Raw genomic sequence first — 72,089 nt, forward strand, 5'->3', positions numbered from 1 at the left:
ATAATTAATTATTACTCTCTCTCCGTTTCTTAATATTCAACGTCGTTTATTTTTTAAAATATATTTGACCGTTCGTCTTATTAATTGTTTTCTTATCATTTGATTTATTAGTTCTTTTCTTATCATTTGATTTATTTTTAGGTATACTTTTATGTATACATAGTTTTGTATATTTCACAAAAGTTTTTGAATAAAGCGAACGGTTAAACATGTGCTAAATAGTTAACGGTGACATATATTTAGAAATGGGGAAGTATTGTATATGGGCCTGTTCAGTTTATTATCGAAATTAATTTGACCAAAAATTGGTAAATACCAAATTTTGACACACTTTGGTATTACCAATTTTGACAACATTGGATGTGTTCCTTAATAAAAATTGGTACTACTAGAGTTTACTAGTAACTTGCCCGTACTAACGCTATGGCTATATTTAATAATATAATTAAATAAAAATATATAGGTATATTTTGACAACCGAGATAGATTTATGATTCACACAAAAGAAAAAGTTCTTACCATTTTCACGATTAGATCAACGATATGTAAAACGGATCTTACAAGTTCTTCCCTTGTTCTCTCTCGATCTCCGGTAGAACGTCGTAGTGAGAACGTGTTATGCTACCCCTGTGCTACAAATGTAGTCTAGAGGGGTTGTATAATGTCTAAAAACATGGAGACACAAAGATATGTAGAGAGGCAACATTCTCACTCATCATTTCATCTTCAAGTGTACAATCCTCCTCCCTACTTCTCTATTTATGGTCATTTCCTTTTCCACTTTTCATGTTTAGTGATGGTCCATTAGAGTATAACCTGCGCCGAGCTTTCATGGGCTAGCTGGTTTCCTAACATAGAGAACAAGAAGGAAGAAGGAGGTCCCTGCGATTATAATTCTACTAAACTAAAATAGAAATTACAAAGAATACATCTCTCTTACATTCAGACAAAAGAAGAAGCAAATAAAACTATTCCTTAAGGAACCTTTGCCAAATAACAAAATTTGCTCTGCTATTTTCAAAGATAACCCTATTTTGGTGTGCACTGGACTATAGGGGCATCTCACTGGAGCTGGAGGAGTGGTTTGTATCGGGAATATCACCCAAGCATCTGCTGGCGCGATGCTCGCAGGCAGCGACCACTACTGGCACTTTGCCGCGCCGAGCCTCCTGATTCATATGTTGGCAGTGGTTGGTCCGAGCTTGTTTTCTCCTGATCACTTTGCAAGTTGAGCTCGGTGTCAGGACAAAAGTTCGTCTCACCTTGATACTCGTCCATGGACGCTTGGTCATGGGACTCTGCTTGCTCATCACTCAACACGCACTCGTTGGACGTGCACACGTCCGAGCTATGAGAATGGTGTTGTGAAGCTCGAACTCATGGCCCGCTTCATCGCGTTGAGGAAACGTGTTGCGCTCTTCTTCATCCTGCACACACGAGCAAAGAACACACAAGATATCGCATCCTAAAATCACCCTAAAATTTCACCATCTAAATTATTCCTAAAAATTGTAAAAGCCAAAAATAACCTTCAACAATTACAAATCATCAAGTTTCAACTCAAATTGATATGTGGGAAAATTTTTTAAGTTCCTCATGCTACAAAACACTTATCCAATTTTTACTGGAATTTTAAGAGCATTATAAAGAATTTTAATGCAACACGGATTTTTTTAAAAAAGAAAAACTAAAACAAATCTTCCTCCCTCTCCTTAGACCATTTTGGCCCATCCTTTTCCTCTCATCCCTCACCGGCCCACTCCGGCCCAACCGAGCTACGAACCCACCAGCGACCCTCCTCTTTGCTCTTTGGGCCGTCCCTAGCGTCGGCCCATCGCGCCCACCAGGCCGAGCCGCCGCTCCCGCAGTCCGCGGCGGCCGCTTGTCGAAGGCGTCCCCTACCTCTAGCCGCAAAGTTCCTCTCTCTCCGGTGAACCCTAGCGCCGCCAGCCACCTCGATCCACCTCCTCAAGCGTTTCCCCTTCCAATTGATCGCAAAAATCGGTTTCTTGTGTAGTGGTCATCAATTCCCCCAACATATCCCATTCAATCCCACACTAAATCATCCTCAAGTAATCGACATCTTCAATATGGAGATCCATCGTTGCCGCTGCCGTTTCCCGTCCCGGCGGTCTACCGCGAGCCTGGAGTAGGTGGTGGCGGGTTACGGTGATGCGGCTTGACAGTGGCAGGGCGAGGACGCAGCAAAGAGGGGGCAAGGTGGCGGCGATTGGCACATGGGGCAGGGTGAGGCGGCGCTAGCGATATGGCGAGGAGGCGACTGAGCGAGGATTGAACAAGGGCGGCAATCTCGCGGAGATTGCACGTGCGCGCGGTCATTGTATGGATGGAAAAGAGTGCAATCGGATGAAAGGGAGGGCATGTCGTGGTCGAAACGGTTAGCTAGCAAACGTTCACTAACTCCTAATCTAGCGAAGGTGTCTGCTGGGTCTTCTATATTTCAATTTCTGTCCTTCTGACTTTCCTTCTTCTTTTTCCCTTACGAGGTGGAAATATTTCCCGTCACATATATCATTCTGCCTTACAAGGTGGAAATATTTCTCGTCACATATATCATTCTGCAGACAATGAAGGTAAGCTAGACATGACATGCATGTTGCCGTATATAGAATAATTTTGCATGCATATGTAATCATAATTATATTTTTTATCATATAAATAAAACCGAGCACTTTGTGTATAATTAATAAAATCCGGTTGGTAGTTTTTTTTTTAGTTCTTTTAGAAAGTTTCATAATATAATATTTTTCATGTAGAAAGTTTCCTAATAGAATGATTTTCATGTACAAGTTTCTTGATAGGATATTTTCATGTAGAAAGTTTCTTAATACAATGTTTTCATGTTTATGAGTATATATATTTAATCTTAAAATTTCTAACCTTTTGAATCCCATGCGTAGATTTTTTTAATTACTGAAGAAAGTTTCCTAATAGAATTTATTTCCTATGTAAAGTTTATGAATATAAACTATTATTTCCGTACAAAGTTATAAGTAGAGATTTTTTAAAAAATATTTCAAGAGGCTTTTATCTAAATGGCGAGTTTAAATTTTTGAAAAGAAATTATTGAATAAAAGAAGCGCTATTAGAGCATCCCCAGCAGTTCATCTAAATTTGGTCCTCTATATTCCCATATGGATGGCCATCCAAAAAGATTCCTCCAAAAAGATTCCTCCTCCATATCTCTTCTTAATCCAGCAGATCATCCAAATTACATCCTCCATATCACATTCTTCTATATTTTATTAATATTTTCTAACTAACCATATATTTGTGTAATTTCTTTTACAAGGGTTATATTTTGAATGACTAAATATATGGTTGAAATGAATATATTTATAATCATAGCAAAATAAGTAAAGTATACAACAAGAACAAAAATTATAACAAAATAAATAATTCTTTTTTTTCTCATTCTTTCCCTTTTTTTCCTCTTCCTCTTCCTTTCCTCCTCACTGCCTCCTCTCTCTACCTCTCATCCTTTCTTCTTTTCCTCTTCCTCTTCCTTTCCGCCGGCAGCAGCTCACGAGCGGAGGCCGTTCCGGAACTCTGGATGGGGGCGAGAGCTCGACCCAGAGCAACGGTTCTGATTTGGCGTGAGGAGAGAGGAATGCCAAAATTGGCATCCCTCTCTCCTGTTTTAGTGATCAACTATTTTTGAGTGGATGATGGATCATCTGCTGGAGGCCGATTTTTCACTCCCATCCACTATTTCTCAGATGGAGGATTGGATGGAGCATCTGCTGGGGATGCTCTTATCTAATTAGTAAATTAAATACCATGCTAATTACGTGGAGGGGTACTATTTTTTCGGCTGCCATATATGTGTATGAAGCTGAGATTTCCTAGTATTAGTTTGCATGCCATATAGTACTAATTACACGCTAATTACGTGATTGATGGCTATATAATTCCTTTTCGATCGGGTGCCACAAACACACGCAGGCATGCAGGCATGCCGCATGCAGCCGATATCTGTCAGAGCGCATTCGCGACAAAGGAACATTCGAACTGAAGGGGTGAGGAAGGTGCGAGCGATCTGGCCCGTTGGATTTCACCCGGGTGAGGAATGAAAGAATGAGTGACGAGTGAAACCATTTGTTGAATTATAGGATAAATGTGAAAAGAAACTTCCAGAATTGACAATTTTCGGCAGAACTTGGCAACAGCAAGAGTCTATTTAGTTTATTATTCTACCAAAATTTGGTAACACTAAAAAAAGGTTAGAGGTTGGAAGGGCTAGAAAAGTAAACCAGCTCTAAATCAGGATAATATTTATACCACTTTAAAGAAGAAAGTGGTCGGGTGCTTTTTGGAACTATACCTATTTTAACAAAAGGTATATAGTAAAAAATAAATAAATGAGATATGTAAACTTTTGGTTTACCATAAATATAGTCCAGGAAGAAGCTAGTCAGCGGCTAGCTGTTATCGGCTTGCTTGGATATATATTGAATATATTGACTCAACGAGATTGGAGGTGGTTCGTATTGTCTCGTCTGATACTCTTTTCATTCTAAAATATAAGGACGTGATTACATAGCTAGTAAACTAGCTACCACTTCATCTATAAGAGACACCATCCACCTATATTTTAAATACAATTTTTTCTTAAACTATTCATTCAATCTACGATCCGATTACACCGTTGTGTTCATAACAATTAAATTTTTACATCAAGATCTCACATGATTATATTTTGATGAAAAATCATAAATTACTTTTATGATATGTCTAAATTACTTTTAGATTTCACTAGGTTACTTCTTAGACATACAAAAGTAAATTCAGTAAAGCTTAAAAGTAATTTACATATATTATAGAAGTAACTTATAACAAAAAGAAAGTAACTTTAATTAATACCTTTTTTCATTAAACAAATTATCATATATATAAGTTACTTTTTTAATTTGATTAAAATACTCCCAATACATTCATAATACTCTAAGGTGATTACTTTTATTATTGTTTTTAGTTAATTCCATAATTTGTGCTGATTTTATAAATTTCTAGATAGAGTCATGTTTTTAATTCTACAACGGATTTACTTCAAATGACATGCCAAAGTTACATTCGTTTTGTTCTAAGTTACTTCTATAATATATGTAAATTACTTTTAGGCTTTACTGAATTTACTTTTATATGTCTAAGAAGTAACTTAGTGAAATCTAAAAGTAATTTAGACATATCATAAAAGTAATTTGTGATTTTTCATCAAAATATAATCATGTGAGATCTTGTTGTAAAGATTTAATTGTTATGAACACAACGGTGTAATCGGATTATAGATCGGATAAGTAATTTAAGAGAAAATTTCATAAGAAGAAAAAAATACACAACCTAATAGCAAAAATTACTTGCATGCATGTCTGTAACGCTACTAGTACATCTCACGTAATTGTCCGCGTCGCTCGTTAAGTCTAAATCGAGATGCCTCTCGAAATAGATTTTGTGAAAATATAAGGTACAACTATCCTTAACCTAAAGCTTAAAAAATAATTATTGTCACCTTCTATTTTTTTTAATTGGATTATCCTAATAAATATAATACATGCAAATATTGAGAGCAAAAGACTTAAACAAATGATAATTTAGTGGAGAAGAAGTACCAATTAATTACATGTGCATGAACACAATCGAAAAAACTATGTGTTTATATTATGGAACGAAGGGAGTATCTTCTTATTCGATGTCGTCCCAAACCTTGTATTTATACTCTCCGATGCTCCCTTTATATATAGAAGTAAAACATGTATGGATACGATCTTACGAAGATGGATTCTAATCTCTCGAGTGGACGTCCACCCGTTTTTTTTATACCAACTAAATAGCTATGAATTTTTTTTAAAAAGATATAAGATAGATTAATATGTAATATATCACTTCACAAACATGCAAGTTCAAATTTAACTTCTACGTGTTGTAGCAAGAATAAAAAATTAGAGCTTGTGACAGAAAATCCCACTACCTATCATTCAAATTTTGGACCATTGGATATGCTTTGAGATTTGTGCAAGCATTTAACAGTTAACCCTACATCTTCTCCCGTTCCCCTCACTGCCTTGAGCGTTCCATCCCCATCGTGGTACCACCCGATCCACCGCCGTCGCCGCCCACTGCGCCGCCGCTCACCTCGTCGGATGGCCGGAAGGAGTCAACGGCACCGGCGAGGCCCCCCTCCCCTGATGAGCCCCTTCCCCCCTCTCTTTTTTCTCAGGGCGGTGACGGCGCGATGCCCCCGCCCCGTCATCTTCCCCGTCTCCGGCGGCTCCCAACCGCCGGATATGCCACCACCGGCCACCGCCTCCTAATTGCACGCTTGCATTGCCCCCGCTGTTGATACCGGCCCACTGCCCTCCTCCATCCCCGCGGCTTCGGCGATGGCGCTGCCGCCTCACCACCTGCCGAAGTCCACCACCCACCGCCGGTCATATGCCGCCCATGGACATCTTTCTAAGCCCCGAGAAAACCCCTCTTCCCCCTCCCCCAACCTTCCTCCTAACCTGACTCCAACCCCAAATCTTAACCCTAACCCATATGCTCCCTGTCGGAGTTAGGGTGTCGTCGGTGCCGGAGAAAAAGGGCAGCCTACCGAAGTTGGAGGAGAAAAAACGATACAAGAATCTTGGCATGGATCGAATGACATATAGCAACTCCGTGAAAAATTCGCCGGTTCCCATTCTCCCCTTCGAATTCGCCGCTTCCCCAGTCTCCCTCCCATCCAAGATCCAACAGCGCCTTGTAGTGGCTTCGCCGCTCCGTCGACGGAAGCTCAGATGAGGCCACCGCCATGGCCTTCTCCTCCCCCGGTCTACGGTCGCCCCACCATCGCCCTCCCTCTCTCGTCCCCGGTCCCAGATGCCGCCATCCTCACCCTTCCTCCCCAATCGTGATCCGTGATGGCCTCGGCGGCGGGGCGTCTTGGGAGGCGGCAGGACGGTCGGATCCGCTCGGCGCCAGAGCATCGCACACGGCTTCCTCGGTGGCGGAGTGGAGGGGAAGCAAAGATATAATGGCCAGCTCCGGTGGCCGACCCTCCTCGCTTTGTGGAGTTTGGCCGACGCTGCTCCTTCCCGCTGTTGTGGCCACTTAGATCTGTGCAGGATTTGCGCATTCGATGAGTAATCTCTCTCCATTTACCACCCCCTCTACCCCCAAGGCTGTTACTACTGTACAGCGTGGGAGTATTGTAAATGGCCTAATAAACCCCAATCCATTCCCCTAATGTTGCCAAACGTGCTGTTAGGATGAGTACCCACATAGGTGATCTAGGCAATGCTATAAGGAGATTAATAATATTTCTTAGTATGAATTTGAAAAACTGGGATGTTAGCCTTCGGGTCAATTTGAAATAGATTATTGAGCGGATTATTTACTTTACTATAGGGATGAAATAACTATTTGATAAATAAACTTAACAAATATAAGTGGTTTATAAGAAAGTTTTTTTGACGACATGTAATTTTCGAAGCATGGAGTATATAATCCGTTTCGGTAATCCGGTGAACAATCTAAAAAGAACTAAAAGCCGTGTATGATGAGGTGGGGTTCCTCCAAGCAAGCACCCCCTAATTGCTGGTGTTCTTTTGTAAAGCTGAAACTATGACAAGAGCTTATATTTTGTGACAGGATTTTTTGCTTTCTCATGTTCCCGTGTAAAGCCTACAAATCTAACGAGAGCTTGTTTTATAACAGGATCTTCAATGTTTTGGCAGATGAGCAATACTTATATTTTCTGAATCTTCTGGTTGGTCCCGTCATCAGAGCATTCGGTGGCGGAAGGAAGAATAGAAGGGTTATTAGTATATGGCAGCTAGGCTGGAAATCATCCGGTGAAGCAAACAGCTTGGTGAAGGGATTGATGTTCAAGCTGATGACAACAGTACTACTGATCCCATTGTCATTGCTCGTCCTTCATCCTTTGTTGGTTTTATACTGGTGCATCATAGTTCCAGCAACACGCTTGAGTCAACAGGATTATGGTCAGGGTGACGGCGACTCCTCCAAAGCCAACCTGAAGCCAGCAATGATGATCTTCTACTCTCTAGCCCTGGCTCAGGGTACTCTCTACATGCTATGGTTCATTCTCAACGCAGGGAATGCGATGATGGTTAGGGTTGTGGCCAGTAAATGCGATTTTGAGAAGAGTTGGGGTCGGAAGTCGGTTGATCAGTACCTCTCTGATACCAAGTTCAAGTGCCTCAAGGACCCATCATCCATCAAGGACATGAACCTAATCAAGTTTGCAGCAGGTCTACTTGACTCGGACTCCGAGGATGACTACATTACGGGAGCAAGGATGCTTGTTTCCTTCATTCAGAAGCAAAAGCTACCGGTGAAGTTGCTGATCCGCTCCTCTAGGATCAGGACACAGAAGCTGATCACAATGCTGGGGTGGACAGATCCAGCTGACCGGGAGATCAGGATGCTTGCTGCGATAATCGTGGGGCATGTTGCTAGCAACATCAACCTTTCACAGTTCCCAGGAGCACTGCAATCCATCGGTTCACTACTAGACCCCCGCGATGACTTATCTTTCTATGACCAGGATGATCAACATGACCATGACAAAGGCATGGGGCGATGCCAGCTGCTTGTGCAAGGCCTTTTGGTTATTGAGAGGCTTACTTGTGATCATAACAATTGCATACTAATCTGCAGAGACCATTGTCTGCTCAGCCATATCCGCTACGCAATCAGGTTGAGAAAGAAGGTAACCTTTCCGGACATGTGCCCTGTGTGGCCCGAGATGCTCAAGGGCTCGCTTAGAGCGATGGCCTATTTGATAGCCGGTGTTACTGAAGTAGAACTCGAGACGATTGAATCTATCTTCAATGAACTCCCACTAGGGATGATCATGGGACACAAACGGTTCCCAGACATAATGATACCAACCATTGCATTGTACGCAAATTTATTATACTACCGGGACACTACATTTCCTAGCGAACACTTCGTTGAAACGATGCTGCCAGTCTTCCTATCTTGTACTGATATTGAACAAGGAGAAGAAATCACGTCAGTATGGACCAAGGTTGGAGTGTTGGCAGGGGCATCACTCGCGAAGCTCTTGCTTAAATCAGAAAACTCAGTTATTCGAGATGATATCATGAAGGGTGAGCAGGTCTTTGATGGGCTCACTAAGCTGCTAACTGCACCGAACACAACAATCAGAGAAATTGCGGCAGAAATCTTGCAGCATGTGTACTTTCATGATTATACGCATAGACTGAGTCTCACGGAAAAGGTAAGTTATACTTATGCGTAAAACAATTATTATTAATGTTATTATTATTATTGTTACTATTATAATGTTAGTTTTCCAATTTAGCAATAGTTCAGTTACCTAAATTGGCTAGAACAATAAAAGGGCAATCACTTTGGTGCAAATATACTACAACTTTTAGTATTATTTTTATTGTTAATTTCTTGTATCGTTTTAAATACATTTTCATTTTCACGTTGATTATAAATCTTTTTTTATACCAGCAAAGATAACAAAAATTATTTTTTTAACTTTGTGTTAAAACTTTCTTTGTTTCACCACATACAAAAAGATGTGTAAGTATGAGTTGTTCAATATATATACTATACCGCACCCGGGGTGCATTGTAGTTCAAACACACTTAATTTTAGTAATTTTTTTACTGAGAGTACAATCATTACAAATCCCCCCTATTAAGCCTATTAGTAATTTTTTTACTATCAGGTATATGAAAACAAATAATGTATAGTAAATAATTTACTATGCGAGGGCGTGTTTTAGTTATCGCGTACCGAGGATGCGTTTTAGCGCATCCCTCTCTCTATATATAGCAAATCTATTCTAGACTCCCCATAGAATAACTATTATATACCACCCATTCCATGGGCGAAACACACCTCCCCCCTCTTCCTAGGGCCCAAACCCACCTCTCACGTCGGTCAAAGCGTCCCCCCGCCGGTCAGACCCCTATCAAACCCGCCTACTGACTACCCCCACACCCACCTCTTTTCAGTTCTCGTCTCGTAGAAACGACATAGTAACACGACGGTCCATGTGTAGCTACACGGTTGCTTTCTGCAGTAACGACGTAAATACATAGTTATGATAGATCTAATTCTTGATTTGAAAGAAGGTACAAAAGAAATAAAAAGTAGTATCCAATGACAAAGTCTCACTAGTTCCAATGGCTAGAGTTCAAATCTTGTTTTCAACAATATTACTTCCATTTTTTGAATAGAAGGGAGGGAGGAGAGACCGGTTTTCTTGAGAGGAAAAACAAGAGGGAGAGAGATCAGGGAAAGGACATGGGAGAAAAAACCAGAGTGGGAGAGAGAACGGGTGGGGGCGCCAGGAGGACGGAGGGTGGAGTTTTCTTTAGAGGAAATAACCGATGGGAGAGAGATCAGGGGAGGAGTTCTCTTTATAGGAAATAACCGGAGGGAGAGAGAGAGATCGGGGAAAGGAGAGGAAAACCGGAGGGAGAGAGATCGGGAAGGGGGCACCGGGAGGAGGGAGGAGAAAAGAACCAGAGGGATGGTGTGCGAGAAGAGGGGGGGGGGGAGGCGTGGTGCAGGCTGAGTGGGCAGTGGGGTGGGGGTGTAGAATAGAGCTGTCATACATACATATATATATATTTATACATATATATATATATATATGTGTATATATATATATACATATGTATATATATATATACACACATATGTACATATGTATATATGTGTATACACACACACACTAGGTGAAACCCCGCGCATTGCTGCGGGAGTTTAGTATGATAATAATAATTAAAAATAATGTGTAAGATAGCTAAACAATATAAACTTACATAAGCACTAAAATCAATTGATGTGATATGGCTTAATTAGAGAGGATAGAAATAATATTAACCAAGTGAGGATGAACTTACATAGGTACATAAGATATTATAAAAAATAATGAAGATAAATATTGAAATATTATGTGAATTATGTGGAATGATGATTTAACATGCTTTCATTTTAAAAGCTCTAAAATGTAATAGATTTTAAATTATAGATAATATAGCATGTTTGCATGATATTAAATGTATTGATTGTTAGTGGATAATGATGTGGCATCTTTGCATGTTAAGCTTTAGGAGTTAGTGGGTTATAACTTTATAGTAAGATAGGATACCCTCTTCATTTATCCTTTTTTCTAGCGTTAGAGAAGTACTACATATGCCTCAGCCTATAGTGTGGGCTGAGTGGGCAGTGGGGACGTGGGGTGTAGAAAAATGAACAGGGCATTTTCTACTACATATGCCTCAGCCTATAGTGTATTCTTTTGTCCTTGGTTTTGTGTAGTAGAAAATGCCCACTTCATTTTTCTATTGCACAAAACCAAGGAGAAATGTACACATATACTACCTGTCCTTTCTTGATGATTCCATTTTGACCTACAAATCATGATATATAATGACAAAATGTTAATATCATGAAAGCATTTTTGAAATAAACCTAATGGCATCATTTTTATAAAACATTAGTTCAAACATTAAATCAGCAACAATTCTGGGACTTGAAAATTTTTTAAAAAGAAAAATAGGGTAGCAAGAAAATAAATACAGGTTTCCGTATAAGGTAGATATGTATGTGTGCATATGAAGTGGCAGATACAGTCATCTTGGCTGGGCCCTCCTTGCAGGTGGAGAGCATGTTATGGTTCCATGCAATTTCTAGTCTTACCGATTCATTTTAGCAAGAGCAAGATTTGACCATTGGTAACATTTTGGTGAAAGTTGTTTGAGTTGTTGCCAATTTTCTCTTCAACATTGTGTGGGCTTAAATTTGTATATAAAGCTATTAGAGGGATGCTAAATAATTTGACTGCCAGTGTTTCACCCAATGAAATATATGACTTTTTATTGGAACTTATTTGGCATGGTTGAGTTTAGCTACAAACTAAACAAGCCTTAGGGATGCCTCTACCTATGGATACTTGGGGAATACTCCTCGTAACTAATTTAATCGCTAGCATGCACCTACCGCTATCATTGTGATATATCGGCCCATTTTAAGCCTGTAGTAGTAGTAGTAGTGTGGAGTCGGTCCAAGGGGCCAATAAGTGGTTTTTGTAGTTGGTAGTTTAATTTGTGCTCCAACCATATTACCATGTGCTAATCCTTTTGCAGGAAGCAAGTATGAATGTAAGTGGAGTACTATACGAAAGTGAGCACGCTCAACATGTAGAGCGGGCTAATGCAGTTCATTCATAAAGCTTAGTTGCATGGTTGCGTGTGCATACGGCCGGGCCTGTCCTGCCCTGTATTCAGGGGAGTTTCTAGGCCTATGTCGTTTGTGTGGCGAGCTGTCAGAGACGTCAGCCCATAAGAGGGATAATTATAACACGCAGCCTGTTTGTAGCCTGTTTTAAGCCTTGATGTGGTACCCCGAGTTAAAAACGAGGATAAAAGTGTAAGCAAAGTTATGCGCATATGGGCCCATTCAATGTGTTGAGCGGACTATTGTGTTTATTGGAGGGTGTTACAAACATACCTTTGGTTATGTGTGATACTTAGAGCCCCATCATGCATGGCTCCTGTGTTTCTCCGACACCGTAGCCATTATCTTGGATACCAAATATAGGAGCAGAATTCCAGGAATCGGTAGAGGTCAAGAGAGAACGTTGGTGTGGCCTGTGCCGAGGTTGCCAGTATTATAAGTGCAGTTTTTTCTTCTTCTGAGTTGTCAGGATTGCTTTTCTTTGAGACATAGGCTCTTTTTACCATTGACTTGAGCGCATGAAAATATAGATTGTCCTTTGACATAGGATTTTATGATCCTTGGGAAGGTACTGTATCTCGTAGCATTAATTTGTGGAGACCATGAAAAAACTCAAATAAATGGCTACTTTTAGCAAACTAAGATTCATTCTTAAAGTGCACTTTTTGTTGCTTGCAGTTAGTCGCCGAACTATTCCGTACCAATAGTCAAATGGGAACACAAGCTCAGAGTGGTGCACTTGCAATCACAGTGGAAGCAGAACACGATGGAGTGAACTAGGTGATAATGCCCAAACTAGCAGCCTGAACAGACTGGAGCATGAGGAGCAATCAAACTACACAGAACTGCAGACAACCTTACTACACGTCCTTGCGTCTACGACTGAACATGGAACTGATTGTTTGGCAAATGTGATTCAGAAAATTGCACCTGGGGACGGTCTCAGCAGATTTGTGGGGATGCTCAAGTCGTTGGTTGAAAAGCACAGCAGAGTCGTTACTGAAGATGGCCTGATAATCATAAAGGCTACCGCCTGGCTGATCATGTGGATGTTGAGGAGAAGTGAGTTCGTTCAGGAAATCAGGCAACAGAAGATCGTCGAGGCACTGTCTGAGGCTACAAAAATTGTTTCCCGTACATCTCTAACAAAGAAGAAACAACCCGCATCTGATCTCGACATCTGGAAGCTCTTGGGTTACAATATGTATTATAAACGGTTCGCGAGTAATATCCGGCTTGGCAGTCGATTGTCTAGTCTTGTGGAAGATGCACAGGACGAACTTGTTCGTCAACAAGAAGTTACCGTACAAGTGGAGTGATGGACAGGCGGCATGCTTATGGATTACGCGTGCTAGCTGCTAGATCGATTCATCTTCCGTTTGCCAAATTAATCAGCATTGCTGTTGCATTCGTGGCGAACGCACCAGCAAACCAACAACCTAGTAGTATTGTTTTCTTTTGTATATGTTGAATCAGAGCCATGCCATGGGCAGCCCTGTAGCCGTCCAAACAGCCCGAGCAAACATATTGTTATTTTAGTCCCTATTGGGATTTGCTATACATCACCAGCGTGTTCTTTTCTGTAAGTCGGATTGGGATCAGGTGCAACTTTGGCAGTTGCCACGATCCAACCATCTAGCTGATAACGAACGTGCAGGATTCAATTCTGTATTCTTCTTTTCCCCTCAAAAAAATTGTGTATTCTTCTTTAGCTGTTTGAACATAAAATACTTGCATGCTTATTTTTCATTTGAGAAGAAGCTTGATACTACTATTTATTTAGATGTTTAAAAGAAGTTTGTGATTTATTTGAATGGTTTTTAAGTAGAGCCCATATCTTGATGTTTAAAAGAAGGGCTTTCAACTCATACTCTGTTCAATTAAGAAACTCTAAACGTATTGATTTCCTTTAATGTTATCAATAGAAGTATGGGTGTATTTTCTTTATAAACTACATTTTTTATCTCTTAAACTTTAGGAAGTATTGAGATAAAAAAAAAGAGAGAACATTTCACGTTCAAACAACTAAAAAGGAGGGAGGAGAGACAATTAATTCTGGACGTTCATTACCTACTGGATGGTGGATCACTGGCAACTGCCACCTGATCCCAATCCCTCTAAGTCGCACTTGAATTTTCAGTCATTGGACGAAATTTAAGATTCACGCTGGTTTTATTGGACCCGCAGTTCATTTTCGGGATTGAATCCATTTTGTTATGATCCGTTCTGACCGACGACCGCTCCACCCATATACAGTACCCGATATTTTTTCACTAACGACCCGTATTACTGGGATCACTTTTCTGTTCCCTCCACTGAGGCGATGTCCTCAACGGGAGGCAAATCCAGGCATCCAGCAATGGGAGGAGGTCACCTGCTGCTGCGCCGGGGTTCAGCTGCGAGGCTAGTGTGGCGCCCTCCCTCGCCGTCGACTGCTCCGGGGAAAAATGCATGGTGGTGCGGCACTCGTCAGGCAAAGGGACAACGAATCGCGAGGATGTCGTTGCTGCTGTGGCTTCGGGTTAAAAAAAAAAAAAAACCAGGCGATCAGATCTGTACAACTTGTCCCATGGTGAGCAAGAATTTATTTGTGTTGCTGCTGCGGGCTGATTTGGTTGATATATAAGGTGGATGCAATTGCAGTTTTATGGGCTTTTTCCCCTGATCTGTTACTGTTAAATGCATGAATAATAAATAATTCAATCTTTTACTGCTTGAATGTATTAATGCAGACTGTAGCTGAATTTTTCAGGTGGGAGGGTGGTGGTGGTGGAGGGTTTGTGAGCATCATATAAGTGACAGCACTATTTCAACGTGCTATGGTACCTTCATTTTTTTTTTTGATTTTTTTTCGCTCCAAAGGTCTACTATGACACTGATTGAGAAAAGACGTTTTTTTATCCTTATTGGGTAAAGACGTTCGTAGTAGGTTTAGATAGGGGTGGACGTTCGTTCAGACCGAAAAATTCGGTCTCGGTCTTTCGGTCTTCGATCATTTTGGTTTTTGAAAACTCAAGACCGAATTTCATAAAAAAAACTCAGGACCGGCAATTCGGTCTTGGTCTGACCGAAATTTTTCAGAGTAAGTTTGGAATAAAAACTTTTAACAGGACTTCCCCTCTTGAGACATTTTTCACAGATATATATCACAAAAATACAAGATAATATGCAATATTAAATAGCACAGGTCTCAAAAGTCAACTGAAGTTCACAACAATCACACACAGTACAACTCACAAGCACAAATGGGAGGGCGTGGCGGCCGTGGAGCACGAAGCGAGGCGGCGTGGTGGAGGGCGGCGTCGGCGCGGTGCAAGGCCGACTCCCAGTGGCGGAGGCCGCGGCCGCGGCGGTGGAGGATGGAGGCGGCGCGGTGGAGGGCGGCGCCGGCGTGGTGCAGGGCGGACTCCCAGCGGCGGCGGCGGCCGCGGCGGGGGAGGACGCAGGCGGCCCGCGGAGATGGCGCGGCGCAGTGGAGGGCAGAGGTGGCGCGGCGCAGTGGAGGCGGAGGCGGCGTGGCGCGGTGGAGATAGGGAGGCGGCGCTGCGCGGTGGAGATGGGGAGGCGGCTGTGCGGGCATGCGGCAAGTGATAGGGTTGTATCTAGGGTTAGTACTACTGGACTTAGTGGGCTTTAGGCCTAGTGGGCCAAATTCTCGGTCAATTTGGTTAATTCGGTTAACCGATCCCAATAACCAAAATGACCGGAATAAATTCGGTCTTTCGATGGTGGGGACCGAACAACTATCCAAAACTTTTGGTCTCGGTCTTGGTCTTTTTGGTTCGGTCTAAATCTGCCCACCCCTAGGTGTAGGGACAAACACAAAGAGCAAAATAGACATTCAGGCCCTGTTTAGTTCCTAAAAACTTCTCATAAAAACATCACATAGAATCTTTGGACATATGTATGGAGCATTAAATATAGATAAAAAGAAAAACTACTTGCACAGTTTGCATGTAAATCTTGAGACGAATCTTTTGAGTCTAATTAGTCCATGATTAATTAGCCATAAATTCTACAGTACCCACATGTGCTAATAATGACTTAATTCGGCTCAAAAGATTATATTTGTCTCGCGGTTTCCAGACGAGTTATGAAATTAGTTTTTTTATTTGTATCCAAAAATCCCTTCTGACATCCGATCAAACGTCCGATGTGACACTTAAAAATTTTTATTTCACCAACTAAACAGACCCTAAAATAGACTAAAATAAACATTCAAATAGCGGGACGTGACACGTGACTGGCCTGACAGTGCCACGGAGACTGCCGACAGCGACACAGAGGACAGAGCAACGACCAATCATCGAACAAACGCTATAATTAACTAACATGCACGGGGTTCACGAGCGCACCAGATCATCATCGGCAGGCATACGCAACGCAACAGCAGCCGCGATGGCCGCGGCGCCGGGCGAGGTTAGCGGCGGCCAAGGCAACGGTGGCGTCACCGCCATCGCCGAGCTCACCATCTCCTCGCTGCCGCTGGAGACGCGATGCGCGCCGTTCCCCCTGCGTCAGCACGGCGGCTTCTGGCTGCCGGAGACGTTCCTCCCGGGGCTCGAGGCCGCGCGCGCGCGCTTCGAGCCGCGGCCGTCCGACGTCCTCCTCGCCAGCTTCCCCAAGTCCGGCACCACCTGGCTCAAGGCGCTCGCCTTCGCGACGCTCAACCGGGCCGCCTACCCGCCCTCCGGCGAGGGCCACCCGCTCCGCCGTCGTGGCCCGCACGACTGCGTGCAGTTCCTCGAGTCGGCGCTTGTGGTGTCCGACGACATGTTTGCTTCACTCCCTCCGCCGCGTTTACTGTCTACCCACCTGCCTTACTCCCTCCTGCCTGAGGGCGTCAAGGCGGATAGCTCCGGCTGTCGTATCGTCTACATTTGCAGGTAAGTTTGTTAAAATCTTAAACTCTACGGTACTTCTACGATTTATGATTGTGATCCTGCCATATGGCCCGAGGCCCGATGGCACTGCTCAAGGCCCAGTGATTTGGCACAGCCCAGGCACGGCATGGCCTAGCTCGGGTTGTGCCTGTGCTGGCCTGGCCCAACAACCATGTTGTGTATGGGCTGCTACCTCGGCACGCTGGGCCGGTATGGCCTAGCACGAAGTTCAGGGATGCGAAACCTAACACTTATTTTTAACCATATGTAAGACACAACACAAAGAATCACAAAGAATAGAGAGAAAAATAGATATATTATATGGCATGGCTCAAAGAGTAGGGACGTAAAATAGATTTATTTTAGCTATATATATATGTGTCATAGCCAAAGATGAGAAAGGAGAAATATACTTATTATAAACAAGGCACGATGAATCACCCGTGCTTTCAGACCAGCACAGCACGGCCCCTGAGCCTGAGGTGCAGTTCGTGGGGCGACACGACATGGCCCGAAGTGCCGACCGTTCCGTGCTGGGCGGGTCTTATGGTCATCTATACTTAGAATAATATCCGATTCCGATTCAGAATTTTAACAACTTGTTTGCAGGGATCCCAAAGACGTTCTTGTCTCCTGGTGGCTGTTTACCAAGAAGGCATTGGGCACTCAAGATGGACCTACCAACGGAGGCAACAAGCCAACGCTTTACACGCTCGAGGAGGAGCTCGATCTGTTCTGCGCCGGACGGTCAGCCAACGGACCATACTGGCGCCACGTGCTGGAGTATTGGGCAGAGAGCAAGAGGAGGCCACACAAGGTTCTCTTCCTCCGCTACGAGGAGATGACACGAGAGACGACGAGCAACGTGAGGAAGCTGGCCGAGTTCATGGGCTGCCCGTTCTCCGGCGAGGAGGAGGCAGACGGCGTGCCGGACGCCATCGTCGGCCTCTGCAGCTTCGACCATCTCAGGAGCTTGGAGGTAAACAGGAATGGTGTCTCTGACTTGAACATCAAAAACGACTCGTACTATCGAAAGGGGATGGCTGGTGACTGGGCCAATTATTTGTCACCTGAGATGGCGGCACAGCTGGATCGGGTCATTGACGACGAGTTGCGGTCCTGTGGGTTTAGCTTTGCCACCGGTGGACGGTAACTCAGCATGAGCCGCCACAGGTATAGCCCATCGACCGGCCTTGTGGTCGGACCACGGTGATCGATGCATGCTGCGCAAGAAGATCCATCGCAGTTACCTGCTACTACTGCTAGTAGTACATACACCCAAAGCATTGTTTGGTCAAGGATGTAATAAGAGCGTAGGTTGTATTGAAATCTCAAACTGGGGATAAATAAAGTCATTGCCTAGAATTCTAGACTGAGGGTCTGTTTGGTTGGAGGGACTAGGGTACGCCCGTTTTAGTAGATAGGATAGGTTGATTAGCCACACGTAAAACGAGAAATATGATTAACATATGATTAATTAAGTATTGATATATAAATTTTTTATGAATAAATTTGTTGGATTTTTTTAAACAATTTCTTTATAGAAAGTTTTTGCACGAAATACACAGTTTAGCAGTTTAAAAAGCATGCTAATGGAAAACGAGGAGAAACTAATCCTATAAACTGAAATGAGCACACCCTAAAACTTTAGTCCCTTCACTTTAGTCCCTAAAGTCCCAAACAGGGGTGACTAAAAGGGACTAAAAGTGCATTAGTTCCTATGGGAGGAGCTTATAGGGACTAAAGTTGCTTCTTTTCACCTGCTGCCCCCACACACAATCCTCTCTTTGCATGGTTTTTAGGATAACATGGTCTTTGTACAGTATAATTAATGACCTTTAGTTCCTTTTAGTCCCTACATCCAAACAGGTATGGACTAAAGTTTTTAGTTGTAGGATCCAAACACCCTATGAGGGATGAAGGGGTAGAATTTATTGAGACTTGAATGATAAATTAGAGTAGAGCATACATCCCCTCCAAATTAATCCAGCCCAACAATGTTATATATATTGTTCATTCAGATTCTGCTGGCACTACTGAGAAATATGATCGTTAAAGTATGGCCATCAGCAGTCATCAAAGACTTCACTCTTAATAGTATTAACGGCCACATAATTTTTTTCATCGTTATTGTACTAAAAATAAGGAATATTGTGTCATTATTAATTTATTAGTTACTAAAAATATACGGGGTTGTAAAATATAGGAGTCTTAGCGACTGGGACAACATACCATCTGTTGGAGAAATGGGAACTAGGTCCCCTTTCAGGCTTTCACCGGGTCTTAGGATAACCTTTAACACATCATCACTTTCTATAATAAGCATAATTCATTGCGAGGTCAGAAACCATGTAAATGCAAGCTAATAGCTGACAGGGTGTGGGGATCGGGGCCTGCTCCAGCCAGGGCCTCGGGACACCTATGCCCTACATGGTTGCACACTCTGTATGTTAAGAGGAGTACGGAGACCTCTAAGATTTATATCTATAAGGTGAAATGGGGCCCGCTCCGGCTGAAGCCCTAGGGCACCCAATCCCTTCATGGTAATTAATCATACACTAATCAGTCACTATTTTTTTGCATGCTACAGGGGGAGAGTTCCTAATAACCCCTCCAAAGGAACACAGCCTTAGCATCATGGTAAATCATTTCAAATTAATTGCTTTAGCATTATTATTTAATTGTTTCCACTTGTATAATATTATCTTGTATTTAGTATTACTTTCCCTTGTATTTAATTGCTTTAGCATTATTATTATTTTTCCCCTCTACTTTTTTGGGTCAGTTTTAAATTTTCTTTGGAGAGATAAGTGTTGTTGTTTTATTTGATACCAACTTTTTTTTATCACAAGATGAGGGTATTGGTATTTGTTTGGCAGGGTAATAAACCTGTGTTACATAGTTGAACAAAAGATTTATTTGATCTTTTCACTTTAGACTGTGAATATATGCAAATTACATACCTATTTGTTTAATCAGATTATTTCATGATTAGATTTTATAATTACAATGAGTTGTGGTTTTTTTCGTATATAGAATTTTATAGCATGGAGGAGTGAAATAACAAAAGAAAAGAAGGAAAAAAAATGAAATGGGGAGGGGTTTGGCCCAAGCCAAACAGGCCCATCGCCTCCCCTATATTGTTGGGCCAGCCAAGCTATGATGATGCTTGCCCAAGAGGCCAGTTCGGTTTGCATGCGCGCGATGCGAGTAGGGGCAGGCCGGCAGGGTGCGAGCCCACAATGGAGAGTAGAGCACACATCATCGTACCGAGTGACGTGTACTTTTGCAAGAAAACCCGTTGGCTTTATAATATTTGATTTTTTTTTCATTCTAATCATTTTTCATATGAATATGATTTTTTTTAATTAGCATGAGATAGTTCATATACTTTTCACAACATACCTAAGTTTATTAGCATGGGAGTGATGAATAGCACATGTTTTTCCTTTCTAACGATTTTATTCAACTCGAGCAAGCATTTAAAAATATACCACTCCCATATGTCCAAATTTAATTTTGCAAGTCTCTTACAAGCTATAGGATGTATGGAAATCGTCGCAAATATCAATCTTGAGATATCTTCTACAAGCAGGCCGGAAGCACGAGCTTGATGCCATGATTCTAATTCCTGGCTGTCCTCATGAGCTCGATGCTGCGGGGCGCCGCCGCGTGGGCGCGGTCGGACGGGCCCGAGCTCGACTTCAGTCTTACATAATTTTCTTCCGTGTGACCAACCACCTTCTATCGTATTGATTATTAAAATAATCCAACTTGCCTTAGTTGAGCTGATAATGGAAGCTTATAATTATTTAAAAAACAAACTTGCACAATGGAAGCAAACTAAAAACAACGTACACTCTGTAGTTCTCGATACATTTGTTAGGAATAGGCAGTGTGGCCAACCACCACACATCGAACTTAATGATTAAAATCAGCGCACTATGTAACAGGCAACGATATATGGAGGGCAGAAGAACAACACGCACGCTAACTATATACCCCCTCCGTTTCAAAATGTTTGACACTATGTACGTGTTTGACCATTCGTCTTATTCAAAAAATTTAAATAATTATTTATATTTCTCATATCATTTGATTCATTGTTAAATATACTTTCATGTACACATATAGTTTTGCATATTTCACAATTTTTTTTAATAAGACGAACGATCAAACATATGCTAAAAAGTCAACGGTGTCAAACATTTTAAAACGGAGGGAGTACTAGCTTAGCCAATGGCCACCTCCGCGAACGTTCACGGCGAAGACAAGGCCGTCGTCGACATGGCCAAGCTTGTCCCATCGCTGCCGCTGGAGACACGGTGCCCACCGTTCCCACTGCGCCAGTACGGCTTCTGGCTATCGGAGGGCATCCTCCCGGCGCTGGAGGCCATCCACACCCGGTTCGAGACGAGGCCATCCGACGTCTTCCTCGCAAGCTTCCCCAAGTCCGGCACCACCTGGCTTAAGGCGCTCGCCTTCGCGACCATCAACCGGGACGAGTACCCGCCGTCCGACGAGCACCACCCGCTCTGCCATTGCGGGCTGCACGAACCCACCGTCGCTGCCACCGGAAGCTTGGACGACTTCGAGGCACTCCCTTCGCCGCGTCTACTGTCGACGCACGTCCCCTACTCCCTCCTGCCGGAGCACATCACGTCGGACGACTCCGACTGCCGGATCGTGTACGTTTGCCGAGACCCCAAGGATGTGCTGGTCTCCGGGTCAGCAGAAAGATCATGGACAATTCCGCAGCTGAAGCTAGTGGTGGAAAATTAGGTAGTGTTTGGTTTGAGTATGAAGTGGGATGGGTCAGACCTATCCTAGTTTTGTGGGATGTGATGGTTTCAGTTGTCTGTTTGGTTTATGGTATGGGATGGTTATATTTTTTGTTTGGTAGAAGGGATTGAGGTGGGATGGGATGGACGGATTTGTACTCACCATTAGTGCCGTCTAGGGGCGGAGGCGCTCGGCGGCGCCCGGATCTGAGAGGACCGGTGGCGGCGCTTGCGGAGGTGGCGGCGGCGGCGGTCGTAGACGAGGCAGAGGTGGCGGAGGTTGCGGAGATGGCGGTCGCGGTGCTCGTGGAGGTGGCGGCAGTCACGGACGAAGCGGAGGCGGCGCCGGGCGCGGAGGCGAGGTGGCGGTCGGATCTGAGTGGAGCGGCGGCGGTGCTAGCGGAGGTGGCGGTCGCGGATGAGCGGCGGCGCTCATGGAGGCAGCGGCGGCGGCCGTGGAGGCGAGGCGGCGCTCGTGGACGCGCGGAGGCGGTGGCGGTGCTCGCGGAGGTCGTGGTCGCAGATGAGCGGCGGTGCTAGTGGAGGCGGCGACGGCGGCCGAGGAGGCGAGGCGGCGCTAGTGGACGCGCGGAGGTGGCGGCGGTGCTCGCGGAGGTGGTGGTCGCGGACGAGCGGCGGCGCTCAGGGAGGCGGCGGCGGCGGAGAAGGACGCGCGGAGGTGGCGGCGGGTGTGGACGAGGCGGCGACGCTCGTGGACGCCCGGCGGAGGTCGTGAAGGTGGTGGATGGCGCGGTGACGCCGTTCGCTCGTCCTAGGTGGGACGAGTTTGTCCGCCAGTTTTTGGCGGATCGGTTGGTCCCGGATCTGAGAGGAATATTCTCTCCAGGGACCAACCCATCCCACCCACCCCTAAACCAAACATCCTTAAAATTGGGTTCGCCTCATCCCATCTCATCCCATCCTTGCAACCAAACACTACCTTAGATCATCAGCCACCTTACACACGATGGATCAGGCGCTGGAGCTGTTCTGCGAAGGCCGGTGTATCACTGGCCCGTATTGGCGTCATGTCATCGAATACTGGGAGGAGAGTGAGAGAAGGGCAAGTAAGGTGTTGTTTCTTCGATACGAGGAGATGATCCGTGAGCCGGCACGCAGCGTGAGGAAGCTGGCCGAGTTCGTGGGTCGCCCGTTCTCCAGCGAGGAGGAAACGGCCGGGGTTGTGGACGCCATCGTCGAGCTCTGTAGCTTTGACCATCTCAGGAGCTTGGAGGTCAACAAGATTGGTGTCCTGAACCTGGGTGCCACTTTTGGGAACGATTCCTTTTTCAGAAAGGGGTGGCTGGCGATTGGAGGAACCACATGTCAACCGAGATGGCAGCGATGCTTGACGGGGTTGTCGAGGACGAGTTGCGAGGCTCTGGGTTCACCTTTGATGGTGTTGGTGACTCCACCCTGACGATTAGCGATGTGAACGCCGGCAACTGACACCGAGCAGAACGGGATATCCGTAATTTCGGAGTACAAATGCGACACAAATGCATTGCACCATATATTATCGAACACTACTGCTTTGCAGACTTCATACAACCATCATGTCGATCATTTTCTTGAATTAGTTTTTTATATTTATGCCTTTCACACCACCATCATATCGATCATCTTCTTGAATTGGTTTTCGGCATACATATGAAAACCAATTCAAGAAAATGACACGATGGTGGTGTGAAGTTTGAAGCAGTAGTGGTCGGTAATATATGGTGCAATGCATTCATGTCACATTTGTACTTCGAAACTACGGATAAATCAAATAAAATCGTGCAGTTTTGGCTAACATCAGTACCATGTGGTTAGTGTCGTTCCGACGAACAATATATACTATGCTTATGTGTGTGGTTAGTGTCGTGTCACGGCAATCAGCTATAAGAACAAAGAAAAAGTACGAAGTTGTGACTTCGGCCTTTATTTTCGTCCGGTCAACCTGTGTTGTATGGGCTATTGGCTTATCGCGATTCGTCCATTTTACCATTTTGAAATGCATAATTGGATCATGCAACAGAGAGTTAAATACAAACTTCGCTAGTTTTATACTAGAACAGACAAGTGGTGGATCCAGAAAATCGGTTTGTTGGTATCATAACGTGTCTATCGGTGTCATAGTATGCTAATTATACTTATATCATACTATTGTAATATATAGATAAGCAGTTTTGCTATAAATTTTACCGAAAGTCGTCGTTGTCGCCTGACACCGACGCTTGTACTGAAGATCCGTCCCTGGAACAGACAGATTTAGTACTCGTACGTAATATCACAATTATTTTTTATCAATTTGAGGAGTTCACCTTGTTAATCGGCCACATCAATACAACACACTTTCCGCCCAGAGCTACATGCCGAGTAGTAATTCAAACATAAAGCTGCCAGGTTTAATTAACAATAATTAATAAACTTACTACTAGAGAAGTGATCTTTGATGGATTGGATTATCCGAGACCGCCATCTTTAATCCTGAATTCTCCCTCCTAGTTCGCTATCCGGGAGTAAAGGGGATTGTAAACCGGGAGAGATGCATCTGCACTTCTCCAGTAGTTTGACTATTGATATAAGAATGAGAGCCAGCAGTCTTAAACCAAAGATCGTGTATAGGGGTGTGTGTATATATATCCCGGTGAAAAAATCATAGAAGGGCAAAAGGCCTACATGGATATTAGTGAGTCGCTGATGTTCCTTGCTACACACCTGCCTGCTACTAATTTCCGAGGGGGTTATCATCAGTGGAGCATGGGGTGTACCCGGCATCCCCGGTAGCTCGCTACTTCCTTAGTCTCAAAATGTTACTAGTATCTAGGATGGAATTTGATCCATCCTAAAATAACGAATCTTGGACAGAATTTTTGGATGGGATTTGATCTATTCTAGATCAACGAATCTGTCCAATGAATAGCGCTCCACGGTGCACACACGTCCCGGCGGCCGGAGCTACGCTGATGGCGAAGGTCATCGACGGCAGCGATGGTGTAGAATGAAGAATAAGGCAAGCAAAGCTGGACGTAGCATTTTTCCTTTTCAGGTGCAACTGAGAAAACTGATTGCCGATACACATGGACGACCCATCCAGATGACTGGTGTCTTCTCCACTTCATTACACAGTGAAGCCCCTGTACCACCCAACATGTACTCCCTCCGTTCCCAACATGTACTCTCCGTCCCAACATGTCATGTCCAGATTTATAGCCAGGGTTTATCTTTTTTTAGACGGAGAGAGTATTATTGAAGTCTGAAGAAGGATGGGCTAAAGCCTATCCACTGCAGAGTACTATTGCTGGTCCAAACTTAAGAGCAGGAAAGAACACCACCTTCACGAAAACGAATGAACAAAACACCAAAGTCACAACAATTAATAAACACAGAAGAAAGATGTAATTTTTCCCTTGTTTATCAGTCGAGTAAGTACGCAAAGCTTTATGTATAATAGAAGCTTTCAAAATATTTTTCCCAAAACATGTATTTATTAACATATGTAATTAGAATATTAATAATGTAATATATATACTTACTCCATCCAAAAAATCAACTTCTGGCTATTTATACGAATATAGGCTACATCGAGATACATATGTAGAAGTTGATTTTTTTGAAACAGTGAGAGTATGTATGGGACATAGAGTATTTTTCTTTCTAGCTTTGACCTTGTTTATATACATGTAGATAATGTTGACACCTATTAACAATTATTATTTTACCTATTTAGAGTAGCCCTTACATATTCATCTCATGAATATGATTATTTATTGATCACCATGACTCGCATAAAAAAAATCTATGTACTACTTAAGGTTTAGGATTGCTGAATTGATGTATTATCTGATTTGTGTGATATAGCTACTTGAGGGTATAAACGAATGAATTAACTTATATAAGTTGAAAAGGTGTTTTTAGAAAAGTCCCTCATCACACCCTTATCCTAATAAGAGATCTATTGATATTGGTTAATATTGTGCTGACATGCATTCATAAATAATAATTTCTTTCGTTAAATAGACAAACTATAAATACAACCTAACAAAATCTATTATAATTATGTAAATCAACTCTCGGTTCTAGCTTAAACGGAAATAAGTATTGGAAAAACTCAAACCCACGGTGGTGGATTATTCTCACTACATCACACATTCAATTTGTTTTCACGTTATTAACAAAATGAATTGTTATCCATATATTATTGGGTAAATTGGAACCATGCCATTATAATTTTTCAAAGTTTGAGATATGCCATTGGTATCTTAATGACATGTAGGACCCACATGAGTCAATGACATGTGGGTCATGATGGCATATCTCAAATTTTGCAAAATTATAATGGCATGGTTCCAATTTTTCCTATATTATTTGATACATGGCAAAGCAGTAACACTGCAGTGGTCGCGTCAGATACGATGCTTCGACACATATGCGGAAGCCAAAGACGCGCCCGTGCATTGTGTTAAGGGCAAGAGAGATATTTTCAGAGGCTTCATTTATTAAAAAATATATCCAATGGTTTTAATAGTGGTTTTATCGATTTAAGTGAGAATCGATGGATGACTATTTTAGTCCGTTCAAGGTTCAAGTGTAAATTAGTGTAAATTAGTTAGTATAGATCTTAAGTTGTTAATTTAATGAGTTCATAATATAATGGTGTAGTATATTATTTGAAAATAATAGTCCAAAGTAATTAATCCACTGATTTAAGTAGAATTATCTTACATTATTAATTTAATGGGTAAAATTATAATGGTGTAAACTTTATTTATAAACATTGTAGAACTTCTTTATAAAAGTATAATTATTTAAAAATTTTATTATGAACAAAAATAATAGTAATAATTGTACCCATGAAAAACAAAGAAAAGAGAAACATACGTAAGTACCTACCTTGTACGAGTGGGATCCTACTATTAATTTGTTTTAAGATCCATCTAATTTAACGGTTTATAATATTAGACCCTCCGATTTAAGTCAAAATTAAGATATAAATGTTTTTTTTTTCTCAGAATTTCTAGGATTTTCTCTAATTTATTAATCCAACAAGTGACGGCTTGGGAGCATTTTAAGGAAGTTTAGGCTTTTAGTATATAATACATTGAAGCTTGCTTAATACACAATAATATGACTATTGTACGAAACTATGAATCCTATCATACTATAAAGTTATCCCCCACTAACTCCTTAAGCTTAACATGCAAAGATGCCACATCATCATCCACTAATTAACAAGATGCCACATCATCATCCACTAACAATCATCACATTTAAACATCATGTAAACATGCTATATCTTTACAGTTTTTATAATTTAAGAGCTTTTCAAATACAAACATGTTAAATTATCATCCAACATAATTCACATAATGTTTCAATGTATATCTTTATTATGTTTTATGATATCCTACATACTTATATAGTTCATTATCACTTAGTTAGTGCTTAAATGATTAATCTATGGTCCAAATTATATTTCTCCTTTTTTCCTCTAATTAAGTCATATCAAATCAACTGTTTTTAGCTTTTAGTTGATTAATCTATGGTCCAAACTATCTCCCTACTTTTCTTCTTCCAAAAAGTCATACCCCCCTTACTTTTTACGTTTGAATCACCATTCTACATACCGTTTAAATTTAAATTATCATAAACCACATTAATTTACTTAATCTGATATTATCTAGCTATCTTACACGTTATTTTCTTATTGTTATCATACTAAATTCCCGCAGCAATGCGCGGGGTTTCACCTAGTTATTACATATAAATGCATTTTCTACAGCCGGGGCATAAGAAAATCCACATAATATAATATAATGGTGAGAGAGCCCTATATATGGTCTACAATCACTTGTGAAAATTGTTAAGACATATGTTTTGAATATAAAGTCTGGACTTAAAGTTGTAATAAATCATATAGGTAGTATAGACTGAAAGTCGGACTCTATAACCCAACAAAACTTTAAATAGAGGGGGCACAATAATTTAATTCACTATTGGAAGAGGATGGCAGTGGGGCCATGGACATTGGACTCATAGCTGCTAGATCTGTTACGCTGATTGGGAATAAACGTCCATAATCAGAAGTCCAGAGTAAAGGTTTACAATATTTACTTTGAAATCGCTAAGTCCATGTATAGGAAAATTTTATCCATAATTTATTATATAGTTAGTAATATGCGTTATGGCTAAGCATAAGCATAAGTGAAGAGGGCTTGTCAACTTTGCCAAGACATCGTACAGACATGTAGCTAATTCTTTTTCTGATCTCTCTCCTCCCATTCCACGCTTTTTTCGTTCCTTCCTTCCTATTTTCCGGTTTTTCCTTTACGATTCTCCGCTCCTCTCTCTTTCTCGTGAGTAAAAAAATATCTAAGTAACCGTCGTAAGTCTTTTTTTTTGAAAATTTTTCAAATATAATTATAGTATAAAGAGTAATTACAATTTAAATGAAAACTTTCAAATATTATAGTATATGTAATTACACTATAACTGCATTGCAATTACACTTTAGGTACGATATAACTTATAAAAAGCATGTATTCATGTCACGCCCAGAAATTCATGAACCAGAATTTCTAAGCTGAATGTGCATTAAACCCCTGTCTAGGACCAGCCAGAGTGCACAAACGACAATTGTTGACATACAGATCCACGTCTTACAAAAATATAAAAGATTACAAATGCAGCGGAAAAGATAAAACGAGCTAAACTGGGAAACTTGACTTCTGCAACGGGCGACTCCACTCCACAGGCATCCTTGATGGCAGCGACGGAACCAACCTTTCTGAGACAGCTCCAACTGGGAAGAACTTCCGCTCTGGTGTGGGGGAAAAGAGAGCAAGACTGAGTACTACCCACTGTACTCAGCAAGTCATACCGGAAGAGGAGGTCTGATGCAGGATATAACCAAAGGAGGCTGAAGGTTCTTTTGCATAAAGCTAGCATTCAAAAACAGTAGTTGAAAGCAGTAAAACAGTTGTAGTAATTAATCAATATTAACCAATCACTGTCCAACGCTACACCACGTTGCAACAAGCCCAACCAACCACCTGATCTACACCAGTTCATTAAGCTAAACTAGGGGTGAGACTAATCACGGTGAATCTGGTTGATCGCCCATAACTGCGGGCACGGCTATTCGAATAGTTTTACTCTGGCCAGAGGTGCACAACTGTACCCACAAGACACGATTCCACACATGTCGCCATGCCCCGAAGTATCACCATGATACTGCAAAGGGAGAAATCGTGACAAGACCCTCCGCATAACCCTCCCTTAACCATCCATACCACACTAAGGTTTCACCCCCACCCCCAACAGGCAGTGGGCAGTCCCCTCGTGCGTCGCGGTGAATCCGGCATCTGGACAACCGGACACCCCGGCCGACCTAACTTCATCACGCCCACCCTCGCCACCAGTGCCTAGGAAAGGGTCGAGCTATACTTCAGATCAAGCAGTTACCCACTCCCGCTTGTGGCAAGCACGGTAAGTCTCCCAGGGTTTCCCGTGAATCGGTCCTTAACTGCCATGGGTGCGACCAGCAAAACCATGCACCCACAGCCCACCATTCAGTGTATTTTAATTAACTAACACCATTACAGTGGCACCAATCCAAAGCTATACTAATAGTCAAAGTGTATGTAATAATGTGATCCCCATTTGTGTACTAGTTGAACTAGGCATGGCTAAGCATTTCTAAACCAACATCTAGTCATTTTGATACCCAAGTTATCAATGGCATAGGGTAAACAATAAATGGCTGATTAATAGGACCCACCCCACATGACATTGTAAAAGAATGTAACATTTAATAGAAATGCGGGATATTTGTAAATTGGGCACAATATGATCAATTGTAATGCATGACTTGCCTTGCTCTTGCACTGATGAGACCACAACAACGTCCTCGAAGAACCGCGGATCGACGAAACGACCGAAATCTACGCGACAAACAAAGCACACAAGCAAAACACACTATAAGACTACTGAAACAGAGAACAAAACCATTTTTAATGGATTCTAGGGATTTTTATGAATTTACTGAGACTTGAATGGACTTAAATGGAGCTCGGATGAATTACTTATGAATTTTAGAAGATAATCTGTGTTTTTACTAATAAAGAAAAATCCTTATTATATTTTATTGCGCAATAAAGCCCAGGGCTGACGTCACCAAAGGGGGGCGACGCCGACATGCGGGCCCCACTGGCAGTGGCTCAAATGGAGGGGAGAGGCACCGGTCCACCATGGACCGGGACCTCAGGAGCGGTCCACCGCCGGTCCAAGGGACCAACGGTCCGGATCGGCCCGAGACCGATCGGACGGTGGCTAGGCACGGCACTGCTCAGCACAAAGCCGGCCGGCCGGCCATGGGGAGCGGCGGCGGCGCGCGCGGCCATCGTCGGCAGCGAGCGGTGGCGAGCGGCGGCGCAGGAGACGGCGGCGAGCGGTGGCGCAGGAGACAGCGGCGAGCGGCGCGAAGGCGGCAGCGCACGGCCGAAACGGCGACGAGCGTGCTGGGAGGCGGCACATGCTAGAAAGAGAAGTGGGAGGAAGAGAGGGGGTTCCTCACCCGCGAGCACGGCGGTCGGCGCGGAGGATGAAGGCGGTGGCAACGACTGGTGATGCGGAGACGCGGACGGCCGGCGGCTTTAGTGGCGGCAGCGCGCGGCCGGAGGCGGCGGTAGGCGGCGGCGCAAGGGGCGAGCGGTGTGGGCTCGGTAGGAGGCACGGGAGAGGGCGGCGAGAGCGGAAAGGGGGAGAGGAGGCTCGGGGAAGCGATTTACAGGGCACGGGAGGGGCGGACAAGGCCGGGGAGGTGGCCGATTTGGCCGGCAACGTGGGGGTGGAGAGAGAGAGAGAGAGGGGTGGGATTCGAAATCGAATCCCGCCCATCTTCGGGCGCGCGCGAGAGCGGGAGAGGTGGGGGAGTGATGGGCGGGCGCGCGCGAGAGCGGGAGAGGTGGGGGAGTGGGTGGACGACGTGGGGGAGGCGTGGAGTGGGGCGCGGGGAAGGCGGGTGGCGTGGGGCGCTTGCGGCAGCGGCGGTTGCCGGCGTGGGCGTGGGCGGCTGGAGGAACGGGACGACCGCGACAGGTGGGGCCCACCTGTCGGTGTCCCAGCGGGAGGAGGGAGGGGCGGCGCGACCTGGGCCGCGGCCACGGGCCGGCCCAGCAAGGGGGCGCATGGGAGGAGGAAGGTTGGGCCGACGGCCCAACAAAACAAGAAGGAGAAAAGAGAGAAAAGGAAAAAGGAATTTCCCTGGCATTTAAAATATTACACTTTACTAATTTTAATTGGTTAAAATTATTTATAGGGCTCTGAAAATTCCACTAAAAATCTTGTTAATATATTGTGACATAGGGAACTCAAGAAAATTCCACCATGCCGAATTCGATTATTAATTGCATTTATTACTTAGGGAATTAGCTCTAGGTTAATTTAAACTATTTCTTTGGACGATTTATTTAACAAATTTTTAAAGAAAGAAGATGGGGAAAACTTCAGGGCGTGACAATTCAACTATAGTTTGATTAGTTAGCACCAGGATCTTACGCGTGACATGTAAAAAAAAATTAGCATTTTTTTCTTTTATACACAAATCTCGAGACGATATGATGATCACAAGGAAAACATAGGTCCCCTTGCGACCGGCCCATCAATGCATCTGCTCGGTCCCTACCTTGCCAACATGCCTGTTCATCTTTAGCCTGGTCGATCCAGCTATCCAGAACCATTTTGCCCAATAGTCAACAAACATCAAAATCAATATACTCAACTTGTATGCCAATTATTGATAAAAAATGTAAATAAAAAAACATTGATTTTCCACATGCATGTTATATATGTCATGTGCGTTTGTGGGTGGCCTGTCCCATTGTCACTGTTAGCTCACCTCAATTAATGCAAGATTATTTTTAAAATATATAATTAATATGCTATATGATGGTTGATCCCGCTCCTTGTCTAACTTTGATACGGATCGTTTCGACATGACACACAAAATGATATCTAGACAAGCAAAGGAAGTACATCTTAGTTAATATATAGGAACTAAGCAAAACAAACTCATAGTGTATTTCTATACACTAAATAACTTCCAAAAATTATACCATTTTATTTTTCTGTTAGTTCCAAAAGTCCAAATTATTAATTATAAAATTGCAAATAGAATGTATGAAATATTTCTTTTGTTACTTTAATTTCCTTTTTCGTACTACACCTTTATAATTGAAGTTAAAAGTAATTGTTTACACTATGTTGGAATCCTAAATTAGTATTTTTTTTCTTAATTTAATAAATATAATTGAGTCATCCTCCGAGTTTGGAGTCTTAACTCCTTTTCCAGTTCCACATTAAAAAGACTTCGAGCTATATTTGGTATTTAACCTCAATTGTTGCTTGTTTATGTTTTAACAATCCCTAATTTTTTAGGTAATGAAAATTAAGTGTCCTTTTTTTTGAAGTTCCAGTTATAAATTTTCTATGATTTAATAGTTTTAAAATCCTAATTACTACAAATTTTCTATCATTTTTTTTACAAATTTTCTATCATGAGGTTCAGTACACCATTATTCTTATTTAAAAATTCCTAAGTTCAGAATTAATACGTATCGTACATGTTTTTCGAAATGCAATAGGTACTGATGTTGATGCGGCTGTAACATGCACAGGGGCGGATCCACGGTGTTCCTACCGGTGTCAGCTGACACCGACGCTCTTCTGCAAATCCTACACGATGCTATTTGTTTTTAGCCAATGACACCATCGGTGAAAGTTCACTGACACCGGTAGATTGACCAATTCACTACAGCTCATGCAATTAGCAGGTAATAAAAACAGGCGTTGTTTTATGAAAGCAAAACAGTTATGCTATTGTTAGCATTACACGTGCAAACACCCTATTTTCCTTTAGTTAATTAATCAACTTCTCATAGTTTTGCTAAGTGATTATTAGAACTAACTTGCTTGGTTACTTTACTTTCTGATATGTTAAACAATTAGTAATTTAATCCGGTGAAATGTGTCATTATTTCTTTTTAGGTTTAATAGATAACAATGTAGAATAATAAGGTATAGAAATAGTGCGCAACAGATAAAAGCTTACATGTATGCATTAAATTTTGCAAAAATGTTTTTTAATCGAATTGTTATCAATCAGTGATATCTATTTCTATGTTGTACTAGTAATTCACTAATGTTAGAACACGTGTAGGACATTATAGATAACTAAGCTTCATAAATATATGATTTAGATTTATGATTATGTTGATAATATTGGGATGAATTATTTTGTTCCCAATCTTTTATGAAATACTATAAAAATTTAAACCATTATAGTTTAACATATACACTTCAAATCCAGCGTGGATTAAGGATATAGAACTATATCAAGCAAGGCTATAATAAAATATGTTTTACCTAATGATACCGGTGACTGAAAATCCTGGATCCGCCCCTAAACATGCATGACGGTATATGTTGTTTTAACCAATAAGCAACTACATGAACAGCTTGATATATTAGTTGCCTCATCCTGCATGGACACATGACATGACTTGCTTTTCCCCTACATGGTCCGGCAGCAGTTGGCACCTCCACTCCTCCAGCCTCGATCTAGTTCATCGAACCCGGCCGTCAGCCCGAAATGGTAACCGTGGTAAAACCATGAAACCGCTGATTATTTGAATTAAATTTTTTAATGCAATTTTTGTGTGGTTTCTCACGGTTACCACGGTAACTGCGCTGTCGCCGATAGGCGGTAACCAAGGCCAAATGATATGGGGAACACTGGCTGCGGTGCGGAGGGAGTTGTGGCGGCATGAGAACCACGGATTGAGGTAGCTGCACAAGCGTCCCTTGCGACGCCAGCGCTGTGTGGCCCTCAGGTCGGCAAACCCGACAGCGCGAGGAGGGAGCTGCGGAGGCGTGCGGACCGTGGAGTGGGTTGTGTGCCCACACCAGTGTGAGCGCATGGAAGAGACTGGTTTTTTTCTCGGGGTCTATTGGAGCCAAACCAGGTCAACCAAACTAAAACACACATGGGCATTTTGGTCACGCCGGTTACAAAAGTGGCCCTCTTCTCACAATGTCAACACGAATACAATAAAATGATTGACGTGGTGTCCGCTGGTAAATTACCACGTTTATAGAGTGTCTTCCCCCAAAACTCACTCTATGTGGTGTTCTATAGCTACAACCACGAAGACACGATGTCCTATACCAAAATTTGTCATCTCTTGAATAGGCAGGATTTGTTATTTTCCTTTTCTTATTAGAGAATTCATAAAAACTCGTACAAACCAGAGGGCATAAATATGTACATCCGGCGCTTTTGTAAATCGCCACTCTAGTTGTAGTTTTGACGCGTTCTTGTTATGGAGCAAGATTGTATCGGTTAATTTTGATTTTTGGTAAAGGGATAAATCCTATCACCCCTTCAATCATATATTATAAAATATTAATTTACCATCCTACCTCTGAGTAATAAATAGATAGGTTCCCAATGTTCCCTAGCCCAATCTTCAACACCAAAAACCCAGGCAGAGCGGGGGGTGATTCCGGCGACGGCGCGAGGCATGGCGGCCAGGCGGGCAGCGGTTGTCAGTGCAGCTTGCTTCGATATGTCAAAGGCGACTGCTGCTACCTGTCGGTTTGCTGCGACGTCCGAGCGGCCACGCGGCCGGGGAGGTTGGGCAGCAGCTGCATGCGTGCCTGCAAGCTGACGAGCAAGGATCAGGTTATGATATGGTCGGTGATTAATTTGTGATATGTGCTGCTTGATTCTTGATTTTTGGTTGGTGATTTGTGAGGATCTGGTGGGGTTAGTGATTTGTGATTTGGTGATGCTTGATTCTTTATTTTTGATTGGTGATGATTTGTGATGCTTGAGTTCTCTGTTGATGGACAAACCAGACATGCATGCATCACACAAAGAAGAGACGTGTGTGTCACTGCAAATTAATAGCTGTATAACTAATTCTTGGATCTTGATATGATATGATGGTATCTATCGATTTTGAGCTCACTTTTTTTTCAAGTAACCAAGAACTTGGAACGGTATATCTCCAAAAATAGGTTTTTGAGCTCACTTTCCAAACCTGCTAACAAAGCTCGCGTTCATGTTCTGATGATGTGATTTTGTCTGGTTGTTTATTTTAAGTTACCACTCATCTACCTGGACACAAGTAGAGGAAAAACTAAAACAATAACTAAAGTTATAGATGTCTTTTCGCCATTGAATTAACACCGTCAAATTAGCTATCCAAACCAGACGCAGAACTCTGCTTCGTTTTTTAAAAGGGGGGGTAAAATTACAAACTCTAAAAAAGAAAGTTGTTGGGGTTAAAGTGGGGGCATAGATATAATTATCCCAATAGTTACTATCTTCGTTGTATAAGGCTTCATTTTTCAGTGATTCTGTTCCGATACTTGTCCATAAGCATAACAAATCATAAAATCTTTTGGGATGGAGGATGTGTTTTGATGTGGATAGTTATCAACACATATGAAGCAACAAATTAGTTCCTTTGTTTTTAAATATTGTACTATTCATTTTATTACTTTGACCATTAATTCTTTTTTTCAATATTTACAAACACTATAAAGGATGCCATGTTATTAAAATCTCGGTTTATTCATGAAATAAAAACAATAAAGCGAGCTACAATCGAAAACGTTTATACTAAAGTTGCTATGTTTATTACTGAGCAAAATTAAAATAATGAACCCTATTCATATTTAACAAAAAAATCATTTGGCTGTGATATTTATCAAACAAATTGAAAAACGATAGTAAATATCTCCAACAAAACAGAAAATCGATTCATAAAATTGGTGGACTCATTTCATTATTACTAGAAAACTGTTTTTACAGGTAGCTAAAACAAGTTTTCTTAGGTGGCAAAACACTTCGCTTGTATGCTAAAGCTGGTAAAAGTCTTAGATTTTTTATTTTCGCAGGCGGAGCATCCAACTGCTTCGAAAATCAATTTTCGCAAATGATCATCCTAAGAGCCTGCATGTGTAAATCTACTTTTCACATGCGGCACCCTAGTGTCACCCGTCTGCAAAAATTATTTTGGGCCCTAAAATAATCTATTTTTACTGCATGCAAGCATCATATTCAAATCATAATCAGATCCAATAGAACAAACAAGAACAGACAACTATAAACAACAACAACAGCATCGAACAGATAGCTACAAACAAGAAGAACATTCCATCAAATCCAATAGAACAAATAACGGATTACAAACTATGAAAAATATCCTGATCAGCCTCCCCTAAGCTTGCCGGTGATGGATCGGCTTCCCCCGAGCTTATCGGTGACATCCCCTGAGCTCTACAGTGACGGATCAGCCTTCCCCGTTCTCACCAGCGATGGATCGGCCTCTCCCAAGCTCGTCGGCTACGGATCCACCTCCCCCAAGCTTGGTCTCAGCTGTCATCGCCATCGATGTGTCAGCCATTGTCCTTGTCGAGGTCGGCGTCGCCACCCTACACCGCTATCTTCCGATACAGCTTCCCGAGGCTCAGCAGCAACAGGCGTGGTCAGCAACAGTAGGCAGTAGCAGATGAGGAGAGTCGCCAAGCCCCTTCGTTGAGTCATCGCCACACCTCCTTCCCGCTTTGCAGCCGCCACCGGTGGGCTCCATGACCGAGCCACCGTGAGCCATGCTCGCTTTGCAACCATCACCACTGGATCTCTTCGCTGAGCAACCGCTGCTCCATGCCGGCTGGTGAGAGAGAGAGAGAGAGGAAGAACTAGAGAAGGAGAGGGAGAGGAGAGGATAAGAAGAGAGTGGTAGGACTGTGAGGGGATAAAGAGGCTGATTTTCTGTATCTTTGACATCGGCGCTCCTAATATGTCACCGTGAAAATTTTAATTTTGGTAGGTGCCCCTTTAGGAGGCCCTCTTATAAAAATATTATTATTTTTCCAAGCGGGAGGTATAAATTTAAGACTAGCAAGATAGGTAGTACTAACAATAAAAAATTAATATGTATGGCTATAATTTGGGACGGAAGAAGTACTAATTGCTACCCTCTAAACTGTTACAACATAATCTTTGGAAACTCTTTTAATCACCCGAGTGGATGTCCACTCGTTTATGCATGTCATTTAAATAGTTATGATAAAATTTGAAAAAAATAAAGATTAATATGTAATATATCACTCCACAAACATGTAAGTTAAAATTCAACTTCTACAAATTGTAACAAAAATAACAAAAAAAACTCAAATTAGTATACGTATATTTGCAGCTAAATTTGTTATTTTTGTTACAACTTGTAGAAGTCGAATTTGAAATTGTATGTTTGTGGAGTGAAATATTACATATTAATCTATCTTATTACTTTTTTAAAAAAAAAATTATAACTATTCAGTTGACATGTAATAAACGGGTGGACGCTCACTCGGCTGATTAGAACCGGTCTCCCGTAATCTCTTGTACATTTGCTCTTGAAATGAGCGACAATACTCGAGAGTCCAGAGAGGCAGAGGCCATTATGGCGTTGAGACTGAGCAGCTAGCAGAACTCGATCGCTATAAAATGGACGGATGAGGCACAAGCAGAAGACCCCTCCCTGCACAGTGCACACGATACTAGCTAGCCCGATGGCCCCAACCTCCAGCGTTCACCGCGAAGGCGGCAGCGCCGCCATGGACATGGCCGAGCTCATCCCCACGCTGCCGCTGGATACGTGGAGCCCGCCGTTCCCGCTCCGGCAATACGGCGGCTACTGGCTGCCGGAGTGGGTCCTCCCGGGGCTCGAGGCCGTGCACACGCGCTTCGAGCCGAGGCCATCCGACGTCTTCCTCGCCAGCTTCCCCAAGTCCGGCACCACCTGGCTCAAGGCGCTCGCCTTCGCAACCATCAACCGGACCACCTACCCGCCGTCCGGCGACGCCGACCCGCTCCGCCATCGCGGCCCGCACGACTGCGTCAAGTTCTTCGAGTCCACCTTCGCCATCTCCGGCGAGGGCGGCGGCGGAGACGGGGACGTGTTCGCCGCCCTCCCGTCGCCGCGCGCGGTTGCTCGCCACTCACATCCCCTACTCCCTCCTGCCGGAGCGCATCACGTCGGCGGCGGCGGACGACGGCGACTCCGGTTGCCGGATCGTGTACGTCTGCCGGGACCCCAAGGACGCGTTCGTCTCCATGTGGCTGTTCACCATGAGCAACATGGTGAAGGGTGTCACAACGACCACGGACGAACACCACCCGGCGGCGGCGGCGGCGGCGGCGCCATCGATCGAGCAGGTGTTCGACCTGTTCTGCGACGGGCGGAGCATCGCTGGGCCGCAGTGGCACCACGTCCGCGAGTACTGGGAGGAGAGCCGGAGGCGGCCGGAGAAGGTCCTCTTCCTCCGGTACGAGGAGATGCTGCGCGAGCCGGCGCGCAACGTGGAGAGGCTCGCCGAGTTCCTGCGGTGCCCGTTCACCGCCGGCGAGGTGGCGGCCGGGGTGGTGGACGCCATCGTCGACCTATGCAGCATCGACCGACTCAGGAACGTGCAGGCGAACAAGACCGGGGTGAAGAAGGAGAGCTTCTTCCGGAGAGGGGTGGCCGGCGACTGGAGCAACCACATGTCGCCGGAGATGGCGTCGCGGCTGGACAGGGTCGTCGAGGACGCGCTGCGAGGCTCCGGGTTCACCTTTGGCGCCGCTGCCGGCGACTCCGAATGAGATCGCATGTGTCAAGCTAGTATTGGCTCAAAAGATGGATGTAGATGCCACACGTTGCATTGTACTGTAATCTCAAAATCGTGATAAATAAAGCTGTGTTTTAAATTTTCTGCTAACTAATTTCTTCATCATCAACCGGTGCTCGACGCGACCGTATGTACGTGTTCGTCGTCAAGGACGCGAGCAGGGTGGGGCCGTGCGGCAAGCGGCTGCGAGAAGCTAGCTAATGTTACGAAAATAGCTAGATGTACAAGGGAGGCATGAATTTTTACGTGAAAAACCCTTATAGGAAAAAGCGTAAGGAAAAAACCCCGGACGTCGACCGGCAATGATCACTATTGAGGAGATGATTACAAACATAGAGGAATAACAATAGGAACGTAACCCCTTCCCGTACGGCTTACAAGAGTATATATAGGAGATAATAGAAAGACACCTAATAGGAAAGTCATGGACTCCTATTAGGAAACTAATCCGAATATATTGTGGGCCCAAAATTCGGATCACATATTTAACAATCTCCACCTTGATACGAATTTCCCTATCTTCAATCTCCAAAGATATCTCATGTAGGTAAAATCATTGAGCGCTAAATAGTCTCTATGACTATTGTCGACGTTTGATGTCGTCATTCTGGTATTTGCATAGTATGGGGATCGTCGGTGCTAGGGTATATGCGAGACTGAGGTAAAAGAGATGGAGACGAGGATTTTTATACAGGTTCGGGCCCCTGAGCTGTCAGGTAATAACCCTACATCCTGTTGGCCAGAGCCGGAGTTGCTCTTTATTCACCATAATCACACCAGTACAATGTTTGGGGTAGCCTATCTAACTGTTGTTGACATGACGGTCTAAAGATCTGACTCGTAGTCGACAACAGGGTAGCCTTGCTCCTCGAATCCGTGTCCGGTGAGATCAAAGATAGTGCTTTCGTCTCTCCTGACGATATCCGGAGACACCGTAGGAGAATAGCCATGCCTATCCCTGAAGTCGATATCTGGCGGCGTGTCTTAGCGTATGTTGTCCCGTATATTGTGGTGGTTGTTGATTGAGGTGGATCTCGATCGTGGCGACCGTATTGATCGTGTTGATCGTCTTGTTCGTCCGTGTATGTTGATTGTCCCCTCTCCTTCTAGGGGGCCTCGTATTTATACCCATAGATGTCCCCTTGTCCAAGTAGAACTAGGAAACCAATATGGATACAATCCGAGTAGTCCTTATCGTTTCCATGTAGAACTCTGGTTGTCTTTCCTTATCCGGAACTCCCTCCATATCTGAAGTTAGTTTCTGTATAAGACATGGTATGTGGTGGGTCCTGCCGAGATTTAGTCAACTACTATTAGGTATATGGTATCCATAACCCTGACAACTATAATGTAACATCCTCGATCCAGAAGAGGTAGACCATACTTCAAACTCGCCATTGGGAACAAATCCTGAATCTTCTAGAATGATATTGTGGAACCCAGCAGAGACGCGAAACTGATGCACAAACTTCAAACTCGCCATGGGAATAAAATCCTATATCTGCTGGCAATAATTTCTGGAATCCTAGCAGAAACACAAAACTCTTGTGTTCAGAACGAAGTACTTAGATCTCCTTGTTAACCTTCTGATACGTTGGGCAAATAATGGTAGCAAAATTCATCAGAAAATTTGATCACCTTGTGATCTAGACAGGAGCGAGGCTCCCTCTCGACGACTTGAAAGTGTTGCCTCTTTTTTTTCTCTCTCCGGTGCACAGCAATACTTGCTTCTCGTCCTCGACGGCTACGCCAACTTGTATCTTCACTTGCCATAACGAGAATATAGCATTTCAATTCAGGAGTGGTAGATCAAACTTCAAACTCACATTAGAAATAAAATCCCGAATCTGCTAGTATAATTTGTTAAACCCTAGCAGAAACACGAAACACTCTGCATGTATAAAACGAAGTATCTTTGATATTCGAATAAAACCTCCTGGGAAAATTTGGCTTTGTGAACACAACAAAACGGAATATGGACAGAACCGAAACAATGCAAGGATTGATTCTCTGGTACGATGGATATGTGCACGTAGGAAAAATCCAACGTGAAATTTAATTTACAAGAACAGGGCAGGAGCGGTGGCTTCCTTCCTGACTTGATTTTCATCGGAAACCGTGCACGATTAGATGACCTCCTGCTTTTCTTTTCTCCCGACGTGGGCGGGCGCTGGTATATTGATCTCCTGAGTCCCGACGTGTGCGTGACGCCGGTAGATTGGTAGATGGACGCCGGCTGCTCGGAGTCGACAGATGACTCCGCTTTAAATCGGCGAGACGACGCGACGACACGCGCCTGCTGCCGCCGATCAGATGAGATCGATTTCTTCGATCGTGGAATCACGCCGGTGACCATGACAGTACATCGATCTGATGGATGGCCACGAATCCAACAACGAAGCGACGACTAATCGAATCCAATGCTCTTGTTATAGTAATTGTTACAAAAATAAAAACACAATAGAGACACGAATTTTTACGTGAAAAACCCTTAAAAGAAAAAACCACGGACGCTGACCGGTAACGATCACTATTGAGGAGATGATTGCAAACGTAGGGGAATAACAATGTGAACGTCACCCCCTTCCCGTACGTCTTACAAAAGTATATATAGTAGATAATAGGAAGACACCTAATAGGAAAGACATGTACTTCTACTAGAAAACTAATCAGAATATATTGTGGACCCAAAATTCAGATCATATATTTAACAGCTAACGCCGGATTCAAGGGAGAATCGCCGTAGCAACGACCAGCACGAGTGGGTGACTCCAGTCGATGAGATGCAATGCCGCTCAGGGTTCACTATATCGGTTTAGGGCTTTTGATGGAGGGTCACCAAAATCCCGAAAATTTCGGAAATTTTGAACAAAATTTAGTTGAATTTGAATAAATATTACCCAAATTCATCAAAAAGTTGAAAAATTCAAAAATTTCAGCCGAATTAATATCGTATCGGAGGGGACCGAAATGATCGAAATTTCGGAAATTTTGGTCCGAAATTTCCAACCCTGATGCCGCTGGCTTGACCCGCGAGCCGAAGAGCTTGGAAACTTATGTTCAAGGAGATCGATCGAGCATCCTTTTTTGGCCATGATCCAGTTAGGTGTCATTGTAGTAGTTGTAGGGCCTATATTTTTTTTACACGGTATTTAATAGCATACTTTGACCAGTATTTTATTTCATTCTATAATCCCAACAAATTTGAAATTAGCATCATATGAAAATACTTCAAAATATAAATCTAGTGATATAACATGTATAATACTTAGTATAGATATAGTCAGTATGATTATTAGTCAAAAGCTACCGAGTTTGATTTTTCTTAAAAGGGGGCGCCCTATAATTTGGGATGGAGGGAGTACGTATTTGGATTTGTACGCGTGCAAAAAACAACCCACTACCTATTTTCGTCAAAGAAGTTCTAATATTTCATGTGCTCACGGGCTCAACTTGGAAATCAACTTTGCATGAGTGGCGCACCAGCGGTCGAACGGGGTGGCCGAAAGGACGAATGGAAAAATCCTTGAGGCGTTCAAGGAAAGGCTAGAAGGAGCCCCCAAGGGGAAGTGGTCCGAAGAAATGCTTACAGTGGGCCCTTCGCACTACAGCAACCAGGCCCACCAAGTTTAGCCTGTTCATGCTCTTTTACAGCGATGAAGCCATGACGCCAAGTGATCTAGGGGTTAATACGCGAATGGTGGTATTCACTGGGAGTGAAGAAGGTCGTGAGACACCACTTCAACTGCTTGAAGGAGCGGGAGTCGAAGGCTCGAAGAAGCCCTTTGGCATCCTTCAACAAGAAGGTTCGCCCAAGGAGATAATGCCAGGAAATTTAGTTCTCAAGAAGAAGGTGAACTCAGTGGCAGTGGGGAAGTTGGAGTTGAAGTGGGAAGGCCCCTACCTCATCGTGCATTGGTCACCAAGAGGATGGTTTCGACTGGCAACAATGGGGGTGAAGAGCTTGACCACACGCGGAACACTGCTTCGCTCAAGCGATACTATGTGTAAGAAAAGGTGGCACCCAATCGCTATACGTGTGTGTCTATATATATATATATATATATATATATATATATATATATATATATGATGTAAGCCTCTGTCACCCGACGAAAAAAAGAGGAAAAAAAACAAACTATAGTAGGGCAATTATCTATAATGGAGGCTCGAACCAGTATAAAACTTTGTGTCTGACCAGTGTGATACATTGCAAAAACCCCTAAGACAAACGTCTGATCAGTGAAAAATTAAGCGGGGGCGACGAATCAACTGAAGCGTTGCTTAGTCTAACGCGGAAATTGTGGCGACCCATCTCTTACTAACTATCGCTATACTTGACCTCGGACAGACACTTAGCACAGTGTGCTTGCCACAACAAGTACGGTCGAACATAGGAGGGTTTTCGAAATACACGGGCCCATCGCACAAACCGAAAAGCCCAATGGCACGGCCGAAGAAGCCAAAAGTCGAAAAAGCAAAAGAAATAAGCGGGGCAACAGAAAACACAAGTACAAAGATGTTTTAGTTCATCGCTCACAAAGTAGATTACATCTCCAGCAGGAGAACAAGCGTGTTCGGAACCTGCATCGTCAAGCGAAGTAGCAGAATCGGATTCCGAGACACTAAGATAACTCCCAGATAACTGGGAGAGCTAAAGCTAAACTCGGGCTCGCCCAAAACATGCTCAAAATCACTATCTAAGCCCTCGTTTAGTTCCAAACTTTTTCTTCAAACTTCCAATTTTTCCATCACATCAAAACTTTCCTACACACAAACTTCCAACTTTTCTGTCACATTGCTCTAATTTCAACCAAATTTTTAATTTTGGCGTGAACTAAATACACCCAGTCGAAGAACATATTTAGAGGAGTCGGAGACGTCACACAAACTATGCTATACCTACGACCAGCTATAGCAGCTTGGTGATCGGACATCTCAAAGCTTCGCCAGAAAGAGGACATCGCCTCCTCTACGTTTCGACCAGGATGCTTCTTCATCCATTTCGCCACGCTAGGTGCGGGATAGCTTCGACCATTTATGGTCATTTGCCATCACCCGTGGAAATTTGCGAATCTTGCCTTGGGCAAACCTTTGCTTGCCACAATTTTGCAATTGGTTCAGCGACAATCTCTGCCAGATGGCCAAACTCACAACTTTCGACAATAAACCTACAAAGAGGACTAGCCACCGAAGCGAGGCTCAAGTACTAAACAAAATCCGAAAAGCGAAAACATATGTCACACCCTGTTTTTCTTTTCAGGGATTTATAAATTATTTCTAGAATCTATATTAAATGTTCATTGATTTACAAGTGAAGTAAAGATGGGAAATAAAATTTTCATAAATAAACATGGCTGGATTTAATTTTTTATTAAATTCTCCATAATAATTAAACTCTCTGAAATTTTTCTGGGATTTTTAAAACTTAATTACTAATTTGAATAATACAAAGAAAATTTCTGAAATTATTTAAATAAACTTAATCATCAAATTGAGCTATATAAAAAATCAATACTTTGAAATTGAGTGTCCAAGTATTTTCAAGATTTGTCCTGGAATTATTTGAGCATTTACAGTATTTGTAATAAATGAAACATCATTGCAGTAATTTATTTAAATTTGAAAAGTGTATAAGGACCTGTTTAGATTGTAGCCAAAATAAATCGTACCAAGTTTTGGCAATACCAAAATTTTGGCAGGCAGGATTTCTTATGTATTGTCTAAATTTGACAACAAACTAAACGTAGCCATTTTTTTGGCAACTTTATTAAAAAAATGATATGATTGAAAATGGCATCAAAGTGAACAGGCCCTAAATGCTCCCAAAGCCTCTGGGCTGAATCCATCCTATCTCTCCTCTTCCTTCCTCGGCCGCTCCCACTTCTCCTTCTGCTCGGCCCGTCCCTCCACGATCCTTCCCGCAAGTTCAGTTCTCGTTCCTCCTCCATCCGGCCCAGCCAGCTCGTCCTCCTTTCTTCTCTTTTCCCGGAGGAATAAGTTCACTCTGGGTCCCTCTATTTGTCGCCCAGTCCGATTTTCGTCCCTTGATCACAAAACGGGGTAGGACGGGTCCCACAACTTACGAAACCGTTTAAATGAGTTCCCTTAGCAGTATTGTGTCCGGTTTTAGCCGACGTGGCGCCTACGTGGCTAATTTGACTCGGTCTTCATCTGACGTAGCAATGACATGACGCTTACGTGGCAATTTGACTTGAAAAATAATTAAAAAAATTGTGACCCCACATATCAGTTAAAAAAAATAATTAAAAATGACGGGTCCCACGTGAACCCCACATGTCATTCTCTCCCCCTCGTGTTCTTCCTCTCTCCCATCTCTATCCACTCTCCTCTCTCCAGACACGATAGGGAGGCTGCGGCGCGCGGCGGCCGGCGGGAAAGGAGGAGGCGGAACCGGTGGAGGTCGGTGAGCGGGGGTGGGGAGGGAGGAGCGTCACCGGAGCACCACCGCCAGGTCATCGGCGCGGAGCCCCACATCGGGCTAGCTCACGTCTAGCTCGGTGATCCAAACGGGCGCGCCGCCCGCCGCGGCGAGCTTGTCCAGCGCGGCGCGGATGACCCGCTCGCCAACCGGGCTGTCCATGTGCCCCAGAACCCCGATCCCACCCACCAGCTCGATTGGAGGCGGGACAGAAGGCCGTGGAGGCGACCCTGCACCGCGGCGGCGAGGTCGTCGCAGCCGAGGTCCTTGACTCACTGACCGCTGCTGCACATCGCCGTCGACGGCCCAGAAGACACAGTGGCCGCGTGCAGTCTTGTCGTGACCTTATCTCTACTAGCCGTGCCGTTAACTAATCAAGCACAACTCTGGCCACACACGTACTGATAAATATGCACGCATGTATGCGACGCCTCATACGTGTGACATGAAAAAACTCCTAATTAATAATCTACCGACTCCGATAAACTCAACGTAAAACTGAACTTATACAGCATGGTTACTTCCAACAGACGGCCCAGTCGAAGTTGTCGCAGAAGAAATCTACGATATTGGGGTTTTGGCTGGCCGTCTTGTTGATGCAGGATCCGAACGGGAAGCGGTTCTCCAGCTGCATCACTCGGATCGACGCTCCGGACATGGTCGCGCCGCCGCCCAACTCGAGTCGGTCGCCGTTGTGGCGGTGCCATTCCCGGCGCAGGGCCACCTCAACCAGCTCCTGCATCTGTCGTTGCAGCTCGCGTCGCTCGGCCTTGAGGTGCACTACGCCGCGCCGGCGCCGCATGTCCGCCAGGCGCGAGCGCGCGTGCACGGCGACGAGCAACCGGCAGCCGACGACCTTGTGTCCTTTCTCCCTCCCGACATCCTTCCTCCCTCCTCCCCTCTCCCTCCCGGCATTCTTCCTCCCTCCTCGAGCTCCCTGGCATACCGGCGAGCGCGCGCAAGAGAGATGGCCGGCGGCCGCTCTTCTCCATCTCCGCCGCCGCCGTCGTCACCGGCCGCTTCTGGTAACCCCCAACCCCACAGCGCAAGAGAGACATCAGAGATGAAGAGAGGGGAGACGGGGAGAGAGGAGGAGGAAGAAGTGGGGTGAGTTAGACTGACATGTGGGCCCATATGGGTCCCACAATTTTTATTATTTTGTGTGAAACTGATATGTGGGTTCCACGGGTTTTATTATTTTTTCAGATATAATTGCCACGTAAGTGCCTCGTCAATGCCACGTGGGACAGAGACTAAGTCAAACCAGCCACGTAGTCGCCACGTCAGCCAAAACCGCTATCCAAACCACCTGAGGACCTTATGTGTCCGGTTTCCGTAAGTTGGGGGACAGGTCGTACCCGGTTTTGGGGTTTAGGGACGAAAATCGGACTGGGCGACAAATAGAGGGACTTAAAGTGAACTTATTCCATTCCCGGATAAAGCTGTTTGACATCCGTTGCCTTTCTTTTCTTTTGGCCCAGCCGTGCAGCAGAAGTCTACTTTTACTTCCATATTCGGCCATCTCCTTGCTCCGTTTCCGAAATTAATTGAGGGCTCATTCGGATTGGAGTAAAAACACGGGAAAAATGAAGGATTTCTGTTCCTATGGATTGAGCCACTGTAGCATCAATGCATCATTCGGATCACAGGAAATGCATAGAAAATTTTCATACACTAGCGATTTCACTACAAGATCACAGGAAAAAAAAACTATCCATGCTGACCTCTTTTTTCTATCCCTTCGCGTGGGACCGAGGCAAATCAAGCCAAGCAACCAATCATTAATCAAAGCACGATGAAAGCAAAGTGTTGAGTTCAGTAATATTGCTTACTTCGCTGTTTGTGATGCTTTGTTTTTATCATAAGATTCCTATGTTTTTCCTTTGATCCATCCAAACAACTATCCATTTATAATTCCTGTGTTTTCCGATCATCGGTTTTACACTTGGATTCCTATATTCATGTATTTTTCCTATTCCTATGCAATCTTGTGTTCCGAATAAGCTCTAAGGGGTTTTGTTTCCATCTCCTCTTTCTTTCCGATCAAGAAATCGAGGAAATCCCGAAGTAAATCCTCTCAAATTGACTCAGATTTGAGCTTTCCTTTTTCCGGCCAACTTTAGGGTTTGCGCTGCCTCTAGCCGCCGACCGCCGTATCCGTGCCGGTAGGGATGCAGGTCGGACGGGTTGAAGCTGCCCGCCGCGCGTCCGCGTTGTCCGCTAGGACTTTCGCGGCTGTCCGCCAGCCCACATACCTCCCGCTAAAACCCACGAAGCAGCCAACTTTGCAGAAACTAAACTGCGTCATCAACTCGAAGAATATGGCTTCGGCTTCCTCCGGGTTGGATGCTGGTGGCTACGGCTTGTAATTCAATGATCCCTCCTCAATCAGGGTACTTGTGTATTTATAGCGTAGACTACTTTCTTCTCCATGTAGATATTATCTCCTTCGAATAGGACTCTAGCACCTTCTGTAGGATCGAATAGCAATAACTAAGCCAACCAGAGAGGGGGTGAATGGTTGGTATACCCAAAAACTAAAAACTTTTAGCGGAAATAAAAGTTACCCTCGAATTCGACGGAGATCGGTCTGACCGAGATTGATCTACCGGTCTAACCGAGTGGATGTCGCCGGTCTAACCGCCGCCTTGCCGCCGGTCCGACCGCTAGTGAGTCGTCGGTTAGACCGCCAAAAACCGGTGAAACATAAATCGAAGAACTCTTAAAGTAGATGACGACTTTATTACTTCTCTCTGTGTTTACAAAGTGCACCAACAACACTCCTTAAAAAATCTCGACTAAACTCGAAACCCTAACTCAAAACTCAACTCAATTGCTCTCAAAAGCGATACCGGGAAGCCTCACGCTCCCCCTCTATTTATACCCGAGGTAGGCAGCCTAAAGCCACGAACCAAACTCATACTAGGAGTCCTAAACACCTTAGGAAACCCTCTAGTACAAGAAAGAAAGTTTACATAATCAATCATACCAAATTTGGACTCCTTCCAAATTCGACTCCGCATCCCATATGCACACAATAACTCCATCGTATGCCATATGGAATCTCCATCAACCACGTGCATCAACTCTAGCTTAAGTATCCCGCATGATCTTTGACCACCATGGACATCGTCTTATCCCCAAGCCGACTCCCGGTCCATCACCGCAAATACTCTCCCGAGGCATCGAGTCACCTACACATGAAACAAACAAAGAAACCATATTCCGAGACCAAACTATCTCCAACTTGACTCATTAGTAGTAAACAATAGTATTACATACGTATAGTATCCATCTAGAAGTCATAATCATGAAATAATCATGGATATCCAAATAAACAACCTAAAACCGAAACCGACACAGAGTCGGCCGGTCAGACCGCGGGCTGCGCCAGTCTGATCGCACATACACTACTGGTCTGACCGGCTACTAGAGCCCGGTCTAATCGGCCACATAAAATGACAGCAGTATCCTGTAGATTCACCTGCGAAATCCAATCATCTCCAAAACCACTTCGTGAAAAAATTCCAAATATCAAAAACAATAATCTACGATGCTAATTGTTCATCACAAAATAATAATCAAAAACACCTTTGATTTTACAATCTCCCCCTTGATTAACACATTGGCAAACCCTTTAAATATGTTTTGGTGTTTGGAAAAATAAAAACAAAAGTGGTAAAAAGCACACTTCGTACAAATGTACACATCGTGCTCAAAAAATCCAAAAGAACACCTCTCTCCCTTTTTAAAAGCAAGAAATTCCCAATTGAACCAAAAACAACATGCTCTTCTCAACAACTTCAAAAATTCGCCTTGCTTCTTCCAACAAAAAAATTTTCACATTACTTCTCCCCCTTCTGACAATGATTTCATCAAGCATAGGAATTATGTTCATTAATGTTCAAGAGCTTAGCATACATATAGCAAATCAAGTCATGTTTTGCAATAAAAAGAAGATGAACCCATGTATAATATAGCAAGCATGCATTAAAGTATAACCATGAACCAAAGATTTTACAATTAAGCTTGAATCAACAACCAAAATTCATGATTTCATATGATTTATAATGCAACATCTTAACAAGCACATAGGTTGAAGAATAAACACTAAACACATATACCTATTGCATTTATCATTCTTTCACTAATAACCTTTAGCAAAAAATAACCAAGAGAATTTTTTATCTTTTTCTTTTCTTGAGCCTTTTTGCTCATATTTTTCTCTTTTTTTATTCTGGGTACGTTCCTGTCGTCAAGACTGTTTCCAAGGATTCGGCACCCATTATTTTGCTCACATCGAATACGTCATTGTCGTCAAGACTGTTTCCAAGGATTCGGTATTCATTTTTTTCATATTTTTATTCTCTTTTTCACAATGAGTAATTAAAGCTATTTGAGGAATAACAAATCAATAAAGCATATATGTAGAGCATTTATAAATCAAACCATATGCTAGCATCAACATTGCATATTTTCTTAATTCAAGTATAGAATTTAAGTGTCATGCATCATCTTCCTTAAAAGCAAAATCTAAATCTCATGAAAAGACTAGAATACATACAAGCTATGCTAGAGACAAATAAACCTTCAAAGTATTGCTAGCATGCACAAGAAAATACCATATGCATAAACAAAGCTCTCGTTTATCAATTTTTCTCATTGTCATATTATTGATTGATAAAACCATGACGTACAAACTCCCCCTCAAACCATGCCAAAAGGATGAATTATGCCCAATTCACCACGAAGAAAAGCAAAGCGATTAGAATCCAAAGGTTTAGTGAAAATATCAGCAAGTTGCAACTTTGTGTCCAAAAACTGCAATTCAACATTTCCCTTCTCAACATGATCTCTCAAAAAGTGAAACGAATATCAATGTGCTTTGTGCATGAGTGTTGAACAGGATTCTTAGCAATGTTAATAGCACTAGTATTATCACAAAAGAGAGATACTTTCTCAAAAGTAAGACCATAATCTTTCAAAGTAGATAAAAGCCAAAGAATCTGTGAACAACAACTAGCAGCAGCAACATATTCAGATTTAGCAGTTGATTGAGCAACACTAGATTGTTTCCTAGAAGACCATGCAATCAATGATGTACCAAGAAAATGACATGTTCCACTAGTACTTTTCCTATCAATTCAACAACCTCCAAAATCAGCATCAGAATATCCACTTAAGCATATAGAAGATGAAGTAGAATATCAAATTCCAAACTCAAGTGTATGATTCAAATACCTCATTATTCGCTTGACCGCTTGACGATGTGAGGCACTAGGAGAAGCTTGAAAGCGCGCCCACAAACACACAACAAATTGTATGTCTGGCCTAGAAGCAGTTATATACAATAAAGATCCAATCATACTTCTATACTCATTTTGATCAACAGCTTCACCATCTTCATCAGGATCCAACACAGCTGTAGAACCAATTGGTGTTGAAATTGGCTTGCAATTCTACATCTTGAACCGTCTCAAAAGATCCTTCGTGTACTTCGTTTGATGCACAAAAGTACCTTGAGGTGTTTTCTTAATTTGCAATCCCAAAAAAGTACAATAACTCACCCATCATGCTCATCTCAAATTCCCTACGCATAGTCTCAGTAGAATCTACAACCAAAGCGTGAGTCGAACAACCAAAGATGATATCATCCACATAAATCTAAACGAACAGTTGATTATCACCATGCTTAAGAACAAAAAGCGTTTTGTCAACCCTTCCCATTGTAAAACCTTTCGCAAGCAAAAAGTTCTTAAGCCTATCATACCATGCCCTAGGAGCTTGTTTCAAACCATACAAAGCTTTAGACAATTTAAAAACATGGTTGGGAAAATCAGGATTTTCAAAACCTGGTGGTTGTTTGACATAAACTTCCTCCTGTATAAAACCATTTAGAAAAGCACTTTTAACATCCATTTGATAAAATTTAAAACCTTTTGAAGCAGCAAAAGCCAACAAAAGTCTAATTGCATCAATTCTAGCACAAGGAGCAAAAGTTTCATCAAAATCCAAACCCTCCACCTGAGTAAAACCTTGAGCAACAAGTCTAGCTTTATTTCTCACAATCAAACCATCCTTATTTTGTTTATTTTTGAAAACCCACTTGATTATGTCCAATAATATTATTGAAGACGGTTCAACTAAATATTATGTCCAGAAGGTGGTTCAACTAAAGTCCAAACTTTTTTTCTCTCAAAATTTTCAAGTTCTTCATGCATGGCGTTAATCCACGATTTATCAGTTAATGCATGTGATACATGTCACGCCCGGAAATTCACTAATAATTTCCGAACTTATTTGTGCATTAAATCCTCGTCCAGGAATCAGCCGAGGTACACAAACTGACAATTTAATATACAAATCCATAATAATAATAATATTACATACTTACAAAAGAAAAGAAAACAACAGCGGAATAACGGTCTAGCGATGGCTTCAGCTCCACTCCCACAGGCAGCTCAACTGGGGTATAAGCCAAACGTCTTCTCCTTCTGGATCCTTTTTCTTCAACTGAGGTTGATTGATTATTTCAAGAATGAGCATATGACATACTCAACAAGCCACACAGCAAATATGCAAGTGCACAAGGATACCAAAGGATGGCATAATATAGGCTCATTTGCAAAAGCAGCATTTAGCAAACATTTAAGAGAAGTAAAACAGTAGAGTAATTAATCATCAATTTTAATCAACACTGAACAGCACCCAATGCTGCACAGGCCCAACCATCCTGAACAACCATACCCGGCTATACAGATCTAACTCCAAAACAGGAGCTAAACAAATTATTACCAGTTATTGCATCAATAAATATTTGTGAGAGGTGTGAGACTAATCACGAAAAACATTGCTCAACCCGCCCATAACCGCGGGCACGGCTATTCGAATAGTTTTACTCTGGCCAGAGGTGTACCACTGTACCCACAAGACACGATTCCACACATGTTGCCATGCCCCGAAGTACCACCACGGCACTGCAAAGGGGGAAATCGTGACAATACCCTTCGCACAACACAACTCACCACAGTGCACCATTCCTGGATCATAATCACTCCCTCAAAAACCAGAGGCATGGACTCCCCAGCGACCCCCACGGACTTCTCGCCGCTTCTCAGTCTGGCACCACGTAATGAACCATGCTATACAAAAAGTAAAGCCGTTGCCCACGCTGGCTTGTGGTTGGCACGGTTAATGTTTCACAACAGTAGCTCGCGAACCGGTCCTTAATTGCCATGATCACGACCTTCAAAACCATGTGCTCACAACCCACCATTGACAAGTTTTAATTATCAATTAATTATCATAACACGATTAGCCATCGTGAGCTACATTTAAATCTAACCATAAGTAATAATGTAATATGATTCACCCCATTAATGAGCTAATGTTTCTAAGCATGGCTAAGCAATTATATATATATAGCATTTAGCTGAACCAAACAAATATATAAGGTTCTAGCTAATCGAATTATAACCCATAGGAAAATAAAGTCATCTTCGGCCAATAATTAATTGGGAAAGGCTCACCACCCGATGACATTCGAAAATAATGCATAAGTTGAAATAAAACATTAGCTTTAAACGGGTTCAACATGCTCAAAGGGTCGTTTGGGATCTGTGTGACTTGCCTTGCAATAATCGGTCTTCAATTAATCTTCTTGAACACTTCCGACGCACTCACGAACCTTCGCAACGACGGAAACAACAAGCTAACACGCAAAACGAAGAAAAAGACTAATAAAAACCAAATAAACAGTACATATAAAGTAAACAAACATGTAGATCATGATTTTAGATGAATTTAGCAACTTGAACCACTCAAAACCGAGTTACGATGATTTAGTTATGAATTTCCGAAGATTTAATCTATTAGAAAAACAGGAAAAAGAAAAACGATGATGACGTCATGATGACCTCATCATTGGCCGGACCAAGATGGCGACCTCACCGGAGATTGGATGGTCGGCTGCGACTTTGGAGGACATGTACACGTAGAGGACGACGAGACGAACCCAACGGTACTCACCCTCGTGCCAAACGACGACCGACGACGGCCGGCGACGAAGGGGCGACGGCGGTGGCTCGGGATAGCCGGCGACGGCGAGCTACGGCGGCCGGCGACGAAGAGGGAGGTGCGGCCGGGCTAGCCCTCGGTCACGTGCACCCGACGGCGGCGAGAGGAGGCAGTGGTGACGGCTAGGGCGACGGCGCGACGCGGCTGGTGGTTGGCCGACGACGGCGGCGGCTAAAGCGACGCGACGGCGACTCTACGGCGCACTAGAGAGGTCGGGAAAGGGGGCAAACGAAAGAGGAGGACTAGGGGGTCCTATTTATAGCCTTGGATTGAAGAGATCGGACTCCTCCCGCAAGAAATCGATCCGGGAAATCAAAAACTCGGTTTTGGAGATAAACTCGAAAACGAGTTCGATTCGGATAAGATACTCAACGATTAGCTCCGATTTTTGGGGGATACGAAAGAGGGAGATAAGGGAAATATTTCCCCTCAACAAATTTTGGGAAAACATGAGAGAAAAGGCCGGATTTGGAAGGAGGAGGCGGCGGCACTGTGCACGGCACGGCTGGCTCGGCTCTGCCTGAGCTGGAAGATGAACAGTAACGAGGGAGGCAAATTAGACTTTCGGCTGGGCTGAGAACAGAACAAGGAAAGGAAAGAGAAGGAGAAGGGGCAGCTCGGCTTGGGCCAGCTTGGGCTGCACAGCCGCGCGCGAGGGAAGAGAGTTGGGCTGGAAACAGCCCAGCGGCTTAGGAGAGGATTTTAAAAACTTTTCCAATTAAATTAATCACCGAAATGATCTTTGAATTGTTAAAAATACTTCCAATGCTCAAATAATTTCAAGAAAAATCCTGAAAATACTTGGACACTCAAAGTACTTAAAAAAATTATAATTAGACCATTTAATGATTAATTTAATATGTGGGTAATTACTGAAATGTTCTTTGTATGATTAAAATTAGGAATTGAACTCCGAAAAATCCGAGAATATTCCAGAGAGTATAATTAACCATAGAGAATTTAATAAAAATTAAATCCATCCATGCTTTATATTTAGGAAATTTTATTTCCCACATTTAACTTCACTTGTAAATTAATGAACATTTAATATAAATTCTAATAATAATTTATTAAATAATTTATAAATCCTGAAATAAAAATCAGGATGTGACAATACATCTTTGGGTTCAAAAGAAGCAACAAATGCAGAATTTGCACAAACATCATGAGTCGTTACCTTAGACCTTGTAGTCCGCTCACCTAGATTACCAATGATTTGTTCTAGCGGATGTCGTCGTTGAATGTGCAAAGGAGCAGCGACTTCTGAAGTTGATCCATGTTCTGTATCAGTACTGGTCGAAGTTGTAATCTCTGGAGGTCCATCTCGATTAGCATCAACAGTACCGGAACCCGACGAACTTGGCCGGTCTGACCGGAGGTGTGCCGGCGGTCTGACCGGCCTGGTGCCCGGTCTGACCGGCCAAGCCGACCTCATCATCGTCGTTGTCGTAGTCGCTCTCGTCTTCAAAAATACGACCATCCTCCCCATAAACCTGTGACAATGTACCTGCAATATCGTGTCTAGTACCTGGACTAGCCTCATCAAAAGAAACTTCGCAAGTCTCAACGATTTTGTTAGTCTCCAAAATAAGTACACGATAGCCACGAGTGTGTGCGGGGTAACCAAGAAACAATCCATCGGTAGAACGTACCTCAAACTTGTCCAAATTTCCAGATTTCAAGACAAAGCATTTTCAACCAAAAACACGCAAATGTGAAACTTTGGGTTGATGTCCAAATCGAAGTTCATAAGAAGTTTTTCCATGTTTTGATATCAAGAAAACTCGATTTGAAATATAACATGCAGTGATAATAGCCTCAGTCCAAAATTTTCTAGGAGTTTTATATTCATCCAACATCGTTCTAGCCATCTCAACCAAAACACGATTTTTCCTTTCAACAACACCGTTTTGTTGAGAAACACGGGGAGAAGAAAATTCATGTTCAAGAACTCTTTCGTTGCAAAATTGTTCAAAAGAAGCATTTTTAAACTCACCACCATTATCACTTCGAATTCTTTTCAAAGAACCAGGAAATTCAAGATTCAATTGAAGAAACAAATCACAAAAGTGTTGAAAAGCTTCGTCCTTAGTTGGCATAAAGAAAACCCAAGAATATCTAGAAAAATCGTCAACGATAACTAACACATACCACTTTCCTCCAACAGATTGCACTCTAGCCGGATCAACAGTGTCCATGTGTAATAGCTGACCCGGTGCATCCGTCATCACAGAAACAATAGGAGCATGTGAAGTAGAAACCATCTTAGCATGACGACACGGAATATAAACCAAATCAAGATCTTTCTTAAGTTTAGGCAAACCGCGAACAAGATCCAAACCACTTAACCTAGTGAGATGATCAAAACCAACATGTCCAAGTCTACGATGCCAAAACATCACATCTTTATCAAACTTAGCAACCAAACATGTTATCACAGATGAAACAGGATTTTCAAAATCAGCTTTAAACACTCTTCCATAGCGAGAAATATTCAACACAGAATCACCACAAGAATCAAAAACTTTACTTCCAGTTTTCTTAAAGTGAACCTCAAAATTTTCATCAACAATTTGTGAAACTGAAAGCAAATTGTACTTTAAATCCTCAACCAAAGCTACATTCTTCAATTGAAATTTTTCATTTAACTTAACCAAACCTGTAGCAAGAACGGCACTTGTAGAAGCATCACCAAAGATAATCGATTCAGTCTTAGATGCCCTTTTGAGGGAGGAGAACAAATTTTTATCACCGGTCATGTGCCGCGAACAACCGGAATCCACGATCCACATGTTCTCCTACCTTGCCACCAAAGCCTACATACAAGCAGAAGTCAAAGCCTCAGTAATGGGGTTAAATAATAATAAAAATTTAGGAATCCAGTACTGAGACACACGACCAGTTGATCCAATAGGCATATATCCACGTGCAAAATCAATTTGAGAATTTTTAGAAAAATTTCTCCGAGGCCGGTCTGACCGAGGTACGATGGCCGGTCTGACCGCTTCTGTACCGCCGGTCTAACCGGTGCCCGGTCTGACCGCCGCTCAGTAGCCGGTCTGACCGGTCCCCGGTCTGACTGCGGGACCCACTGCGGTCTAACCGGTTTCCTCGAGGGAAAACCAGATTTTTGCCACTTTGATTTTGCAAAAGCAATCTCTCTCTCCTTTTTCTGTTTATGAGCTAATCTGAAATAAAAACCAACAATATGTCCATCTTTGCCACAAAACGAACAAGTATATTTTTCACGATGATTAGACACATTGGTAGCATTAGAAGATTTAGCAACACAAGCAACAACAGGAGGTTTTGCATGCACAACATTGGATTTTGAAGAAGATGCATTCACAGTAGACATGATACCAGCAGATTTAAACACAGTTTTATTAGCATCAGGTTTAACCAAAATCTCACCACTTCTAGCACCAACACCAAACACAACAGGATGATGTCTAGAATTATGAGCATAAGGATTAAAACCTAAACCACGGTTATGTGTGCTAACCTTAGATTGATCCAAAATCATGTTGAGGTTCTTTTTACCATCAGAAAATCTTTGCAAAGAATTTTTCAAATAAGAAACCTCTTTTTCCAAATTAGCACAATTTTCACAATCTACCATGACACCTTTGCTTTTACGACACTTGGGGCAAGAAATCACTTCATTGTTTTTCACAACATCTTCCATGTACTCAACACGACCTAAAGCATATTTTAGTTTCATCTTATTCAAATTAAATGTTGAGCAATCCAAAACATCATGAGATTGTTTTAACTTTTTAGCAGAAATCATGTTAAACATCAAACTAGCATGAAAAGCAATTTGATATTTTTGCAACAACTTTTTAGTTAAAAACAACTCATCCAAAGTGCGTGTGTGCAAAGCAAAACTACAAGCAAGAGAAGATCTATTTTTCAAATCATGTGCAACATTAACCTCTCTAATTTTTGAAATCTCATTCATTAAAACCTCACAATTTGAGCAATCAGCATCATTAGGAATAAGAGATTTTAATCTAGCAATTTCAGAATTAAGAGATTCAATGATAAATTCCTATTTTCTATACATCTCTCACACTTCTTATTTTTTGCACTTAAAATATTAATAGCTTCCTCAAAAGCACTTACCTCATGATCTTCATACTCAATATCCGATTCACCACGCGCCATGAAGCAAACACCGGAGATATTCTTTCCCTTATCATCATCACCACTCTCACCATCTACATCACTTAGTGGCTCGAATGCGGCGCAAACTTGTTCAAAAGCCTTCCTGAGATTCTCCTTCATCTCCCTCACTTGGGATGAACCCTTCTGCTTGTTGTTGTTGGTTTTCTCACCATCTTTGTCTTCTCTTTTGCCTCTCCCAAGCTTAGGACAATGCGAACATAGATGATCAATTGAACCACATTCAAAGCAACGATTTCGACCACCTCTTTTCCTGTTCCTGGCATAATTCATAGCTCGAGCAATTCTGTTAGCAACCAAAGCCAAATCCTCCTCCTCGATTTGTTCGAGTTGATCATCGAATGTGGCATTAAAAACAGCAAGAAAAGAAGACTTAGATGAAGAAACATCAACATCCAAAGGAGAAGAAGAAGAAACCAAAGCATTTGACTTAGAATCACCTTTTCGAGAAAGAACATTCATCTCATGTTTTTTCAATTTAGTGCAAAGCGAATCCAAAGTCAAAGTAGACATGTTAACAGACTCCTGAATAGATGTAACTTTCATCTCCCAAATAGACATATCAAGACCATTCAAAAAGTGACGAGAAATCTCAGATTGTGAATAATTAGCATCATAAGAAGAATCAACAGATCTAAGATCACTCAAAATTTTATTAAACCTAGAAAGATTGTCATCCAAAGCTTCTTCAGGTTTCATCTCAAATTTAATGTACTCCTTTTTGAAAATATCATGACGAAGTTCTTTTATGTTATTTGTTCCTTGATGAAAGTTACTCAAAGCATTCCAAATCTCATGAGCAGTTTGAAAGTGCGCAACACAGTCATAATCTAAACGAGAAATACCACTCAAAAGAATGTTGCGAGCTTTGCAATTTTGTTCAAAAGCAGTTTTTTCAGCAGCAGTATTAATAGCTTCAGGAATCATATAAGGATGAGAAACTTTTCTCCAAATCTCATAATCTTCAGCCATAATGTAAGATTGCATCCTACTACGCCAGTGAGAAAAATCTGTTCTATAAAAAACATGAGGCTTAGTTGAAAACCTAACAGGAGTAGCCATGGCAAAAACTCTAGATCGATAAAAATCCAAAGAAGAAAACAAGGCTCTAATACCACTTGTATGATTGAATAGCAATAACTAAGCCAACCAGAGGGGGGGTGAATGGTTGGTATACCCAAAAACCGAAAACTTTTAGCGGAAATAAAAGTTACCCTCGAATTCGACGGAGATCGGTTTGAACGAGATTGATCTACCGGTCTGACCGAGTGGATGCCGCCGGTCTAACCGATATAGATCAACCGGTCTGACCGCCGATGTCGCCTGCCGCGCCTGTCGCCGCCGCCGGTCTGACCACCGTGCTCCCGCCGGTCTGACCGCCGCCTTGCCGCCGGTCCAACTGCTGGTGAGTCGTCGGTTAGACCGCCGAAACCCGGTGAAACACAAATCGAAGAACTATTAAAGTAGATGACGACTTTATTACTTCTCTCTGTGTTTACAAAGTGCATCAACAGCACTCCTTACAAAAATCTCGACTAAACTCGAAACCCTAACTCAAAACTCAACTCAATTGCTCTCAAAAGCAATATCGGGAAGCCTCACGCTCCCCCTCTATTTATACCCGAGGTAGGCAGCCTAAAGTCACGAACTAAACTCATACTAGGAGTCCTAAACACCTTAGGAAACCCTCTAGTACAAGAAAGAAACTTTACATAATCAATCATACCAAATTTGGACTCCTTCCAAATTCGACTCCGCATGCCATACGCACACAATAACTCTATCGTATGCCATATGGAATCTCCATCAACCACGTGCATCAACTCTAGCCTAAGTATCCCGCATGATCTTTGACCACCACGGACGTCGTCTTATCCCCAAGCTGACTCCCGGTCCACCACCGCAAATACTCTCCTGAGGCATCGAGTCACCTATACATGAAACAAACAAAGAAACCATATTCTGAGACCAAGCTATCTCCAACTTGACTCATTAGTAGCAAACAACAGTATTACATACGTATAGTATCCATCTAGAAGTCATAATCATGAAATAATCACGGATATCCAAATAAACAACCCGAAACCGAAACCGACACAGAGTCGGCCGGTTAGACCGCGGGCTGCTGTGGTCTGACCGGCTACCAGAGCCCGGTCTAACCGGCCACATAAAATGACAGCAGTATCCTATAGATTCACCTGTGAAATCCAATCATCTCCAAAACCGCTTCGTGAATAAATCCAAATATCAAAACCAATAATCTCCGATGCCAATTATTCATCACAAAATAATAATCAAAAACACATTTGATTTTACCGCTTCCACTCTTTATTCCCTTCGTGAAGGACTCTGACACCTTCTATTCAGGATAATTTCCTTCTGTATCACCAAATTTCTTTACAGTAAGATTATCTTCCCCTATACTTATAGGTAATATAGTATCAGTATATCACCATGAACCCATATACAAGAGGTAAGTTTTATCCATTACCTTGATAGACCTTCTAGTATAGAACCTTCTAGTACATGAGGTTCATGTAAGTGGCACAGTGAACCTCTCTTCTTCTCCTCTCCATGCGCATGCAGGACACATACCGCCACCCCATGCTATCACTAAAACAAAGTCTGTGTTCTCCGACGCCGGCAAGTGTTCGATTGTGTTCCCGCTGCCTCGCGCGAGCTTCTTCCTACGACAGCTAGCAGTACACGTTCCTAGTAATTTGATCGTTCCATTTTTGTATTTGTGTTTGCACACGATGGTGGTGTATATTGGCATACGGCGTCGTCTCCTTGCTCTCCGGCGACAACTCCAGCCATTCGTGATGCTCTCTCTGATCACACTCTCGAACAACGATGTACGTCTGCAGTTTATTGCGTAGCATCTAGCAGGCATCAAAGTCCCACAGCAACTAGGGAGAATCGTGCTGCGAATGAGCGGACAAGCAGTCCAGCTCCATTGCCCCTTCTCATCGTCGTGGAAAATATATGCGGGGCGGCGTGAGGTGCAGCTGGGCGGAAGCGACCGGGCTGCCGCTTCAACCAATGTGTATGGAAGTGGGTTTGCGGAAATGGGTCGGCGGGTTAGTGGCAGGGTTGGAAATTTCGGACCGAAATTTCCTAAATCATTTCGGACCGAAATTTCCTAAATCATTTCGGTCCCCTCCGATACGTTATTATTTCAACCGGATTTTTTCAATTTTCAAATTTTTCATGAATTTTGGTAATATTTATTCAAATTCAACTAAATTTTGTTTAGAATTTTGAAAATTTCTAGCTAAAATTTCGGAATTTCGGTAATCTCCGATCAAATGGGCTAAACCGATAAAGTGAACCCTGGTTAGTGGTGTGGGCCAACCCAACGGCACCGCATCACCAAGACAAAGCCCGACCGCACCTTGGCTTTCCACGCCACCGGAAACCCCTCGTCGCCGTGAAGCTGATCTATTCCATCTCCAGCCGAGCCTTGACGTCGACTCGTTAAATGCGGGAGGTTTCCGTTGCCACCTGCGGGTCGCAGGAGCAAGGAGAAGCTCGGCCACCCCTCCGTTTCCGCCGTACATCGCCGCCATCGCCGACCTGACCCCGCCATAGCTTGGACCTCGCCGCCGGTTGTCGTGTGTCGTCATCCATCGTTGTGCTGCCCCTGGGTGAGTTCCTCTTCAATTTCAAAATTAATTTATTGTTGTGTCATGATTCTAATATAATATATGTTAATGTTTTAAATCCGATTAAACTTAGAAAATTTATAAATAATTCAACATAACTCAGATTAATATGGTTCAAGTTGCTAAATTTGTGTAAAATCAAGATATATATTAAAAATGTTTATAAATTGCGTCATAAATCTATTTAATCTTTTAAATACGTTTAATTAGATTAATTCTTGTAAAGTTCATAACTAATTCATATGAACTCGAATGAGGCTGTTCAAGTCTCGTCATTCATCTAAAATGATGTTCTACATGTTTGTTTATTTTTAATATATTGTTTATTTAGTTCTTATTAGTCTTTTATTTGTTTTACGTGTAGTAGTATATATAGTTCTCATCGTTTTCGGAGGATCATGAGTGTGTTGGAAGAGTTTCAAGACATATTATTCCAAGGTAAGCCAGCATGACGGTCACCAGACCTGCTAATCCCAAGTAGGCCCAACAAACAACTCAGGAAGGGATCCTAGAGCCCATGGGTCTTCTCAGCTCCTAAAATGTGGTGTTAGTGCGCGATTAATTAGTGGCTTAGAGTGAGGGAACTTGCCCTTTTGCAGTTTTAGATTCCAAACATGGAACCATCATGGCAGCGGAATGAGGGTCCACCTAATGCGCGGGTGATCGCGTCAGATCACCACGCGCGATCATCTTGCCCTCACCCACCAGAACACACAGAAGCTCTCTTCTCCTCTACCTGCTCATATGCGTGCTTAGATTGACTTTGATAAAAAAACTCAAAAAATTAGTTTGAAAGAAAAAACAAAATACTAACTGTAGAAAAAAAATTGTATAAAAAATATTCGTGCACATAAACATTATACATATAAATAATACATTGAAATTTTTTTAATCCCAATTTAAATTCAAATTCAAGTTGAGTTTATAACAATACTATGTAAATTTTGAGTGTATAAACTTTAGATGTATAAAGTTTAGGTGTATAAACTTTACATATATAAACTTTAAGTATATAAACTTAATGAAAGACCAATCAAATTAAAAAATATAGAATAAACATGTGTATGGGCTGAGGTCTCAAGTGACTGGTAGGGGTACTCCTAGTACGCGACTAATCGCTGTCCTGCAGCCCGTGTGATCGTTGATGCTTCCGTCCCGAATATTCAGCAAGCCTAGTCTCCGAGTGGGCCAGCCAAAAGATGATCCTCCTATGTATATTTTTTTGTTAGCTCGCATGTGATTATAATAGAATTAACACTTATAAATTAGCTTCTTATGTAATTACTTTGGAATTTCTTCTTGAAAATATTTTATATAAAAAAATCATAGATTACAGAATTAAAAAAATCTACTCGGCAATATTCATAGATGAATAAAAAGTTTCCACCTAGAAACTAACTAGTACATAATTAGAAAATCTAGTTAAATACTTTGTACATATAAATTAATTTTCCGTATATAAACTTTATACGTATAAACTTTTTGTATTGAAGATTTAAATGTATAAACTTTCCATATAGAAACTTTAAACGTATAAACTTTCCGTATATAAACTTTATACTAATAAACTTTACATGTAATCATTGTGACTTATAAACTTTTTGTATACTGTTAATGAATATGAAATTCGAGTTTAAAAAATAAATATTCAATTACTTAGGCCTAAAATCAGATTACGAGCCATGGGTATAGCAAGGAGCGCTCATGCACGTGTGTTTTGTCCACGCCCGGGAAAGAGCTGCTTAAAAACAGAAAAGCAACGTTATTAGCGCTGATTAATCTGATTAGGAAAACAAGATGCGCAATATCCAAATAAAAAAAAGTGATCGTGTAGGGGCGCGCCTCGCGAGCGATCGCGCATTAGGAGTTTCGGCGGAATGAATCTGTGTCATGCCCTGCCTGTATACAGGTTCCATGTTTAGGCGCATGACACATACAAAGGCTAAGGTTCCATGTATTCATATCATGTGCTGGATATTGGATGATAATTAAGTAATCGATCTTTTTTTTTTTACTTTTAGAAAGGAAATGGCGGGATCTCTGCCTATTGAGAATTACCAAGGCCACAAACGGGTAAGTTAGCACGCGATCCATGTTGACTTCGCTGAGTGCCCGGCCGCCTTGCTTTTGGGCTGTTCGCTTGACTCTTTGTGGATCTTGCAGCTGGCTTATGATTCTGATTCATCCGTTGCACCCTATGTTCATCCGCAAAATATTGGCATGATCTGGACGAGAATTGAATGTAAACAGACCATAATTTTCTCGTAGTGTTTTCATGCTTCTTGTTCTGTGCACTTTTTCTGAATTTCGATCGATAATACGATTGTGCAGAGCAGGTAGAGTTTCTCAAGGGGGGTCAATGATTTCAGTGAGAGCCAGGTAGTGGGCTATGTTCCTCGCACTATACTCCAGCACTGACTACTTGTTGACTTCACGGCATACATTCATCACTGAATTCAGAAACAATTCTACAATTATATCTTAATAAGGTTGGACACGATCAAACGCCTAGCTAGCTAATTGCATGCTTCGATTATTATATGGAACATAGATATTGCCATATTGGCAAAAAGACAGTCTGAATGCACGAGCCACTTGGAGCTAGCTAGTAGTACTAGTAGTTATCGACGTTGCAAGCTAGCACTAGTAGAGTGCGGATTAATGTGCCGACGCTGCAAATCATCAGTACTTAAATTTGATTTGATTTCACCTTCACCAACCAAACTCAGCAGTCAATTTGTTAATGGAAACAGCAAACTGAAATCCTCTTTTGAATACTACCTGTGCCAGTAAAATATCATTCTTTTTCGGTTTGTCTACATTAATAAACTCGCTCCAACAGTGATTGGTCTGAAAATTCCTTGCCAACACCATGCTCGGAGAGAGAACCTCATTGCTTTTGTCTGATAGTAAAGTTCATACTTCAAAGTGGTCCCTCATCTTTTGTGCTAGATATATAATGGAATTTAACACACTTCTCACCTTATAGATTTACATCCCTGGAATCTTGCAAAATTGTTCCGGTTATGACATTAGATCGCGGAAACACTAATGTGCGATCGATCGCTACAGCGATCAGGTAGCGATCACCACCCCTCCCCCCTCCCTCCCTCCATGTTTTCTTTTTTGGCACCGCATTACTTTCCTATTTTAGTAAATTTATACACCTAAAGTTTATACACCTAAAGTTTATAGACCCAAAGTTTATAAATCAAAAGTTTATATATCCGATTCAAATTTAAATTTGAATTCAAATATTTTTTATAGTATTTCTATACATCTAAAGTTTATACACCTAAAGTTTATAGACCCAAAGTTTATAAATCAAAAATTTATATACCCGATTCAAATTTGAATTTGAAATATATTCGATTCAAATTTGAATTTGAATTCAAATATTTTTTATATATAATATTTAGATACATCTAAAGTTTATACACCTAAAGTTTATAGACCCAAAGTTTATAAGTCAAAAGTTTACATACCCAATTCAAATTTGAATTTGAATTTGAATTATATCCAATTCAAATTTGAATTTGAATTCAAATATTTTTATATATAGTATTTCTATACATCTAAAGTTTATACACCTAAAGTTTATAGACCCAAAGTTTATAAGTCAAAATTTTACATACCCAATTCAAATTTGAATTTGAATTATATCCAATTCAAATTTAAATTTGAATTCAAATATTTTATATATATATATATATAGTATTTCTATATATCTAAAGTTTATGCATCTAAAGTTTATGACCCAAAGTTTATAAGTCAACAGTTTACATACCCAATTTAAATTTGAATTTGAATTCAAATATTAGTTTATAGACCTAAAGTTTATAAGTCAAAAATTTACATAGCCGTTTCAATTCTGAATTTAAATTTAAATATTTATGATGTAGTAGGAAGAGAAAAAGAGGAGGAGGAAGGGAGGGAGAGGAGGGACGATATAGGGGAGGGGCGGGTGGGCTTGTCAAAAGGGAATGCTTGTCAAAAGGGAATGTCTAGTTTCTAGAAATATGCAAATTCTTCCGTTAGTTCAATCTAATTTAATATTTTTTAATCTTGCGTTCAATCTATACAAATCTAATTTACTCTACTTAAAAAATTTGTATTTTTCTGTTCAATCTTCTTTCCATCCTGTCCCGCGCGTGATGTATATGCTTCAAGCGCTTCGTCCGTCGTCCAGGTTGCGCGGGATTTCATGGTGCAGGGCACTACGCGGTGCGCAGACCACGGTAGCCGGAGCGCCGAGTCTGCAGAAGTGCAGCCTTTTCATTCATGTTGTTAAGCTTTGGAAGCTGACTTAAGCACTAGTAAGCGCAATTTGCATGTGTAAACAGTAAGCGCAATCATGTGACTGCATGCACTCCAAATCCCAGCACATTCTTGCCTTCTAGGTGCTCTCTGGTCACGATTTGACAAACGCACAAGTGTGGTTGCTTATTGTTTTTGGATGAGGAAGGTAAGATTACTCGAGTAGTAATAGTACTAGTACTACCATCAATACTATTATGTTACCCCGTTCCATGCTGCAGCTAGCGACCTAATCATATTTTTAATTTTAACAGAAAAGCTCAACAACTCCACCACCAGCCACTGACTAGTGGGAGCAGTGGTATGCTGTGTACAAAAGTTGCGTTACAAGGGTGAATCTACCTGCAGGTGTCACGTACGTCTCTATTTCTGGCTGTTTTAAATCATATACTCCATTAATAATTGATAATTAATATTTTTTTCTAGGTTCATCACTGTGTGTACAGAGGCACAAATTAAATTAAAAAAGTTCAAAAAGTACGGGACAAAACCCAAACTGCGCTCAAATCCTGTCGATCGATCGATCGGTAATTAGTTTGTAGAGTAGTAAAATAAAAGGCAATAGAAATGATATTGTGATTCAAGGAGCACACATAGATGATTATTACTTCTTCCGTTTCACAATGTAAGTCATTCTAACATTTTCCATATTCATATTGATGTTAATGAATCTAGATAGATATATGTGTTTAGATTTATTAACATCAATATGAATGTGAGAAATGCTAAAATGACTTACATTGTGAAACGGAGGAAGCACACAGGGGAGAGAGAGAGAGAGAGAGCATAATAGGATTAAGAGAGAGAGAGCATAATAGGATTATTAGTACAGTTGCGAAGAGTATGAAAAAAAAAGGGAAAAAGAAAACAGACACACACATGCATGCACAAGCTAGCTCTCCCTCTCCTTGTCAACTTCCACACAAAGTGATAGCATGACCAAAAAACAGGCGTTGTTGATCATCATCGAAGCCACGGCGCTATGGTAGCTGTTTCTGTTATGTTTTTTTGGCTACACTTGTCACCGCATTATTTGGTCTACTATGGACCAATCGGCTAGCAGGTATCCTGCCAGCATATTAGAAGTAAAAATATGAAACAACACTGGTGAATTCTCTAATTAATTCTCTTCATTCACGCATGATCAAAGCTGCAATTTTCTGGAACGGTCAGCTCACAAAAGTTTAGTAAGAATAATTAGCACATGTACAAAACAGTGTTTATTAATTAAGGGGCTCTCAACATTACGATACAGTAAATTTGTTGATATGGAAGAAATAAATGAGAAAAACACAAAGAGCTGATGGTATGCATGCAGCTGACCTAGTGATCACCTTGACCAAGTCGGCTTGCACCAAATGCCGCGGAAGCCCCGACACCATGTAGGAGCTTGAGACGATTATTATTACACAAAAGATTAAGAAAAAGAAAACACACACACGCACAAGCTTTGCTCTCCGCTTGAGTCCTTGTCAACTTCAGTGTGCAAAGCAAAGAGATATGCACTCATGACAAGCCGAAGCCGGCGTTGTTGATGATCATCGATCAGAAGCACAGGGTGGCGAGGAGGTCGAAGATGATCTCCCAAAGGCGATCGGCGCACACACGGCCGCCGCGGCTGACGCGCGTCTTGTCCAGGCGCAGCAGCAGATCGTACAGCCTCAGCACCAGAGCTTCCCTCCTTGTTCGTCCCACGTCGCGGACGATGTCGTCCGGCAGCTTCGCCCTCAGCACCTCCCTCGCTATTCCCTGTCCTTCCTGCAAGAAGTGATTCAACTGCTGGATCTCCCATGCGTTGAGTTCCATGGTGGTGTAGAACGTAACAGTTGAGCTGCCACTTCTTCCCGGCTGCCCCTGGTGACACAAGTACATAACATCGATCAGCAATGTGCAAAGCCCGACTTGATGAGCAGCAAAACAATCACGCGTATATTAGGACCGCTGCTGCATTTGCATTGCATACGGTGCCGCAGTTTGCCGTGCCTCAAGTTCGGCGTGCAACGGGTAGTTAAGTATATATTTGTTTGCTTACCACACAATTAGCCTGCCACAAGAAATTAGGAGATCATGAACTACTTTGCCACAAGTTTCTTGGCCTAAGTTGTGGCTCTCAAATCGTTTGCCAAACTTGTGGCACAGGCTAGCTTGTGGCTTGGTAAGTTCAAGTAGTCATCCAAACAAGCCAGGAAATTCAAGCAAGATTGAGGATGAAGAGTGGAGTGTACCCACCGGCAAGAGGTACGGCAAGGACAGCAGCATCTCTCCTGCGGCACGGAAAGAAAGAACCAGCTGCTTCTCTTGTTCGCGCAAGGTTTCCATGACACAAATTTTGGTAACCTACTCTTCTCTCGCAGCACTCGAGCAATACTCGCTTGGAAACAACGGCTATGGCCTGGCGCTCGCTGGGAGAAATTTGGGGCCTGGGCCTTGGGGTGAGTTGGGAGAATGCATTGGGACCCTATTTATAGTTCATCCCCACGATGTTGCGCGTGCGCAGCCGTGTGTGAACTTACTTTCTATTCATAACTACATGAGAGTTAGGACCTGTGTTTGGGGAGCTTTAAGCTGTTTCATTTTATTATAAAATCAGAAGCTCCACAAACAGTCATGATTTTTATTTAGATTCTGAGAAACTGTAGCTGTAGAATTCTGAACTAAAAATCAAAAGCTGAAAACCCAACTCTTCAAGATTCTAATTAGAAGCTGGCTAGAGGCTCTAACCAGCTGCTTCTAAAGGCCCTAAGTTTCATAGGCCCAGAGTAGTGATTGAGATACACTTGATAGTATAGTGGTAAGAGATGTGTGAGATATGTGGTTTCCTTGTTTCAGCCTCGAGGTCCCATGTATAATCCCCAACGCATTTCCAATTTCTTCTTAATAAAATGTTTGGAGGGACGTTTCTCCCTTCAAGTCTCTTTTTTTTTTCACCGGAGTGGTCATTTTGGCATGTTATTAGCCATTTCGTTGTCTGCTAGCATTTTAACTTTATCTATTTGGCAAATCTTTCGCATGTAGTGCTCATTTGTTTATGACGAGTTCTACCTTATGCGCACATGCCCCATTTGTTCAACCTGTTGTTTGACTGTCAGTGGCTTTTGGTGTTCAATACGGTTCTCACCGCGAACACATCACACATTTCTACCGATTAATATTTTTCCATCACAACACAGATCGGCGCATACGCATATATGACACCATACTCACAACCTCATGAATGCACTCACAACTTCATGAATGCGTCCCTAATACATGCACCCAAATGATCCTACTCTGTGCTGCGGTTGGCAACGGCGCGCTGCTGCTATCCACTCTCGATTGATCGCTTGCGCTCACTGTGTCTCACGGGGAGTACATTTGGAGGGCGAGACGGGCGAATATTTCTGAATTGTGCATATGCTACATGAGACTGCACTGATGAATCCTCTATTTCTCTTCATTCACCATGATCAAGGCTGCAATGTTCCGGATCGATCGGTCAGCTCATTACCATGCTACTTCCTCCGTTTCACAATGTAAATCAGTTTAGCATTTCCCACATTTATATTGATGTTAATGAATCTAGACACATATATCTTATCTAGATTCATTAATATCACTATGAATATGGAACATGTTTCCATATTAGAATGACTTATATTATGAAACGAAGGAAGTAGTAAATTTAAATTTAGTGACCTGAAAAACAGAGAGGAGAAAAGAAGGCATCGTTACTACATGCAGAACAAGGGTCAAAGTAAAAAAAAAAAACAGTAAAAAAAAGCTGAAGGTACGTGGCTGCCAACCACCATGAGCAGGTGCACGGTCACCATGGCAGCCACATACCTTCCGCTCTTTGTGTTTTGGACTTTGAGCCGTTGTGAGCTCTCAGGGTCAGGGCGTTACCAGCGCTCATTAAGACGTTGTTTAGTTTTCAAAATAAAAATATTTCACCCATCACATTAAATGTTTGGACACATACATGAAGTATTAAATATTGAAAAAAAACAAATTACACAGTTTGCGTGTAAATTGCGAGACGAATCGTTTAAGTCTAATCACGTTATGTTTTGACAATGTGGTGTAACAGTAAACATTTGCTAATGACGAATTAATTAGGCTTAATAAATTCATCTCATATTTTTCTGGTTGAATATGTAATTTGTTTTGTTATTAGACTACGTTTAATAATTTTAATATGTGTCTGTATATTTGATGTAATAATTAAATCTAAATTTTTTCCCCAACTAAACAAGCCATAATAAGATGCTTTTCCAGAGGAAATCACGTACTCTGTCGCCAACACGATCCGTGGACTGTCGGTGCCGGCTTTGACGATAACTCTTCATTCACCAATCTTTGAGGTCAAACAAGCAGCAGAGCGGAGAGCACATATGGCCCTTGACTCCTCCACATGCGTCGCGCCACCCATCACCCATGGCTGCTCCTTTCTGATTATACGTACCCAACAAAGGCGTAAGGAAATTAATGCGCATGAGCTTCTTCCTAATGAGACACCACGACATAGCTTAGGGCAAGTACAACCGTGTAGACAGCTTGCTGTCTTTTTACACAAATAGACAGCTTAAACAAACGGCTTATACAATGGGTTGTTGGTTTGGCTGTCTGTAGAGTGTTTAATTCATTCTTTGACACACAAATCATGATGATCTAGTGTATAATTGATCTTTGTAGTCATTTTGTTGCATACATAAGACATTGCACAGTACATTTAAATATTCCGCATGACTTGTAAAATAAACATGTATATAATAATTATATATATTTATATATGAAATGATCTTATAAATACATGATGTGATATAATAATAAAGTCACCATTTCATTGGACACATGGCTCTAACCTCCTCTTGGCCCATATCGCTGCCATATGTGCTCAACTAAATCATTCTTGAGCTGTCGATGTGTAGAGGCAGCCCGGATAGCCGAGTTTCTGTTAAGCACGTCGACAAAGTATGGATTAGGATTGTCATTTGTTTGCACTTCCGGTGGTAGGACAATGGTTGCACTTGGATTTTCATTCAAATCCAATGGGATTTTAACCAAATCCTTTTCATCTTCCACTATCATATTATGGAGGATAACGCAAGCTTGCATTATATTAACAACATCATTCCTTTTCCACAACTGTGCTGGACGGTTGACAATATCAAAACGGGATTGCAACACGCCAAATGCACACTCGACATCCTTCCTTGCCCCTTCTTGTCGTTGTGCATATAATTTATGTTTCTCCGTTTGAGGTTTTCTTATTGTCTTCACGAAGGCAGCCCACTCGGGATATATTCCATCGGCAAGATAGTGTCATACTGCGTTCCATTTACAGTATAACTCACTCGGGGGGCTTCTCCTTTTATCGCATGAATGAACAATGGTGACTTGTTTAACACTTGGATATCATTTTGAGACCCGGCGTTGCCAAAAAAAGCATGCCATATACGAAGGTCCCGAGATGCTACCACTTCAAGGATCATTGTAGGTTTACCTTTGAAACCATTGGTAAACATGCCTGCCCAACCTTTTGGACAATTCTTCCATTGCCAATGCATACAATCAATACTTCCTATCATGCCTGGAAAGCCACGAGCTTCATTCTCTTGTAAAATTTTTTCTAGTTCATCACTTGTCGGAGGACGCAAGTACTCGCTACCAAAACATTCAATTATTCCTTCGGCAAATTTTCCCAAACATTCCAAAGAAGTGCTCGCTGCAATCTTGAGTACCTCATCTAGTGCGTCCGCTGGTGTGCCATATCCTAGAATTCGAATAGCAGCAGTGCACTTTTGGAGAGGTGAGTGGCTATCTCGACCCGTTGCATCAACTCTTTGGGTAAAAAATTGATCCTAGTTAGACAGGGCATTGACAATTCGAAGAAACAAAGGCTTATTCATCCGAAACCTCCTCCAAAACTGCTCATCGGTATAGATAGGATTTGCTGAAAAATAATTAGCAACTAAATCTTCATGTCCCTTTTCTCTTGGCCTAGGTATGTACCTTCGAGGTCCACTTTGACGTTGGCGACGGCGAGGTGGACCAGAAGAAGATCCTTCGATTTTGGCCTTCAATTTATCGCCAATCTTCCTTCAAAATGATTCCATTATTTCATCTTCGGCGAGAAAATCTTCAAGTGTATATACTTCCGCTGGATCGATTTCTTCAAGGACAGTATCTTCATCGCCTCCATCTCCACCAGAGGCGAAGAACTCGCCACCAGACCCCTCGCCGTCGCCACCAGGATGCACTCCGTCGCCACTAGGATGCTCGCCACCAGAGGCACCACAGGCCTCCATCGCCACAATTGTGATGCATACAAGTCACAGAGCAGTTGATTTTATATACAAATGCATACACGGCATTGCCTTATCATTTCACATTCCATCTCATACCATATCAGTTCACATTGCAATGACCCATCAGTTCACATTCCATTGACACGTTTCAGTTTACAAAAATCAGTTCACAATAGCCAAAAAAAAAACAATCCCAGAAACAGAACGTAGCAAAACAGAGACTGCTTCCAATTAGCAATTCATGTGCTCCTGGATTCCAAAACATAGCAAAACAGAGACTAGTTCATATTCTTTGACCTTCAGTCCACTCTCCAGAAGCTGCATTGCCTTCTCACCCCTTACAGTAACATAGCAAGCAATCTTCTCCAAGACCTGCAAGAGTACTAGGTCCCAATTACAGAATTTAGGATAGACAAATAGTCAATATGAGTAGAATTTAGCTAACAGAAACTAGTTCCATGCATAGACAAGTATGAGCACTACAATAACAG

The 72,089-nt window shown here is 42.4% G+C and overlaps 1 protein-coding gene and 3 pseudogenes across 2 annotated transcripts; all 4 read left to right on the forward strand.

The window, feature by feature from the left end:
* Positions 1–2,507: 2,507 nt before the first annotated feature.
* Positions 2,508–13,939, forward strand: LOC127755356 (uncharacterized; annotated as a pseudogene).
* Positions 13,940–16,344: 2,405 nt separating this feature from the next.
* On the forward strand, positions 16,345–20,345 carry LOC127754085 (cytosolic sulfotransferase 12-like). Of its 2 annotated transcripts, XM_052279547.1 has the most exons (4): positions 16,345–17,138; positions 17,745–18,114; positions 19,726–19,775; positions 20,172–20,345. In XM_052279547.1, exons 1-3 carry the CDS (start codon positions 16,585–16,587, stop codon positions 19,738–19,740), a joined length of 939 nt encoding a protein of 312 aa, XP_052135507.1. In that variant the 5' UTR covers positions 16,345–16,584; the 3' UTR covers positions 19,741–19,775; positions 20,172–20,345. The 2 variants fall into 2 exon arrangements, with proteins under 2 accessions (XP_052135507.1, XP_052135506.1); XM_052279546.1 differs by lacking the exons at positions 19,726–19,775; positions 20,172–20,345 and having other exon boundaries at positions 16,348–17,138; positions 17,745–18,500.
* Positions 20,298–23,365, forward strand: LOC127755730 (cytosolic sulfotransferase 10-like; annotated as a pseudogene).
* A 14,087-nt stretch (positions 23,366–37,452) lies between these two features.
* On the forward strand, positions 37,453–38,701 carry LOC127755216 (cytosolic sulfotransferase 10-like; annotated as a pseudogene).
* Positions 38,702–72,089: the final 33,388 nt, after the last annotated feature.

The sequence above is a fragment of the Oryza glaberrima genome, chromosome 11 (genome assembly GCF_000147395.1).
Source record: "Oryza glaberrima chromosome 11, OglaRS2, whole genome shotgun sequence".
Lineage (NCBI taxonomy): Eukaryota > Viridiplantae > Streptophyta > Magnoliopsida > Poales > Poaceae > Oryza > Oryza glaberrima.

Excerpts from the sequence above, each read along its gene's own strand:
- LOC127754085 (XM_052279546.1), top strand. The coding sequence starts at position 16,585 with ATGCACGGGGTTCACGAGCGCACCAGATCATCATCGGCAGGCATACGC. Across the intron at positions 17,139-17,744 it reads CGTATCGTCTACATTTGCAG|GGATCCCAAAGACGTTCTTG; the intron begins GTAAGTTTGTTA and ends ACTTGTTTGCAG.